Source organism: Babylonia areolata, chromosome 22, assembly GCF_041734735.1.
Source record: "Babylonia areolata isolate BAREFJ2019XMU chromosome 22, ASM4173473v1, whole genome shotgun sequence".
Taxonomy (NCBI): Eukaryota; Metazoa; Mollusca; class Gastropoda; order Neogastropoda; family Buccinidae; genus Babylonia; species Babylonia areolata.
Window position 1 is genome coordinate 12,138,243 of NC_134897.1, and position 72,089 is coordinate 12,210,331.

General features: G+C 42.7%; 5 protein-coding genes across 5 annotated transcripts in view; 2 read left to right on the forward strand and 3 right to left on the reverse strand.

The window, feature by feature from the left end:
• The window catches only part of LOC143297512 (uncharacterized), an 18,597-nt gene extending 13,188 nt beyond the window's left edge, over positions 1 to 5,409 (forward strand). The window contains exons 4-7 of the mRNA XM_076609912.1: positions 1,600 to 1,765; positions 3,836 to 3,936; positions 4,452 to 4,492; positions 5,287 to 5,409. Of these exons, the coding sequence (XP_076466027.1) occupies positions 1,600 to 1,765; positions 3,836 to 3,936; positions 4,452 to 4,492; positions 5,287 to 5,409 (431 nt within the window). The remainder of the gene's footprint in view (positions 1 to 1,599; positions 1,766 to 3,835; positions 3,937 to 4,451; positions 4,493 to 5,286) is intronic.
• Positions 5,410 to 16,162: 10,753 nt separating this feature from the next.
• Positions 16,163 to 26,731, reverse strand: LOC143297207 (calcium and integrin-binding family member 2-like). Its single transcript, XM_076609419.1, has 6 exons — positions 26,355 to 26,731; positions 24,862 to 25,014; positions 23,253 to 23,400; positions 21,420 to 21,526; positions 20,007 to 20,095; positions 16,163 to 16,380 (listed from the first exon to the last, which is right to left on the reverse strand). The coding sequence occupies exons 1-6, from the start codon at positions 26,403 to 26,405 to the stop codon at positions 16,359 to 16,361; spliced, it is 570 nt and encodes a 189-aa protein (XP_076465534.1). The 5' UTR covers positions 26,406 to 26,731; the 3' UTR covers positions 16,163 to 16,358.
• Positions 26,732 to 29,877: 3,146 nt separating this feature from the next.
• On the forward strand, positions 29,878 to 37,705 carry LOC143297385 (cAMP-regulated phosphoprotein 19-like). The gene is made up of 3 exons (XM_076609702.1): positions 29,878 to 30,052; positions 30,989 to 31,099; positions 32,986 to 37,705. Exons 1-3 carry the CDS (start codon positions 29,966 to 29,968, stop codon positions 33,172 to 33,174), a joined length of 387 nt encoding a protein of 128 aa, XP_076465817.1. The 5' UTR covers positions 29,878 to 29,965; the 3' UTR covers positions 33,175 to 37,705.
• A 17,460-nt stretch (positions 37,706 to 55,165) lies between these two features.
• Positions 55,166 to 63,225, reverse strand: LOC143297513 (uncharacterized). The gene is made up of 3 exons (XM_076609913.1): positions 63,180 to 63,225; positions 55,401 to 58,109; positions 55,166 to 55,261 (listed from the first exon to the last, which is right to left on the reverse strand). Exons 1-2 carry the CDS (start codon positions 63,223 to 63,225, stop codon positions 57,337 to 57,339), a joined length of 819 nt encoding a protein of 272 aa, XP_076466028.1. The 3' UTR covers positions 55,166 to 55,261; positions 55,401 to 57,336.
• The window catches only part of LOC143297382 (unconventional myosin-IXb-like), a 124,899-nt gene continuing 115,121 nt past the window's right edge, over positions 62,312 to 72,089 (reverse strand). Inside the window, 1 exon segment of the mRNA XM_076609698.1 lies at positions 62,312 to 67,937. Within this exon segment, the coding sequence (XP_076465813.1) occupies positions 67,660 to 67,937 (278 nt within the window). The 3' untranslated portion in view covers positions 62,312 to 67,659.

The following is a 72,089-nucleotide window of genomic DNA, read 5'->3' on the forward strand; positions in this document are numbered from 1 at the left end:
TTGTTCGTGTGCCGGGGGGCAGGGGGGGGTTTATGGTGGTGGTGGGGGGGAGTTGTGTGTGTCGGGGGATAGGGGGTTGTTTGTGTGTGGGGGTGAGGAGTGTGGGGGGTGTTTGTGTGTGTGTGGGTGGGGGGGTGGGGGGATGTTTGTGTGTTGGGGGGGTGGGTTGGAGGGGAGTGTGGAGGGGGGTGTTTGTGTGAGGGTGTGTGTCTGGGGAGTGTTTGTGTGGGGGGGGATGTGTGGATGTTTGTGTGTGTGTGTGGGGGGGGGTTTATGTATGTGTCTGTGTTTTTGTGTGGGTGTGTGTGGAGAAGGTGTTTGTGTGTGTTGTGTGCGCGCTGTTTGTGTGTGTGTGTGGAGGGGGTGTGTGGTGTGTGTGTGTGTGTGTGTGTGTGTTTATTGTGTTGTCTCTCTCGATTTCTGTTTTTGTCTCTCGTTGTCGATCTGTCACAGTCTCTGTTTCACTCATTTTGTCAGCGTGACCCTTGGGGTCACATTAATGTTCTACCTCTGCATAGTGTGTGTGTGTCTGTCTGTCTGTGCCTGTGTGTGTGCGCGCGCGTGTGTGTGTATGTGTGTGTGTGTGTGTGACATGTTTGAAGATAAAATACTGTTTAAACCATGTCAGTGTATCTCCGTGGTCTGTATGGGTCATCGTAACTATCCTCAGTTCAGATCACTTTCACAGGGTGTCCCAGCCATCGATCCAATGACCGTGAAGTCTGTTAACTTTGCTTCGGATTCTGTCGAGTAGACAGATTCTTTGGAACCGCTATGATGTGTTGACGTCTTCAGGAAAACCCTAAAATGATCGTGGACACTGCATGGTGTTGCATACCTGTCAAGTTCTTCGGTCCTCAGTGGGACCCAAGCTGATGAAGGCACTTGCCACAAAATCTGTGTGGTTAGTTGGTGATTCTTACATCGCTTGTAAACAGCAGCGTTTTCGTTCTCGTAGATGATGCGTTATACTTTAGGGTCTCTGCTTTCGTAAAAGGCTCCAGAATGAGAATGAAATGTATCTTGTCTTTAACTCACTCAGTCCTCTCTTCTCCTCTACACAGACCCCTCGGATGTCCAGTGGGTGTCTGAATGACCCAACCTTTAGCTTCCGTCGTCAGAATTGTGGTATTCTTTGTCAACATTCACCTCTTCAGTATAAGAGCCTTCCGCTTGCAGTATTTTGATGATGGTAATTGGGGTGAAACGCTGTTAACGTCGTCTCTTTCGCCGTTATGTCCAAGCCAAAACTTTTTTTTATCCACAGTCTGATTTTAAATACAGTCTTTTTTTTCTTTTCTTTTTTTTAACAGCCTATTGGCTACAAGTCCCAAAGATTATATTGTTCTGAGGTTATGTTGTTAAGAGGTTCTGGTTGTCTGAAGAGGGGTGAAATTCTAGCTCTCTGTAAAGGGGTGAAGTCCTGGCTGTCTGCAGAGGGCTGAAATCCTGGCTGTCTGTATAGGGGTGAAGTCCTAGCGGCCCTTCTAGCGTTCCGAGGGAAGTGGGGGTTGGGGTCCTGGTTGTCTGATGAATCGTGTGGTTGTGGAACCAAACATTCTAACACGGTCTTTACACTGGTCCCCTGTATGGCTGCAGACACCAGCTGCCTTATCCAAACGGGACTGACCGATCCGCTGAGCTTCGTGCACAAGCCCTCCTACGTTCCCAAGGACGGGGCGCCCGAGCAAGTTACGGAAGAGGGCACCTCTAACCACAGCGTGCAGCCCTCCCACCTGCACGACCACCCGAAGCGAGTGGGCAGGTGCGTGGAGTTGAGAGGTTTTGCTTCTCTCCCTTGTTTTGTTGTTGTTGTTTTCTCTCTTATTTTGTGAATCAGCCGCACGGTTTTTTTTGGTTTTTTTTTACGTTTTATTTATTTATTTATTTTTTATAACTTACAGATCTTTGTGTCGCACGAGTTTTTCCACAGATCTTTCTGCAGGTTGTTCGCTGTGTCAAACACTTTAGTTCGAAACAACTGGTGTAAATGGCTGGTTGGCTGCCGTGTTTGGTTGTTTGTTTTTATGTGTTGTTGTTGTTGTTGTTTATAATTTATTTTATCAAATTCAGTTTCATTGTAATTGACTGAGAAAGTGATTGATTGACTGTTGTTGTTTTTGTTTTGTTGTTATTGTTGTTGTTGTTTTGTTCCTGTTGTTGTTTTTGTTTGTTTTTTGTTATTGTTGTTGGTTGTTGTTGTTGTTTTTGTTTTGTTCCTGTTGTTGTTTTTGTTTGTTTGTTTGTTGTTGTTGTTGTTGTTTTGTTGTTGTTGTCGTTTTTGTTTTGTTCCTGTTGTTGTTTTTGTTTGTTTGTTTGTTTGTTGTTGTTGTTGTTGTTTTGTTCCTGTTGTTGTTGTTGTTTTGTTCCTGTTGTTGTTTTTGTTTGTTTGTTTGTTGTTGTTTTGTGCCTGTTGTTGTTTTTGTTTGTTTGTTTGTTGTTGTTTTGTGCCTGTTGTTGTTTTTGTTTGTTTGTTGTTGTTGTTTTGTTGTTGTTGTTGTTTTGTTCCTGTTGTTGTTTTTGTTTGTTTGTTGTTGTTGTTGTTGTTTTGTTGTTGTTTTTTTTGTGTGGGTTTTTTTTGTTTTTGTTTTTGGGGGGGGGTGTTTTGTTTTTTGTTTATTTTTAGAATTTCACGTGGACGAAAATGGGATGTGTGTTAACTGGTCCTTTTTCCAAACGTTGTTTTAATTGACCTTTTCACCTTTTTGTTCTAGTTGATTGAACAACAGTAAAGAGTGGTAACTCTCTGGGTTTGTTCCAGTGCACCTTAACTTTACCTGTGTGCTAGCGTGAACCGGTAGCATGAGCAGCACTGACTTGAAAGCTGTGAACCTTGTGCATGAAGAGAGTCACACCCACTCTTTATTGTTGTTTAATCCTCAACTCTCCTGGCCGCGTTCTACTTTCACTTCTCTCTCATCATGGCGGGAGGAAAACGATCATAAAGCAAAAGCCCACTCTCAAGCTTACGAGTGAACGGAGGAGTTGCAGCCCACGAACGAAGAAGAAGAATTCTCTCTGATTTGTATTAAAAATTGACGTGTCTCATAATTATGGCCCCTTTGAAACCTGCTGGGCTACAAGCATAGTTTGATTTAAGTGACACTTTGGTTGATTGATCGATTGATTAATTGATGGATGTATTGATGGTGGTTTGAACAGAGACATGCGGACAATCCAGACGTTGATGGTCACTTTAATTGATGGATGTATTGATGGTGGTGTGGGTAGAGACATCCAGATGTTGATTGTCACTTTAATTGATGGATGTATTGATGGTGGTGTGGACAGAGACATCCAGACGTTGATGGTCACTTTAATTGATGGATGTATTGATGTACTGATGGTGGTGTGGACAGAGACATCCAGACGTTGATGGTCACTTTAATTGATGGATGTATTGATGTATTGATGGTGGTGTGGACAGAGACATCCAGACGTTGATGGTCGCTTTAATTGATGGATGTATTGATATATTGATGGTGGTGTGGACAGAGACATCCAGACGTTGATGGTCACTTTAATTGATGGATGTATTGATATATTGATGGTGGTGTGGACAGAGACATCCAGACGTTGATGGTCACTTTAATTGATGGATGTATTGATGTATTAATGGTGGTGTGGGCAGAGACATCCAGACGTTGATGGCCACTTTAATTGATGGGTGTATTGATGTATTGATGGTGGTGTGGACAGAGACATCCAGACGTTGATGGTCACTTTAATTGATGGATGTATTGATATATTGATGGTGGTGTGGACAGAGACATCCAGACGTTGATGGTCACTTTAATTGATGGATGTGTTGATGTATTGATGGTGGTGTGGGCAGAGACATCCAGACGATCCAGACGTTGATGTGCCTGGTGAACAACGCCAGTGACGTGCAGCCCTGGGACGTGGTGGAGGAGGGGGTGGACATCCCTAAACTCAGTGAGTCACCTCCCTTCTTTCTGTCTCTTTCTCTCTCTGTGTCTCTGTCTGTGTCTTCGTCAGTATCTACCTGTCTGTCTGTCTCTGTCTCTCTCTATCTCTCTCTCTCGCTGTCATACACTCGCACGCGCGCGCGCGCGCACACACACACACACACACACACACACACGCACGCACGCACGCACGCACCCACGCATGTCTTTTCATCTGCCTGTCTATCTGTCTGTCTGTCTGCTTCTCTCTCTCTCTCTCTCTCTCTCTCTCTCTCTCTCTCACACACACACACACACACACACACACACACACACACACACACACACACAGACATACTTTTGTATGGACATTCCAGTGGTTATCATAGGTACATTTGTTTATCTTTTTAATCAGGGAGAATGTTGACATTTCAGTGTTCGATCGATCAACCGGCTAGCTAGCGGTTCATTCGCTGATTAATATCCGTCTTTATTTTGTTTGATATTTTCGGTTTTCATGGTATCTGTTTTCATGTGTTGCAGACGCAAATTCCATAGAGACTTCGAAAAGGACAGCGACACGGGTAAGTCAGTATTGCTGGTCTTGTGTGGGGTTTTTCTGTGTGTTGTTGTTGGTGGTGGTGGGGTGGGGTGGGGTTCCACGAGAGTTTCAGGATGTGGAGAGGGAAATAAGATGTAAACTCTGTGTGTTGTGTGTGTGTTGTGTGTGTGTGTGTTGTGTCTGTGTGTTTGTGTGTGTTTTGTGTTGTGTGTGTGTGTGTGTTTGTGTGTGCGTGTGCTGTGTGTGTGTTGTGTATTTGTGTGTGTTGTGTTTGTGTTGTGTGTGTGTATGTTGTTATGTTGTGTGCGTGCTTGTGTGTGTTGTGTCTATGTGTGTGTGTGTCTGTCTGTGTGTGTGTGTGTCTGTGTGTGGCTGTTTGTGTGGGTGTGTGTGTGTGTGTGGAAGAGCACGTATGATCGTCTTTCGAAGACCGTGTATGATTGTCCCTGAAAGACCATGTACGGTTTTCGTTCAAAGACAATAATTATTATGTTATCGTTCTTCTAAGACCATGTATTAACATGTAAAACTGACTTTCGAAGACCATATATGGCCCACTGAAGACCATATCTGATTATCCTTCTAGGACCATGTCTGATTGAACTTCGGAGACCATGTGTGGTTGCCTTTTGAAGGCCCTTTCTGACTGTCCACTGAAGACAGGTGTGGCTGTGTTTTGAAGACCCTGTCTGTTTGTCCATATATGGTTCTCTTTTGAAGTCCATGTGTGACTGTCCTTTGGAGACCATGTATGGTTCTCTTTTGAAGTCCATGTGTGACTGTCCTCTGAAGACGAAGTGTGGCTGTGTTTTGCAGACTGTGACCTTTGAGGACCTGAACAGACGACGGTCACGTGTGGTGTGCAAGGTGGCGGCGGCGTTCTCTGTGTGCCTTGTCATCGCCATCATCGTCATCGCCTCTGTCCTCACCACGTCATAGCCCCAGAGGTCCTCTGTGTGTGTGTGTGCGTGTCACGGTGACCTCACAGGTGACATCATAGGAAGCTGCGGCGTTGTGATTCTACTGTGGCTTGTGATCGTGTACTGATGGAAGGACAAAATGATGTTGTATTTGACTCTTACAGCAACCACGAACCCAATGCTGACACCACAAAAGCCAGTCCAACGTTTCTGCCGTCTGATGCCACGAAAGGCTTGTGTTTTGGCCTTAGTGGTCGACGAGGCTCTAAGCACCATGATTTGATTTGATTTGATTTCGGCTCGTGTTTTACAGACTGGCTGTGATTACAGGCCTGTTTACAGAAGTCTGTCGGAACGTTTTGTGCTAATATAGCACATTACAACAGCTCTAGTAACTACAATGATAATTTAAGCGATTGGGTAACCGCAGCAGGACGATACCAAGGCTGAAGTTGGCTTGTTTTTCTCTGAAAAAAGACTATTTTACCACGGCACAGCTCTGTCCGCCTTACATGTTACCACAGTCTGAAGTTCTTGGTTACCAGAAACCTTACCACGACTGGAGTTTACAACCCTATGTTACCACACAGCACCATGGTTCACTGTCAGTATAGATGTCGCCACATTTCGAGGTTCAACCACGTAAGAGTCACTGCTGTCCACCGTTAACAAAGCACAGTATGAACCGTCGCCCATTATTGCCGCAATCCAGTGTTGTCTGATCTTCATAGTACGCATGGTTCAATATTTTTTCGCTGCCTGATTTGTTATACCTTACGTCTCTGCTGCCTGCTAGCCAGTTTTACCCCACGTGCGTGTTAACAAATCCTGATGTTGTCAAGAGATGCGTCTACAAACACACCGATGTTATCAACACACGTGTGTTACCACATGTCAGGACCACTGCAACCCTGTTGTGTAACAGCTGATATGACCCAGTTTTCCTGTCTGCCACATGTCCATGTGATTACAAAGCACGTGCTGTATATCCCCGCGGCCTGATGCTGTCACAATACCATGTGATTACAAAACTTTGTTACCAGAACCTGTTGCTGTAAAATGTCGCCACAGTTCCCTATGCTATTGTTATCGCTGCCCATCGTTTGCTACCGTTACCATAGACTCATTTCACTACTGTCAGGTGTTACAGCCATAATGTTACGTCAGCTGTCTGCCACTACTGCTGGTCCACTGTTATCACAGTCGTGCCAGAGCCCAGTGTGTTTTGTCGCCATGGGTTACGGTAACACAGCGACACAACCACAGCCCCTTGTTACCACGACCCAATATTTGTCCCACATCATTGACTCCAGTCCATGAAATTACAAAGCATTATGAAAACAGTTCAGCATTTCAATGACATTGAATCCAGCAGACCAACATTTCCTAATAACCGATTATCAGCGTTTCGAAGACAAGAAGTTTCATCCGGTCAGCTTTCTCAAAGATATGAATTTTCCACAGACTGATATTACCAGTTGCCACAGACTTATTACCAATGTATGCAGTTACCACGAATCTACATTACCGAATACAATATCACCTCAGAAGGAAGAACAGAAATGATCACACTCAGTGTTACCAGAGTATGACGGCAGCACTTGCCATTCCTACCAAAACGCGAAATGACGACTGAACGATGCATGCAAGGCACAATATATTAAATATCAATATTCACGAGGTAATCCTCTACCACAGATCAGTATTCAAGTGACATGAAATTACCACTGACAAGTGTAACCAAGGAACGACATTATCACAGGTCAGTGTTACCTTCGCTTCACGTTATCACATACATACCAATGTTACCTAGGGACAGAGTTATCACTGACAAGCGTTAACAACGCATGAAGTTAGCACAGACCAGTTTTACTAAGACAATAAATTTATCACGGACCAAAGCTACCCAAGCATAAAGGTGTCTGGGACCATTGTTTCTAATGCGTACAGTTATCACCGACCATTGTCACCAAGGCATAAAGTATTACGATCCAGTGTCACCAAGGCATAAAGTTATCACAAACCAAGGTGTTTCCAAGGCATAAAGTTATCATCACCAACCAGTGTCACCAAGACATAAAGTTATCACAAACCAAGGTGTTTCCAAGGCATAAAGTTATCATCACCAACCAGTGTTATCAAGGCATAAATTTATCTCGAACTAAAGTATTATCAAGCCATAAAGCTATCATCAACCATTGTTACCAAGGCATAACGTTATCATCAACCAGTGTTACCAAGGCATAGAGTTATCACCAACCAGTGTTACCAAGGCATAGAGTTATCACCAACCAGTGTTACCAAGGCATAAATTTATCTCGAACTAAAGTGTTATCAAGCCATAAAGCTATCATCAACCAGTGCATAGAGTTATCACCAACCAGTGTTACCAAGGCATATTGTTATCACGAACCAAAGTGTTTCCAAGGAATGAAGCTATCACGTACCAGAGTTTGCCAAGGAGTAATGTTATCACGAATCAAGGTGTTACCTAGGCTTAAAGTTATCACGAACCAAGGTGTTACCAAGGCTTAAAGTTATCACGAACCAAAGTGTTACCAAGACATGAAGTTATCATGGACCAGTGTCACCAAGGCATAAAGTTATCACGGACCAAGGTGTTACCAGAGCGTAAAGTTATCAGGAACCAAAGTGTTACCAAAGCATAGCGTAAAGTTATCAGGAACCAAAGTGTTACCAAAGCATAAAGTTATCACGAATCAAGGTGTCACCAAAGCATGAAGTTATCACGAATCAAGATGTTACCAAGGCATAAAGTTATCACGAACTCGTGTTACGAAGGCACAAAGTTACCACGAACCAGTGTTACCAAGGCATACGTACAGTTATCACGAACCAGTGTCACCAAGGCACACCGTTATCACGAACCAGTGTTACCAAGGCATACGTACAGTTATCACGAACCAGTGTCACCAAGGCACAACGTTATCACGAACCAGTGTTACCAAGGCATACAGTTATCACGAACCAAAGTGTTACCAAGGCATAAATATATCACCAAGCAGTGTTACCTAGGCTTAACGTCATCAAGGACCAGTGTTTCCAGGGCATGAGTTATCACAGATCAATGTTATCAAGTGTAGAGTCATCAACGAACAGTGTTATCAAGGCAATTTGGCTGTCGTCACCAACTCTTGAAATTATCACTCACTGATTTCAGCAAGGCGTCAAAAGATGATCATTAAGCTAACGTAGCACTTGGTTACTTCAAAAAGTTATTTCCAAGACATGAAATGACAACAGACAAGCATGAAGTCACCTCACACCAAGGCAAGAAATTACCGTAGATCAAACATCAAGTTCCCTTGACCAGTGTCACCAAGGCATGGAGACACTTGCTGACAAGGTATGTCGTTACTTTGTTACAGTGTTACCAAAGCATGACGTTACCACGGTCCGTTTATTTCCGATGCATGACGTTGTTATAACTTGTTAATTCTGAAGCATGACGTTACACTGTGTTGAAACCAAAGCATAGAGTTGTGGAATATTAATGTCGACGCATGAAGAAGTTGCGGTTTATCAAAACGAATGAAGTTAAAGTTTGTTAATGTCATAGCTTCGAAAACATCGACTGACGTTAACATGACTTGTGCAGCCATACGACAATATTAACAAGGCACGCGTTTTCACAGACAGTTGTTATCAAGGCATGACTATACCTGCCCGTAACTGTCTTTCACATGTCTTTTTTTTTCTCCATATTTTTAAGGATCGATATGTTTTATTAGGGATCGATTTCTAACTTAGTTTGTTTTGTTTTTTTCAACCTTGATACAGCCTTGTATAATTGCCTGGGCCTGGTTGCATGAGGCGATCTTTGGAGAGCTGAGTTTGCTTAGAGTTAAGAATGTTCCATAGTGTTTGGAATTGTCCGTGGAGTTGGGAATATTCTTAACTCTAAGCAAACTTAGCGCTTTCTAGTTCGCTCATGCAAGCCCACCTGTGTTAAGCAACAGATATTAATAGACTATTAGATAAACAGATGATAAAAAACAGATGTTAATAGACAATCAGATAAACAGATGACAGACAAGTCACTAGATTAATGAATATGTATATGAACAGACACCAATATTTAGCATGACGTCTATGGGTCCTTTCGAACTACGATGCTACAGGCTTTCCAGTAGTCCCTTGTATTGGGCAGAACGTGTGGCTGTGATGTCGTGGGGGCAAATCTACCCATGATCTCAATGGTTCCTGAGCTTTGGCGACATCTGCCGGGTTGTGACCATGGTCAATTCTGATAGCCACCAACATGTTTTTAGATAATGCGTCACGTTTCGGTGGGGGGGGGGGGGGGGTGGAAGAGAGAGGGTCAGGGTGGCTAGAGGGAGGGCAGGGGGGGGGGGGGAGTCGAGGGGGGGGAGGAGCGAACTCAGCTCTTCTCAAAAAGCGTCCTTCTTGGTTCAGATTTTTGTTTCGCTGTGGTGTTGTAGTCATGGCTGAATGATATTTAATAGACTGTGCACATTGGTGCGTGTGTGTGTGTGTGTGTACGTTTGCGTGTGTGTATGTGTGTTTTTGTATTTTACGCGTATGCATGTGTGCAGTGTATGTGATGTCTGTTTGTATGCGCGTGTGTGTAGGGGGTGGGGGTGTGTGTGCGGGGGTTGCGTGTGTGTGTGTTGTGTGTGTGTGTGTGTGTGTGTGTGTGTGTTTAACCACAATAGGAGGGTGGGGGTTGATCTGTGTATCACTGCAGAGACATTTCCTATGCTAACCAGTAGCCGACATTTTTGCCCTTTGGACTCCAGACTCCGTCGTCCATTTATCTCCACGAGCACGCACATACCTATATAGCCCTTTGTACCCGTCATTTAGGCAGCCGTTCCCCATTTTCGGGAATTGTTACAGGCTGGACATTCCCGTGTTTCTAAACTCGCTGAACGCTGGCATGTAATACTGAATATCCTGACCATGTGTATTCAAATACCACCGTGTGTTTATGCACGGAGCGGATAGTATGCTCAGTCTGCACATCATTGTGTTGACATAGATTTCTGGTCAAGTTTGTAAAGACGTTTTAATCTTCCGTCTTTCTTTTTTTTCAGTCCATGTGAATGATTATTCTCTCATACTATGCACACTATTCAGCAGTGATAAATACGTGTTGTATCTGACTGAAATGAGAGAGGAGATAATAGAGGTAGGCTTTCCTCCTCATGCTCCTCCCTCTGCTCCTCCTCCTCCTCTTCCTCCTCCTTCTTCTCCTCCTCCTCCTTTGTCTTCGTTCAGCTCTTCGTTTTACATCTTTCAGTCGTATGCAGTTTTCGTCATTACAGACAGTTTCCGTCATGCTAGAAAGCTTACGTCATGCCAGAAAGTTTACGTCACTGCATGTGGTTTACGTCTTATGAAGTTTACGCCATACGACATAAGTTTCTGTCATGTCAGAAAGTCTCCATCGCTGCAGACAATAGCCGGCATATGGGGTTTTCGTTATCTTTTTGATTCTGCTCAGTCGGTATTACTGAGCCAGTATTTGTTTGGCATGTATTTGTCTAATAAAAATGAAAGCCTATTATTTTTCTACAGTTCTCTCTTTCTCTCTCTCTCTCTCTCTCTCTCTCTTTCTGTCATTCCTATTGTGTAGACCGAGTTATATTAAAGGCTCTATATTTTTATCTTGATGTCACTGTTGGAGGTTGTGGTAGTTTTGTTCTTGTGCAAGTGTTCACATTATAGATATTTCATGTTAGAATTCTGTCACTTTGAAAATGTCACTGACTATATATGCAAAAGGAATTCACCTGACAAACCATGTCATAAGACGGTCATTTATTTTGATGAATGTGAAGTGAGAAAGAGAGAGGGGCTTGGATTTATTATCTTTCATTCTGGCGTTTTACTGTCATGATATCTACTTCCGCTTCAGTCTTCTGCCACTGTGTTGACAAGAATTGTTTTGTCGATCAAACAGTAAACATGCCAAAATGTTTTTGATTCGCTGTTTTCACATATTCTGATGCAACAGAAGATATGTTACGCACGCACGGTCATAGTGTGTGTGTGCGCGCGCGTATGTGTGTATGTGTGTGTGTGTGTGCGCACTCGGGCGTGATTGCGCGCGCACTCGTGTGTATATATGTGTGTGTGTGTGCGTGCATGCGTGTGCGTGTTTGCGCACACTCTCGTTTGTGTGTGTGTGTGCGTGCGCGCGCGTGTATGTGTGCAGTAATTATTTTTTCATCAAACGTTTTAGTGAGCTTGGACCAGAACATGAAAAACAGAGAAACAAAAGTTCCAGCACAGAAAAAATGCCGATCTTTACGCCCTTAACGTGAGTTCAAGGCGAAAAGTTCAAGAAACGTTTTTGACATTTCTAACAAAGTTTGCTTCGAAGAAAACTTTTTTTTTTAATAGATATATATATAATATTTTGAGTTACTGTAGAAGAAGACGAAGGATATGGGAGAAGGACGATAGGATAGTACGGAATGTTAAGAATCTCATCAGTGAGTGCAGTTTGGGTCCACTGGATCTTGTCATTCATTGCCTTTTTTTTTTTCTTTTTTTTTTTTTTCTTTTTTTGTCTGCGGGTTGCGTCTTTCACGTTCACTCGCGTCCTTCTCAGAATGGGTCTTTCAAAGCTGTTCAATCGTTTTCAACCCGCCACTTAGACAGCCATACTCCGTTTTCGGTTGTTAATCATGTCAAGTGGAGACTGTTCTGCATTGTACATTATCGACGTGAGTATGGTGTTAAACTGAAATTTCTCAGTTTGACATTCATGTAAAATAGATTATTATCTCCACACCTTATGCTTGTAAGAAAGATGCTTGATTTCGGTCAAGGATTGTGTGAGTTGAAGAAATTGTTTAGAACTAGCTGGCGAAATGTGGCATATATGATGCGCGAAAGTAGAAGTTCCAAGAATACAGTATAGCTTCAGAAAAGATGTCCTTTTGACACCCTGATTCAACGTCTTCCGCAGGATCCACCGTTAAAACTGTAACGTTTCCCCCCAGTTGATCCGGTGTTGGACATTGTCCTGATTGAAGCAAGCTTGTGTATGTCGGTATGTGTGTGTGTGTGTGTGTGTGTGTGTGTGTGTGTGTGTGTGTGTGTGTTGCACGTGCGTGCGGCGTGTGTGTGTTTGGGTGTGTGTGTGAAAGATGTATTTGTATGTCGGTGGGAGTTTCATTCTGTGTGTGCATGATGGAGCGAAGTAATGTGTGTGTGTTGTGTGTGCGTGTGTGTTTGTGAGAGAGAGAGAGAGAGAGTGTGTGTGTGTGTGTGTATGGGTGGGTGCGCTGGTTTTCATGGACAGGAGAGACGAGAGACTGACCTGATCATTATCTTGCCACTTCGCTGGTTATTGTGTTTAAGCATACTTGCTAATCTCTCTGTATAGTCTGCTGTTCTCTCGTGATTACATGCACTGTGGATATGAGGCTGACAAGTGCAGGTAAACTTCATCACGAAAATGACTTTGGAAATTAACTAAAAATGGGGGTTAAATCGTTAAAGAAAGCACCCAGGGTCATTTGAATACTCTCTAAAACAACATGATCCATATCCAGGGAAATTCTAAAGTGCTACTGCTTTGGGCTGTCTTGGGATTATCGCTCTTTAACTTGCATTAGTGTTGTCATTATTATAATTAAAGTATTGATCAAGGGGAGCGCATGCACGTTTTCGTTGTCAGTTCTGCCAACCATGACAGTCACGTGTGTATAGTTAAGAGCAGGTTTCAAGTGCAGTCTTTTAACCGCTAATTCTGCTTAGCGTAAAGAATTTGATATTCCAAAGACTATGGAATTAGCGAAGACAGGAAAACAAATGCGTAACGGTGAGCAACCCGCAGTGGTGCAATGATTGCTCATGAAACCCGATCCAGTTTTCGAACAGCTTGGCCAGATGGATACAGTAAACTCGCTGTTTGCAGTTCTGAGTTTTACCAGAGGTCAAGATTTCAAGAGCTTAACATGCTGAGTAGTGTAGAATTGGGGGTTGTTGTTTTTTCATACTGCAAAACTTAGCGCCTGTTTCAACGCGGTTTTCAATAATGAACGTACAATTCCATCATTATTGAAAATGATCGAAGACTAACAAATATAACAGGCTTTTTCTTCTTCTTCTTCTTCTTCTTCTTTTTTCTTTTCTTTTCTTTTTTTTTAAACGTGTATAGATGGAACAGGCATGAGGTAGCAGTGATGATGTGTAAGTGGGTTGACATGCGAGACTAGTTCAGAGCAGGTTAAGTCAAGCTACATGTGATGATAGTCAGTGAAATCGTTCGGCACAGAGTCAGACCTTGACATAAGAGTAATGTATTTCGCGATTGGTGGAACATGCGAGTTTTGTTGCTTGGATCCGCAGTGGCTCAGTGGGTCATTGGCTGATTGATAAACGCCAAATTTCTAATTTAGCGAATTTTCAAATCTCGATGCTGTGAACATCATTTGACCATTTGGTATTCATGTATTGGATTTACTTTTGTTTTTGTGAGTCCTTCATTCTGGATCGACAGGTCAAAGAAACTTATGACGTGTGTGTGTGTGTGTGTGTGTGTGTGTGTGTGTGTGTGTGTGTGTGTGTGCTTAAACGGTTTCAATTGCTGACATGCAAAATATGCAATATGAAGTTGTTTCCTGACAACTCATTTCTTCTTATGTGTGAAATCGTGGATGTCAGTTTCCAGGCAGATTTGGGGAAAGATGCTACTGTTGTCAAAAGTCCCTGGAAACAGGTGTGAGTTTTTAACTTTGAAGTAAATATCGTAGACGCATTACTGATAACATGACAAATTCTACCCCAGAGATGCGGTTACCAAGTAAACCTGAAAATGATTGTAGTCATTCCTCTTTTTCTATTTGTTTCAAGATTTAGTTTCTGGAACTTGGTGAGTTTGAAAATGTGTGATGGATGTTCATAGCATTTATAGAATGTTACCTTTCTGTGTGACATTCTGTCAAGGTTACCTGTTGTTAATTGTTATCTTTTCTCAAGGTCATGATCTCAGTGTGTTTAATTTCTATCTAAGAATTTTTTTTCTTTAACGTGACCAGTTTCTCATATACTTGACACAAGGTTCTTAATTAAGATGTTTTGTGCCACATGCATTCCTTTTTACCTTGATTTATTTCAATTTCAATGAATCTTCTGAGCTGATGTTTCATTTAATTGCAGCATAAAACTCACGGGTAGAGGTTAGATATCATATGCAATTTTTTTTTTCACAAGAATTGGACGATTGATTTATATAGATGCTACCTTCGTTTTAATTTATATCTAAGTGTATTCTCATTATAATGTCTTTAAGGGAACACTTTTTTATATTTTGTGATGTGTGTGTAGAACTTTTCAATGTTTTCCTATTCTTCTGTTGTTGTTATTCTCCTTCTCTTTCTCGGTGAAAGACACAAGTAGAGAACTGTAAAATATTTAAGTATGAAGTAGAACTCTGTCTGTTTCATGTAACTTGTAATGTCTTGACATGTTCACTTACACAAAAAAGTTGACTATCACGATTCTTGTTTGTATTTCACATCAAAATGTTATGCCTGACTCACTCTTACGAATAAAGAGAAAACCAAAGACGTACGTTTGAATTAGGTTCAGAGCAGCCTAACGAATTTCAGATTCTCTCTGCCAATCTGTCTGGTTGTCGGTTTTTCTGTCAGTTTCTGTCTGTCTGTGTCTGTCTGTCTCTCTTTCTCTCTGCCTCCTTCCCTTTCTCTCTTTATTTCTTTTCTTCTTCTTCTTCTGCATTCTCTTACGAATAAAGAGAAAACCAAAGACGTACGTTTTAATTAGGTCCAGAGCAGCCTAACGAATTTCAGATTCTCTCTGCCTGTCTGTCTGGTTGTCGGTTTTTCTTTCAGTTTCTGTCTGTCTGTGTCTGTCTGTCTGTCTCTCTCTCTGCCTCCTTCCCTTTCTCTCTTTATTTCTTTTCTTCTTCTTCTTCTGTATTCATGATCCGCGACTCCTACTTCCACTGGTATGCACGAGCGGGTTTTTACATCTATGACTGTTTTTACCCTGCCATGTATAGCATCTATACTCTGTTTTCGGGATTTGTTCAGCACTCATGCTGCCATTGCTGTGGGCTGGCCTGTAAGCAACACGAACTCCACAACTCACACAGCTCCACAAATTTGTCACGTATCGTTTATTGCTTGAAACATTGTGTCTGTAAATATTTGTCTCGAGGTGTGTCATGAACACCAATGTGAAAACTACATCATATATATATATATATATGTGTGTGTGGAATTATTAGAACCAACAAAGCATTTAATCCAAAGTCAAATCACAGTAATGCCAGAAGAAATTACGCAATACGGAAAATAAATGGACAGTCACTGGGGAGGGGGTAGTGGAAGGGAGGGTAGAGGAGTACGTACGATGATCACTTTCCCAATGAGTTTGATTACTACAACATTACAACGTAATTACTATCAAACTGTCAAGATATTATGTACAGCATAACACTAACAATATATATTTAAAAATCATTTATTTCAAAAGTTGTTCTGGACGTGAATATCAAGTTTTCTGAACACATTGGGACAATGTATATAGTAGGGCTGAGAATGACAGTGATAGAAAGGAAATGGTGTTTGAAAAGGTGGCGAACTACGTGCACGCATGTCAACATTCTCTCTCTCTCTCTCTCTCTCTCTCTCTCTCTCTCTCTCTCTCTCTCTCTCTCTCTCTCTCTCACACACACACACACTCTCTCTCTCTCTCTCTCTCTCTCACACACACACACACACTCTCTCTCACACACACTCTCTCTCTCTCTCTCTCTCTCTCTCTCTCTCTCTCTCTCTCTCACAGATACACATACACACACGCGCGCGCACCATTACCGAAAGTAACAACATGGCCACTGACAGCGACATCAGGTCCAGTACATCGTTTCTGTTCCAGCCCACAACACACGCAGTGGCTGAAAACTTGCTGGCCAGTTCCACATCACTCCCAACACCCCCCTCAGATTCTTATGTGGAAAGTACTGAAACACAGTATAGGTAAACACATCATTCAAACAGTGGGTAGGTTGTGAGTGACAAAATTATGTGGTGGAAGATAAGTGTGTATTAAATACAAAAGAAAATGTGCGTTAACAAATATACAGATAGACTGGTGAATAGATTTGTGCATGGACTGAGACAGAGTGACTGATAGAGACAAACATACATTAGTACTAAGCTTCCCCCCCTCCCCCTCCCTCTTCACCCACACACCTTTTCTTCCCCTTCTTTTTTGGAGTTGGTAGTTGATCAACTTGCTACTCAAGATGCTATAGTTTGAAGGAGAAAAATCCGCCTAAAAAGTCACACTTGCAAACAGAGGAAGGGTTTGGGTTGGGGTTTTTTTAGCAAAGACACCCCACCCCACCCGCCACAACATCGTACTACACAGCACAACACTATACGTAAAAGCACACCACAATACCATAACTATACGTCAAAGCACACCACAATACCATAACTATACGTCAAAGCACACCACAACACCATAACAATACGCCGTAGCACACAACACCATAACAATACGCCATAGCACACCACAACACAGCGCAACGCAACACATCATAACACGCCACACCAAACAACACACAGAACACAACACACCACGCCAAACCCCACAAAACAACACAACACCACAACACATAACACCACACAACACGCCACGCCACACACAACACAACACAGAACACAAAACACAACACCACGCAACACAACACACTATGCTTTCCAACACAACACAACACTACACTCACTTGAGGAAATACACCACATAACACAACACACCATACTTTCCAACACAACACAACAAAACACAACACAACACACTGTGCTTTCCAACACACAACACAACACAACACAACACAACACAACACAACACTCACTTGAGGAAATACACCACATAACACAACACATTATACTTTCCAACACAACACAACATAACACAACACACTATACTTTCCAACACAACACACAACAAAACACACTATACTTTCCAACACAACACAACACAACAAAACACAACACACTGTGCTTTCCAACACAACACAACACAACACTCACTTGAGGAAATACACCACATAACACAACACATTATACTTTCCAACACAACACAACACAACACAACACAAAACACTATACTTTCCAACACACCTTCACCTTCACCTTCACCTCTCCCGTAGTCTGGGTTCAGACCGTTGGGGCACCGCTGCTGACCTGGCCACCACTCCTCTCCACTCTTCACGGTTTTCTGATTTCCTCAAGGCGTCACCGAGCGTCAAGCCTGTCCACCCCCGGATGTTGTCTTCCCATCTCTTCTTCTGCCGTCCTCTCCTTCTGCCTCCTTGTACGGTGCCTTGCAGGAACGTTTTGGCAAGACCAGATGATCGGGAGATGTGTCCATACCATCTAAGTTTGCGTTTTTTCACTATGGACAGAAGGTCTTCGTAGGGTCCAATACTTTGCTGGATTCTGTTCTTCACTTCCGTGTTAGTGATGTGGTCTCTGTAGGAGATGCCAAGTAGTCTACGAAAGCATCTCATCTCGACAGCTTGGATTCTTCTCTCGATGTCTGCAGTCAGGGTCCAAGTCTCGCAGGCGTAGAGCAATATTGATATAACCAGGGAACGCATCAGTCTGATTTTTGAGCTGAGAGCGATGTTTTTGTTGTTCCAGATGGTGTTCAGCTTGTTGAGTGCCGTTGTTGTTTGGGCAGTTCTCGAGAGTACTTCTGGTTTAGATCCTTCATCTGACACGATTGCTCCCAGATATTTGAAGCTGTGGACTGTTTTAAGCTTTTCGTCGTTGACTTTGATGTCAATGCTGATGCCGTTGGTGTTGTTAGTCATCAGTTTGGTTTTCTCCGCACTGATTTGCATTCCATACGATGTGGAGGCTTTGTCTAGATGTTTGACCAGGCTTGCCAGTTCTTCTTCTTTTCCAGCCAGTCCATCAATGTCGTCGGCAAAACGTAGGTTTGTGATTGTTCTGCCGCCTATGCTGACTGTTCCTACATGCTCTTCCAGTGCGTCAGTCATTATTCTTTCTAAGAAGATGTTGAAGAGTGTTGGGGAGAGTAGGCAGCCTTGTCTCACTCCGACTGTGGTTCTGAACCAGTCCCCGATGCTATTGTTGAGGTAGACGGCGCTGGTGGCTTTGTCATAGAGGTGCTGTATCAGTCTGATCAGGTTGGCGTTGATGTTGTACAGATTCATGGTAGCCCACAGAGCTGCATGCCAGACCCTGTCAAATGCCTTCTTAAAATCAATGAAGACATGGTAGAGGTCTTGTTGGTGTTGATGGTACCTCTCACATAGCAACCTCAAGTTGAAGATTTGTTCAGTTGTGCTCCTTCCTGGTCTGAAACCTGCCTGTTCTTCAGCAATGATGTTTTCTGCTTGTGGTTTCAGTCTGTTAAGCAGGATTTTCAACATGACTTTGCTGGGATGACTAATCAGGCTGATGGTGCGGTAGTTTTGACACTGCTGGAGATTGCCCTTTTTGGGAAGGGTGATGATCAGTGATTGTGTCCACGGTGTGGGCCATTCCCCTGTTTGCCAGATCTTGTTGCAGATTTTCAGTAGCACATCTATCATAACTTCACCCCCTGCTTGGACCAGTTCTGATGGGATGTTGTCCACTCCTGCCGATTTCCCTTTTTTCAGCGATGCTATTGCTGCCTCTATTTCTTCACGGAGTATGGGGTGATTACTGTTATCAGTGGCTGGTGGGACATTCAGTATTGCTGGATCACCTGTGGTCTGTATGTTGTATAGCTCTGAGCAGTATTCTGTCCATCGCTTTAGGATGTCTTGTTCTTCTGTTAGACATTTTCCATCCTTGGTCTGGATGTTGGACATAGTTCTACCTTGCCTTGTGTTGGTAAGTTCTTTCACAACTTGGTAGGCTTTCTTGCTGTTGTTTCTTGTCAGGTTTTCCTCTATGTCCTGGCATTTTCCTTCAATCCAATTCTCCCTTGCCTTCTTCATGCTTCTCTTGATTTCGGTGTTAACTGCTTTGTACTGTTTTGCCCCTTCTTCTTCAACACAACACACAACAAAACACACTATACTTTCCAACACAACACAACAAAACACAACACAACAAAACACAACACAACACACTGTGCTTTCCAACACAACACAACACAACACAACACTCACTTGAGGAAATACACCACATAAGACAACACACCATACTTTCCAACACAACACAACACAACACAGCACACTATACTTTCCAACACAACACACAACAAAAAACACACTATACTTTCCAACACAACACAACGCAACACAACACAACAAAACACAACACAACACACTGTGCTTTCCAACACAACACAACACAACACTCACTTGAGGAAATACACCACATAACACAACACACTATACTTTCCAACACAACACAACACAACACACTATACTTTCCAACACAACACAACAAAACACAACACAGCAAAACACAACACACTGTGCTTTCCAACACAACACAACACTCACTTGAGGAAATACACCACATAACACAACACATTATACTTTCCAACACAACACAACACAACACAACACAACACAACACACTATACTTTCCAACACCACACAACAACACTCACTTGAGGAAATCAGGAGCCCTGGATATAACGTGTTCAAACTCCACAAAGGACAGCATGCTGTCATCGTCCAGATCTGCCTCCTCCAGTACCTGTCCATGAAAATTAATGATCGATCTGATTTGATGGACTGATCAGTTGATTGACTGGCTGATCTGTTGAGTGGAGTGACTTACTGAATCAGTGATGGATGGGAGGAGGTTGACTGGGTGGGTGGGTGGGTGTGGTTCGTTGAGTGACTGACAGCTTTTTCGTTTTGTTTGATCGTTTGGTTTTGGTTTGGTTTTTAAGAGGGGGCGGGGGGTGGAGGGGGGATATGTGAGTGACTCTACACGGGAGTGCGAGCGCCGCTCAGACACACACACACACACACACACACACACACACACACACACACACACACACACACACACACACACACACACACACACACACACACTGACACACGCGAGAGCGCGCGCGCGGCCCGCCCGCCCGCCCACTTACACACACACACACACACACACACACACACACACACACACACTTCTTCTTCTTCTTCTCTTCCCCCTGTTATTTTCTCTCTTTTTTTCCGTGCTTTATTTCTCTCTACTTTTGGGTTTCTTTTCGTTGTTTGGAAGCATGCATCAGGGGCAGCAATTATTTGCAGCCAAGAATTTTGTTTATGCGAGGAATGTATGAGTTGTTTCCCTTTATTCACTCTGCTAATTTTCTCGTTGCGTTGCGTGTTCAGGAGTGTATCATGAAATACATAATTACCCGGAGTGGATAACATGCTTTTATGTACACACACACACACACACACACACACACACACACACACACACACACACTGACACACACATGATTATAGTATACTTACAGTTCTTGCTGAACAAAGAATCAATTTTAAATAGGGAGAGAAAGAATACCTTGTCCTCGACAGAAACCAGATCAAATCAAAGTTTGTTGCTTTCTGCGCAGTAGATCGCAAAGGGTCATTTTCATGGATGGTTCTCAACAGAAACGATCGATCTTATAAAGTAATACTAATCATAATCATCATCATCAGTCATCAATAAAATCTCTTTTTTTAAATAATAATAATAAAATTTAAAAAAAGAAGAAGAATGGACATTTACAGAGCGCATTTCTTCACAAATACTGCTCAAAGCGCTATACATTTCGTTCCCAGCTCCCTAACCCGGCTCCCCTCTCCACACACACACACACACACACACACACTCACTCACTCACGGAAGCACCTGCCGGAAAACACTCACGTAACTAACCACTGGAATAATAATAAGAAGAAGAAGACTCAGAAGAGAGAGAGAGAGAGAGAGAGAGAGAGAGAGAGACAGAGACAAAGACAAAGACAGAGACTAAGAGAGAGACAGAGAGAAGAGAGGAGAACTGGTGGCGAGAAACGCCCACCTTGTCCACGACAAACGAGGCCTCGTCCTCGGTCAGTCCTTCCTGGGTCAGCTTCAGGAGGGTGGCCCGCAGGTCTGACTTGTTCAGGTGGCCGTCCCCGTCCCAGTCTGTGCACGCACGCACACACACACACACACACACACACACACACACACACACACACACACACCTTTATACCTTTGAGTTTCAGTTTCAGTTTCAGTAGCTCAAGGAGGCATCACTGCGTTCGGACAAATCCATATACGCTACACTACATCTGCCAAGCAGATGCCCGGTGACCAGCAGCGTAACCCAACGCGCTTAGTCAGGCCTTGGGGAAAAAAAACACAAAAAAACTACTACCACTACTAATAATATGTTATACCTTTGAGCGATCGGGGACCTAAGTTGCACCATCTTGAGAATGTTTCGAACTGATTGGTGAGTTCCTGTGAGCATTCTTTGTTCATTTTCCCACCTTCCAAAGTGTAAAAATATCTTCCTTTGTTCTTCTATAGCAGCCTAGCTTGGCCTATTTGGTAAGGCCTTATTTTTATTCCTTTTTTTCCGTTTTTGCTTGGGTTAGAGTTTCTGATGATTATGTGTTTATCGTTTTGTGAACAAGAACAATAGTAATTTAGGGATTAAATCTGAGGGCACAACAATGATGTGTGGATGAGGGATTAAATCAGTAGCACCCTGGGCATTTTCAAAGAGCTGTGTGTCAATTTTTGGCTCCAACCACTGACTCTGAACTGAAGAGACAGCATCACTGAGCAAGCAGGTGCTTTGGTAGGACTGTAGAGACGTGGTTGACTTGGGTGCACCGGCAGAATGTGTGAGTGAGGCTGACAGGCAGTGGGCACTGTGGCAAGAACACCTGCTAGGACATCATCTTAGTCTTGAGGTTTTTGTTTTGTATTTGAATGTTTTTGACTCACTTGTGTAAACAAAGTGAGTCTATGTTTTAACCCGGCGTTCGGTTGTCTGTGTGTGTGTGTGTGTGTGTGTGTGTGTGTGTGTGTCTGTGTCCGTGGTAAACTTTAACATTGACATTTTCTCTGCAAATACTTTGTCAGTTGACACCAAATAAGGCATAAAAATAGGAAAAATTCAGTTCTTTCCAGTCATCTTGTTTAAAACAATATTGTACCTCTGGGATGGGCACAAAAAAAATGAAGCCTAATTATATGCAAACTGCATTTACTGTTATATTTATATTTTTTGTATTCTCTAAACTTGGCACTTTGATCTGATATTCTGACCCAACAACAAGAGCAGTCATTATTATCATTTTTTGTTCAAACAGGAACTTCTTTTGCTAAGCATGGAAGTTTTATTTATTTTGCAAACGTTTTGGTGCAGTTAGTAAAGAAGGGAAATTACTCTGTAATTAATGCTATGGGACTTAATTTGCTTTAAACTGATGTTTCTCATCTTAAAAAGCTTGGATTTTTTTTTTTTTTTTTTTTTTTTTTTTAAGTGTATCACAAATGAGTCTTGAAGGCCTTGCCTCTCTTGTTAAAAAATGGAATGGAGGGTTAGGCGTGAGCGTCGGCGTGGTACGAGTGCACTAATGACACAGCCAACACTTCACACATCGTCCGCCTCAGTACAGTGAGAAGTGTAAATGGAACGTACAAACTATTGAAAGACGATTTCTCACGCCGCCTGAACGCGGCTTTACACATTTCAAGACAATTTTCAAAACCCTTTTAAGGGGTTAAAAAAAAAAAAATGCACACCGTTCTCACACCGCGCAAACGCATGACACATATCAAGACCAATTCAAGAACCTTTCAAGGGGAATGAAATAAAATTTTTAAAAATTAAGATATTTTTTAAAATGCCCACCGTATATTTTGAAGGCGTACACGGCCTTGACGTCACGTGGGGCCGACTCGCTGAAGACGCTGAACATGTCGAGGAACTCCTCAAAGGTCATCTGTCCGGACTCCGGCTCTGAGAACACTTTGCAGATCTGTTCCTTGAAGGGGTTTTCCTGCAACGAAATCGTTGGTGGCAGGGTTGGTAAGTTAACTGACTGTGCTGGTCGGCCATTCAGTGAGTTAGGTTATCGTTGTTATCAAGTGTTGCTGTTGCTGTTGCTCAGTGTTGTTTTGATTGGTGTGTGTGTGTGTGTGTGTGTGTGTGTGTGATAACAACACGCGATATTGTCCAGTTCCGCACAAATGAAAACACAATCGTTGACCAAACTCTAACTGAAGCTATATTGCCCACCATGAAATACAAATTACTGTCTGTTCAAAACTCCCAACAAATGCTCCGGAGTCTCTCATATCGACGCTTTAACTCCAACGTTTTCTCATCTAAGAACGATTGCAGATGTTATTTCAAGCGGTGTGTGTGTGTGTGTGTGTGTGTGGAGTGTGTGTGTAGACCTGCAACAGTTTTAATTATCTTAGTTGGCTGATTTATCTACACGGAAATAATTAATGTAATTCAGTGAAGGTTTGTGGTTAGGTTTATAAGGTCAGGATAAGGAGGTTCATGTACTGCCCGTGGAAGAGGATACTCTAATTCTTTTATTATCTTTAATTCTTTAAATCCTTTATCCAGATGCATGACAGCTTCAACCACCCGATAAACCTAACCTACGACTTTCTAATTTAACACTTTTAGATAAAATATACGTCCACACAAACTTAAGTAAAAATAATGTGATTGTCGGAGCAAAAGCTGCAGTGGTAATATTATTAGAAACGCGCAGTGGCACTTAAATAACAATCATCAATCCGTTCAACCGAATAGGAACTGCTTGCATTTTATGTTGAATCCATTTATATACAGTGTGTTTCTTCGTCAATTATGTAGGCCTAGGCCTGGTCATACGTCAGGTCATTTCAAAAATTGTATCGTTGGTTTCGTTTCCTTTATTCTATTTTGCAAACAAAATGGTTGACAGATCTAGAAGTACCTCGATCGTGTGATGTTTGTTAGCCAGCCACTCAGTTATCAGGCCAGTTAGTTAGACGGGTGAGCGGGTGGATGATCACGCCGTGGGTGAATGGTTATCTGTATATAGTTTGTTGTGAGATTTGTCAGTCACTTTGTCGATCACTGACCTTAGTTGGGTCAATTGTTAATCATTCAGCTGCTTGTGTTGGAAGTTGTTTTGCTCGCTCGTTTGCTTGCTTTCATAGTTCATCCCTTTCCTTCCCTCTTCTTCGTCTTTTTTTGTTTTTGTTTTTTTGTTGTTGTTTGTTTGTTTGTTTGTTTTATGTTTGTTTGTTTGTTTTTGTTTGTTTGTTGGTTTGTTTCTTTGTTATTGTTATCATCATTTTGTTGTTGTTGTTAAATAGCCAATTTGTGCGCTATAAAAGCAACATGATTAATTTTGAAACAAGCTTACCTTGAGTTCCACCTTGTTGTTGTTGTCAGTTGAAAAATAGCCTTTTTGTCGGCAATATAAGCAACATGATTAATTCAGAAACAAGCTTACCTTGAGTTCCGGCATGTTGAGGATGGCAGCGTGCGGGATTCGAACCGTCTGTGCCTCCTTGCCCGTCATGTCGTAGGGCACAGTGTCCGGGGCCAGGCCCTGGTAGCGGGAGAAGATACGAAGGATTTCCTTCTCCGTGAAGAACGTGCAGTCCTGAAAGTGGACCCCGGGAATCTGATGGTGCATGACGTTGACACGCAGTCATAGTCACCGGCGTTTGTGTGTGTGTGTGTGTGTGTGTGTATGTGTGTGTGTGTGTGTGTGTGTGTGTGTGTGTGTGTGTGTGTGTGTGTTATTGTTGTTATTTCTGTTTCGTCGTCCGCGACGTTTAGCGGAATGAAATTGATTGATTAGATACTTATACAGCGCCTGTTATCGGTCGGAGACCAAGCTCTAAGCGCTTTACAAACATAGTGTCATTTGCACAACAGGCTGCCTGTCTGGGTAGAGCCGACTGACTCGGACGGCGGCTGTCACTGGGCGCTCATCATTCGTTTCCTGTGTCATTCAATCAGATTTCAGGCACGTACACAACACACTCAGACAGACATGTAACATTTTACGTGTATGACCGTTTTATTTACACCGCCATACTCCGTTTTCGGGGGCGGGGGTGGGTGTGCATGCTGGGTATGTTGTTGTTTCCATCACCCACCGAACGCTGACATGGATTACAGGATCTTTAACATGTCTATTTGATCTTCTGCGTGCGTATACACACGAAGGGGGTTCAGGCACTATAGCAGGTCTGCACATATGTTGACCGGCCTGGGACATCGGAAAAATCTCCGTCCACCCTTTACCCGCCAGGCGCCGTCACCGAGATTCGAACCTGGGACCCTCAGTATGAAAGTCCAACGCTTTAACAATTCGGCTATTGCCCCCGTCCCCTCCCCTACCCAGCCCCCAAGTCCACACCCCGACCCTCTCGCCCCAAGCCGCTCATCCTGAGTCTCCCATACACGGGGAAGCCATGGCTTAGTCACGGGTAACTGAATGCGCTGGACAAGGCAGCGAATGTCCGCCGCGGGTTCCAGTCCTAGGGCTCGGATTTTTACTGCCAGGCTGAGTGAGCTGTGTCCAAAACACCGGCTGGGGTAGAGACCGCCACCACGTCCCTCCGATTCCATGAGGGGCCGTGACTTTTGTTGAATACTATATCCGTGCCGTGTCCCTCTCTCTCCAGTCCGACCTCTCCGACGCTCATGTTTGTCTGTCTGTGTCTGTGTCTGTCTGTCTGTCTGTCTCTCTCTCTCTCCACACACACACACACACACACACACACACACACACACACACACACAGACGGAGCATCTATATTTTCAGCTGATGAAATGTGTGTGTTGGGCAGACCCTTCTGCGGTGGTCCGGGCTAGAACGTGATTTGATTTTATTTCAGTTAATTTTTTTTATCACACAGAAAAGGGGAAAACTCAGCTGTAGAGAATGTTCGAGAAACACAACAGAACACGAAACAAATAAATGCCACCAACCTCATATGCTTCCAACTGCTCTGGTGTGAAGGTAGACACCTTGTTTCCCATCTTGGCTCCAACAACTGCATGAATCAAACCGACGAACGACACAAGCAAACCCAACAAACACAACCAGTTTGCACAAAACTAATCAACAGAGTAACACGCGAACTGATTCCAAAAACACCCTAAACACTGGACACGAAAGCCAACTCCACTGAGAATGGTAGTGCCAAACACCATACAAAACTGGTGATATTTGCTCTTCCACACTGGAAACTTCAAACAAGGAAGAGAGTGACAAATGGCAAACTGGCCGATACTAACAAGCTTCCCCGTTAGCATTGCAATTTTAACCCATGCGTCTATTCTAATCATTCTGAAGCGCTGGTTGATTTCTGTGCGCCGTGGTACCCGACGCACACTCGCTACGGGTGGACTTGCTGATCGATAAAACCGACCACAGGGGTGGTGGTATAGAGGATAGTACTGATGACGTAGTGGGGGATTTCAGTTGATCAGCAGTTACCCGAAACAGCACACAAACGAGCAGGACTGAATATTGTCATCAAAGTAAGACTGAGGCGGGATGATCACATTGTTGCCGAGAAAAGCAGTCTTATCAATTGTCCACAAAAGGCAAGATACATTATTGCTGAGAAAGGCAAATTGATGATTTATTTTCCTGTGTACACCATTCAATTACTTTTGCAGGTTGACTGATATTGGGTCAACAACTATTGTGAACTCTTTTCTTTCTTTCTTTTTTTTTTTTTTAAATTCATTTTATCTTTATACTTCAGTATCAATTTTTATGTTGATACAAGGTCAACAACTATTGCTGTGGACTTTGAAATTTATTTCTTACTTCAGTTTTAATTTGTTTGTATGTAAATGTCATCTTATATGGCAGCAAGACTCATTGTAAAGCAAATTTTCTAGAAAAATTCTAAGGAAATCGGAATATAAAGCTTATTAAAAAGTCGTTATAGTACTACAGCATATAAGATCTCTTGTTAAGCGGAAAAACATCACACTTAACTACTATAAGCTTCCCTAAAACCCTCTATTCTCGCCCCTCTCCCCACCACCCCTTCCCCAATCCCTCCGCCAAAGTAAGTTTGATATAGCACATATATATATATATATATGTGTGTGTGTGTGTGTGTGTGTGTGTGGTGGTGGTGGTGGTGGTGGTGGTTGCAGTCCGACTGATTTCTTTTCAAAGATATGTCACTGGCTCATGACTGAGACACTGAGGCTAATTAAGCCGTCAGAGGCCCCGAAAACTAAATGCACGAAACTATCGACCCACAAGCAGGTATCAGTGTGTCATCGATAGAGATTGCAACCCAGCAAAGGTCTTTTATCACTGCTGCCCGCGCGCGAGTGTTTGGACGGAGCCAAGCATCGAGCATATTGAACTGCACTGTGCGTTATTGATTGGCTAATGGAAAACACACGTGGACGGCAGCTTTTTTTGAGGACACATCGGAACTGATTCAACGTTGGACAAAAGGAGAGGGGCGTGGGCGTGGGGTGAATTTAGGGAAGGGAAATTGATTTTAAGGTGCGACTGATGCAGGACTGACCTACACGTCCTATTTTAGCTTCCTCAGTAAATTATTGCACCTATTGGTTACATTTACATGGTTGGCCGTGGGACGAAAAACGAAAAATGCAACGAGATCAATGGTGGTACGTTAGTTTAGTGACTGAATCTGCATCAAAATTTAGTAAAAGAACGTACAAACTGACTGAGTGTCGAAATCCGCCGTGAAAATTGGTTACAAATAACACTAAATGGTGATATCGTTTCTTGGCAAAAGTTGCCCGGGCACTGAGTAAAATAGGTGCGATAATTGAGGATGATAAAATAGGGCTTTAGGCCTGCCTGTCTTCAGAGCAATTACGTAGCCTAGGCTACTGTGGTCACAGTGTTCTGCCTACCATCCACCCCCACTCCCAGTCTCTCTCTCTCTCTCTCTCTCTCTCTTCCCCCACCCCGCAAATCGCGAGTCTCTCATCCATCTTCTTCCCAACTTCAAGGTGGCCTCCCATTTTAATTCATTACTCCCTATGTGACAAAGTTTGCACTCGAAATAACTTCATGTGCATATACGGTAGTGGAATCAGATGACGGCGGCCTACAAGAGGTAACGCGTCCGCATAGGGAGCGATACTAGAATCTGAGCGGGCTGGCTCGAATCACGGCTCAGCCGCCGATAATTTCTCCCCCTCCACTGGACCTTGGGTGGTGGTCTGGACGCCTAGTCCGGCATCATAGTTGGGATAAGACGATAAACCGAGGTCCCGTGTTCGCGGCAGCGGCACTGATGCACTTAGCGCACGTCACTGAGTAAAAGAACCCACCACGGCAACAAAAGAGTTGTTCCTGGCAAAACTGATTCTGAGGAAGATCCACTGCGATAGGCCGAAAAACAAATAAAACTGCAGGCAGGGAAAAAAGAAAAGAAAAAAAAAAGGTGGCTCTCTCAGAGTCACGTAGCAACTCGCTCTCTTTGGGGAGAGCAGCCCGAATTTCACAGAGAGAAATCTGTTGCGGTAACAAAAAACTGAAAAACTGATACGATACAAATACAATACAATAAGCATAAGCTTTCTGTCTCTCTGTCTCTTTCTCAGACGGTGTGTGTTGGGAGGGAGGGGAGGGGGGGGGGAACATGTCTATGAGTCAGTCTGTCTCTCTCGGCCGCCGTCTCTACAGGCAGTGCATCTCAGTCTCTAGTCTCTCTCTCTCAGTCTCTCTCTCCGCACTGAGGCCCAGTATCACTTTCACGCGGCCGCTCTCTCTATCTCGGCTCTTTCTCTCTGGCGAGAGAACAAGAATATAGATGAAACTATTTTAACAAGTATAGGCTAACTGAGCCACATCAGTTTTATATCAGAGATCCGCCGGCCTGTACGCCGGTGCCGTGCAGGCTACACAGTGTGCGACTGATTTCAAGTGCCGGTAAGCTTACTGTATGCGCACTAAATGTTAGTTTATTGTGCATGATTGTGAGTTGAGGACTGAGTGTTTTTCGTATGCGTGTCTGTGTGGATTTTAAAGCGCTTTGTGCATTGAGGAAAGCGCTAATAAATGTCCAGTCGTTATCATTAGCCTACTTATATTATCATTCAGGGTTGATCAGTGTCAGTCCGTCCGGTCGCCGCAGCCCGGCTGGCGCTATTATTTCAAAGGAATACGAGGCGTCGTGAATAGCTGAAACTGATTGTCAGTGGCCTAAGTATCTGCTATTCAAAATCTGTGTGTGTGTGCGCGCGCCGAGGAAGAATTGACGGCCGGGTGGCTGAATGGAATAAATCTCAGCATCAATGAAAAAAATCGGGACGCTAATTTTAACATTTTTGTCTCTCAGCTTTTGCTACAGGTCAACAGTTGTGTAAACACGTATCAACTGCCACACATCACCGACGAAATAACGTACGGAGGTGGGGGAGGAGGGAGCGATAAATGACGACGTTAATGCCACCAATACCGAATATGCGTTTGATGCAGAAGCTGATTGGTTGAAATGCTAGTGACGTAACAGCCAACCCGGTCAGCCATCTTCCACAAACACGGGCTGTTTTGGTACCACAGAGAACGCTACTGCTCTTGAGAAATGGCATCAGAGAAAGAATCTGCTCCAATTACTCAGACAGAAGCCAAGGATGGCAAAGAACAAGGGGGTGGTGATACAATAAAAGAGGTAAGTAATTTTCAGCTACCGTTGTCCATGAAACGATAATGTATTCATGATATTGGTGTTCTCAGCTGACAGAGAAAAACGAAGAACCTTGGTCAATCGTGTGACATTTGTTTTTAAGTTTTGACAGATTCATGATTGGGTGGGGTACAAGGTGGATGTATGTATGTCATAATTTGGCTTACGGATTTCTGGTCATGTAAAATGGTGTCTGGCCAATGTTTATCAGGATGTCCGCCGTCACATGCACTGAAGATGGAGTGATTATTAGTATACACTGTATGATCTCACTACATGTATCACAATAGTATCACTATCAGTCAGTGAATGAGTGGTACTGATAGTGATACAGTGATAGTGTTAACTATAACTGTTGAACTTGCAGTTGCCTCTGAGTCCTGTTGTTTGTCACTTTGTGAATCATAGTTTCTAGATAGTTGTTGATTTATTAGGGACTGAACAGGCATTACAGAATTGTTCAGTTAATTGTTTACACTGGGTATTTAGGGTACACAGCACACAAGCACTCTCTCTCTCTCTCTCTCTCTCTCTCTCTCTCTCTCTCTCTCTCTCACACACACACACACACACACACACACATTTGCTTGAATTCACAAGAGAGTATTCACATGTATATGATTAGATTGGATTAGACTGTTACACACTGTCATGCTTACAAAGACATGTAGAATAATCAGTTTGATAATTTGGATCATAAGCAGATAAAAACACTGGATCAGTTTATATGGGACACAAGGTGAACGCACGAAGTGTGTTGTATTATTTTTTCATTGTTGATTAGTCTTTAGTGCTTTGTTATTTTCATCCTGTTGCTTGTGTAATGTGTGAAGATTATTCTTCAGCAATATACCCAGAAGTGCAAGTAGTTCTAACATGCTGTCTCTCTAGTCTCTTTTTCTTACTGTCCTCCCCAAACAGGAGAGCAAGAAAACAGCAGAGCAGAAAGAAGAAGAGAAGTTGAAGGCCAAGTATCCAGGTCTGAAAGTTGGGCCTCCTGCCATGATACACAAGCGGCTCATTCAGAAAGGGGTGAGCTGTGGTTTGCTTGTTTCCTTGAAATGACTCTTTTGTTATATATATATCTGTGCTTGTAATATGTCTGATTACTTTTGTGTTTTAGTCGGAAATCTGAACTGTCAAATAATGTTTAACATTTAAACCTGTTCATTGTAACAAACTACTTTTCCTTTCTTTTTTTTTTCTTTTTTTTTTATGAAGTCTGTGACCATAACTTGACATAGAATGTGGAGATTATAAATGAAAATGTTTTGTTTTCAACTGAGAAGAAACAAAATTTTGCATGACAAGATGATGTCTTTTTGCATCAAAGAAAGAGGAAAGAAAAGATCAAAACACAAAGAGACGTATACACTTTAATTAATATTTGTGTGACATGGATGGGATGCTGTTGAAAAATATATTTTGTCTGTTTATGGTTTGTTTATTCAACAGAAAATCTCTTAATTCAGATGCAAAGACATTTTCAACTAATTGATTCCATGAACATCGTTAATGCTATCAACCAGCAATGTATAAAAATAAAAAAAAATAAATAAAAAAACAAGATGCAAAGCCTTCAAGGCTCACTTTTGCTTCACGCTTTATCCAGTAAAGGAATCATGAGGAGAGAAAAAAAAGATCATTGAAAAGTGCACTGCATTAATTATGATATATAAGATAAGCTTGGGAGGGGAAAAAAAAAAGCATGCGAGTGGGATCGAACCACTGATGTTCAGTTCTGATGCAAGCAGACTAATCCCCAAGGCTGTGACACTTCTTACGTCAAACGACTAAATATAAAACTTAAAGCAATGTTGTTTTCTTCTTCGTGTGATAAATAGATATGATTGTAGTGGACATTATAACGCCGTTCATATCATGTTTTTTGTGTGTGTGTTTTTTTGTATATCGATAATTCTTTTATTTCGGCGGTAAAGGAGACATTGCCATCTCCTTCAAGCACATCGCAACATATAGTAGATCTCTATATCTGCACAAACCAGTCCACAACAGACTGAAAGAAACGGTTGATTCAATTTTTCTTTTATGTTCATTCCAGTTAATTCAGTGCAGTTAATTATATGCAGTAAACACATCAATGGTGCAGTTAGTATCACTGTATGTGTTCTGTCCAAAATTTGTGTTTCTTTCCTTTTAATTGTGAACAAGAAACACAAGGTCATGTCGTCTTTGAAAACAACTTACCTTCTAGTCGGCAAATCTCAGTGGAAAGCGGTTTTCAGAATTTTTGGATTTCGGAACACATGTCGACGAAATAAACCATTAATGATTCGGAAATACAGCTCAATTCGGGATACTTACAACCTGTTATTGGTATGACTGTGAAGATGTTTTTTCATACTATGTTCAAGCCAATTTTGGTATTGGCAGATAATGTATTTCCAAAGAAAATGGCAATGTTTGAGTTTACCATGGGCACACACACACACACACACACACACACACACACACACACACACACACACTGTTGTAGAACATTGAATAACATACTCGGGTTATGTGAAATATGTTTTTATTTATTTTACTTCGTTTTTGAGCACAGGTATAATAATGAAAAATCATATCCCTTTTATCTTTCCACAATTATTTAATCAGCTGAAAATGTGAATGTCGTTTAATATACAATTCTAAAAGCTTCTCAAATAATACTGTTACACTGTAGTACTTTAGACATGTCTGAAAATTGGTGGGGTTTTTTTTTTTTTTTTCCTGGACTTTTTTTTTGTTTTTTTTTTGTCCTTGCATCAATTAGCTTCGTAGAAACAGCATAAATACATAACCAGTAGGTAAGCTTAGTGAAAGATAGTTGTCATTTTGTACATTTATTTCTCTGACACTCTCAGCTTGCTTGTTATTGATCTTACAGCGGGGGTGTATTTCTGTTGGTTTGGCAGAAATTTTTTGACTCTGGCGACTACAACATGGCCCGAGCAGCCATCAACAACCCCAAGAGGCCTCTGCCGGCACAGGAAAAGATGTTGCTGCAGGAATCCATCGGGGAAGGCATACCCACACCCAAGGACCTGCCCCCAAGAAAGCCCTCCATCATTCAGAGCAAACTGGCCTCAGGGGCATTGTCCTGAGCATCTGACAGCAACCAGCAGGGGAGGGAGGTCCATGGAAAGACTCTCAGCATTGTGTCTGTGTTGACAGTGATATCTTTGTGTCCGTCTAGTCACAGGATAGATCTTTCTCATCCACATGAATATGTGTTTTCTGTCCAGACATGCTCTGGTCATTTCAGTGATCTGGTCATTTAACTCTGGGTGTGTGGGTTTGATTTTCCCCAATATTATGTACTTAGTTTTGATATATAAAGAATGAATAAAAAAAACCCTAAAATTATGAAGATAGAGTTACAGCATGAACAAAGAAAAATCTTTCTAATTAAAAAGAAAAAAATCTAAAGAAAAAAGCATATGTTTCAATGGCCAGGCCATTTGAAGAAAAGAACACAAGTTGCAAAATCTGTGGAAGTGTGAAATTGTCAACCACTGTGCAAATCAGCGTATGTGTAGCTCTAGAGCAGTTCAGCCACAAACTAGCCATGTCACATCTGCATGTGGGACTTTATAGCATGTTTAGTTGGAAAGGGAACTTTCCACTTGTCAAAAATTGTGTCTCAGTGCATGTGTTGTCTTTTTGACTTGTCAGTGAATTGGAGGATTCATCACAGGTGTGTAGCGTTCCTCTTACCATTTGTTTGTATGTGTGTTTGTGAGAGGGGAAAAAGGTCGCACATCAAAACCATCCTATCTTTGCACATATGTAAAACTTTTCTCAGGTCTTAGCTGCTTCAGGTCTACAGTGCACTGTTCACGTGATCCTGTAAATGTGAAGAGAATGTTTGTTGTTGTTTTTTTCAGACTAGGAAAGGAAGAGGTCACAGAAGAACTTAACCACTTTCTTTTATATTGGGTAATCCTTCGTGAATGTGGTCACTTTGGGTGGTCACACTTATGTGTTTTGATTTTGAAGGTAGGCAGAGTGTTGAGGATAAGACAAAAACATCATTTAAGTAGTAGTATTTTTGTCTGTTATGTCATTGTCGTTTTTTGTTGTTTTGGGGGGGGGGGTTTTTGTTGGTTTTTTTTTTGTCCTATGATATGTCCTAAATCAATATCAAGGGAAAAGTCAGCGAAGCAACACTTTCATCATCATGGTACTTAACTGTAGGTGTGGGTCTGTATATATATAGAGAGAAATTATCACACTCACACTTAGGGTTGTGTATTATACTTAGTTCGGCTTAGGGTTTATATTATACTTCAGTGTGTGTGTCAGGAGAGAGAGAGAATTGGACAACCAGTTGTTTTGTTCATCAAAGTATTTAGTATGTGTGTCCAGAAGAGACTTACAAAATGTTTCGTATCCACATGTCTGTGCGACCTGTTTAAAGGAGAAATCATTACAAGCCATTCTGTGTTGTGTCCCACTGTGTGGTATGTATGTTTGTTAAAAAAGTAACACTCAGCAGAGGAGAGGTAATCTCAGTTAATGTTCTTGGATTCTTTTTGAGAGAACAGTGGTCACTAACCAGTTCAGGACTGACATGTCCTTGATGTCCTGGGTCATTTTACATTTCCTTTCTGTGGTTTTGGCATGTGTGTAAAACTAGTCTTAGGCCCTGTGTTCATTGTCTGTAGTGCTACGCTTTGGATGTGCATTTTGTCAGGGATGAAAAGTGGTCACAAACTGTTTGTGCTTTTGCCTCAAGATATGTTGTTATATTCTTATGTTCCTTTTCGTTTTCCTTTTCTTTTTCCATTCTAGATCTGGATCAGGCAGTTAGTGTTCACAATACTTTTTCTCTCTGTCAAAGACGTCATTTGTTTTTCTTCTTTTTCTGTTGTTTGGCAGAAAAAGTCTGTTGATGTTATTCTTTGACTTCTGCTTTCAAGCCATGGTTTAAATCTGGTGGTTGTATTAACGTTTATGTTCTGTTTCTTTTATTTACCACAATTATTTTGTGAGCATTTGTATCTTTATATCAAAGTCTTTGTGCAGATTTCTGCCAATTTATATTGATACAAAGAAATGTGCTTATGAAGAAACCTAATCTGTTAAACATTGGAAAACAGATGTCTTATTCATTGTTTGAGATGTGGTTTGATTGTATATAAATCAGAATTTACAACAGGCAGATTAGAGTCAGAGTCAGTATTGATGTTTGTTTCCCATTGAAACAGATGTGCAATGTTCTTTCTAATTATGATTGTGGACTTGTGATGTTCATGTATCTGTGTACACCTTTTCCCCCATCACAAAGTTGACTAGTAAGCGTTTTCCCCCAGCTGTACAGTTTGATTATATTGAAGATGGTTATCCACTTGTTTCAATCCTGCATTCCAGATGTGTCACGTTTCACTTGTTTACCCTTATGTCATTGTGCATTGTGAATGACACAGTGTATGTTTTTCATGGAAAAGATTCGTTTTCTTTTCCTTTCACATTCAGAGTGGGCATTTCTTGCTCAGGCATTGAATGTGTTGTTAGATCATAACTGATATGTCATGATCTCAAACAGGGACTGAGAGAGTCTTTTTTTTGTCACAGTGTTGAACATGTAAAATGATATGTATATTTGCGTATTTCTCATCGCCCAACATGGCCTGTGGATGAATTTGTTACCAAAAATGTGTGGCCTGCACTGTAGAATCTGGCTTTATTTTGTTGTTGTTTTTTTGTCACATGATTCAAGGGGTCATTGTTAGGCCTGAGCAAAAACTTTTAAAGAACTGAGTATTAAACATCTCACTCAAAGACATTGGTAACTAGTTAGTAGAGTTTGGTAAAAAAAAAAAAAAATAAAAATAAAAAAGTAATGTAAGAGACTGAGAAGTTTGTGTGTGAGTGTGTATGTGTATGGAAAGAGGCTTGGAACAGACAGTAATCTGACCTTAATTGTTATACCATACTCTCTAGTCTTTTTATCAGTGTGAAAGAGGACCCAGATATATTACTTGGCTGTAAGATAATTCTTAATAATTCCATGACAGTGAAAGTGGAATCGACATTTGAATAATTAACAGTAGATGAGTAAATCCCAATTATTTTGAAATGAATAATTCATATCTAACCCTAGTCACAAACTGTGTCCAGTGAATAAATTAACTGTTGGATATATTTAAACGAATTAATCATTATTTAAGAGGGTGGGGTGAAAAATTGAGATTAAGAATTATAAAGTATAACATTATATATATATATTTATATATACTGAAGTGGACCACATTTTGTGCAAATGTATACCTGTCCATGTGCAATACCTTGGTGCATCAGAATCTCCTACAGAGTGCACTTTTCCAGTAACTGATCAGAAGACTACAATCACTTAGCTTCATTGATGGGATACTGGCTGTAAGAACAGCTTGGGTTGGGAGAGTGGTGTGGGAGTTCAGTATCGTATAACATCAGTAATGTTCAAACCTGAGTTAGTGGTTTTTGAGGTTTGGGTGTCTGTGTTCTGTGGGAGTTAAGTATCATATCAGATCAGCGTTGGAGGTTTGAGTATCTGTGTTCAGGTTGTGGCCGTGGATATATGTGTCAGAATGTATTTGCTTGCTTTGTAATTCAATACAGGAAATGTACAGTTGTGTGATTCTTTCTAAGCATTGGCAGAGAGACAACAAAAGGCTAATAGTAATAACTTTTATCTTGATCATACCCACATTTATATCATTCAGAAAAAAAGAAGTGGAAATTATTATTTCATACCATGGACTTGAGTTAAAATCATCTGTCTTTTTCTTCCTTATTATTTAGGAGGTAGGGGTGTTGGGGACTAGGGGGGTGGGTCATTTAATCCATTATTAGAATGGTACAAAATTTGCCCTCTTTATAGTCTTCATGATTTTTTAATGAAATAGCATTTGTTATGCTGATAAACCATTCTTTTTTTCTTTTTATTATCTTTTTCCTTTTTGCTGTTATTTTTTAATTTGCTTTTTTTTTCCAAACAGAGAAAGTTTCTGTCAGACTTCACAATTTAGATTTCTTTTAACAATTTGCTGATTTCATTTAGTGTGCATTTTAGTTTTCTTTTGCTATAGAAACCCATTGTATTTTTTGAATATGTGCTCTTGTATGTGGTGAGTTATGTGTGAAATGAAATTGTGTTTGCAGACATGGTAAATGATTTTGTTCTCTTTTTCAGTTAAAAATGAAATAATATTAAATACATTTCACATGTGGGAAGTATAGTCAACAGTGGAAAATATCATTTGTTTTGTAAGTGCTTTGTTTTTTGTGTTTAATGCATAATGTTAAAAAGGAAATAACACTGAATTCTGTCATTTATTAACTGTGAGACAGAAAAATCTCATCTACAAGCAGGGTATGCTTATTATTGGCTTATTCATTAAACTTATTTACAATTTATGGAAGGAAAAACATTACTCAGTGCATTCTTTTAGCATTACCCACTTTGTACACACAAGATTGCGTTTATTTTATGTTGTGGAAATACATGAAGAGAAAATCAGCTTAGTATTTCTTGTTGGAGAACATGGTATGGATCTCTCTCTTTCTCTCTTTCACTCTCTAAGTCCAACTTTCTTGCATGGGCGTACGTTCCAGAGTGCAGAATTGCATAAATATAAATTATGAGCAATATGATGTTGGAATAGGCTGTCTTGTGTATTGTATGTATGCGTGTGTGCATGTGTGTGACCTTGTGTGTGCTTGCATACAAGCATGTGTGCTTGTGAATGTTTCAGGGGCTCTCAGACCTAGCAAGCAATCATAAGTGCTGGGAATAATCAGCTGCACAGCCAGCCAGCCTTCCAGCAGTTGCTTTCATGTCAGTTTCTGCCCAACGTTGATGGGTGTTATAGTCTAGTGGTAAGATCACTGACTTTCAGTCTGAGGGTTCTGAGTTTGAATCAGGGTTGCTCCTTGTTTGTGTCAGATCCCCCTTCGTGTGTATGCACATACAGAACATGGAATATGAATGTTATAGATCCAGTAATCCATGTTGGTGTTTTGTAGGTTAATTAAGGAATCAAAAACATACCCAGTATCCATGTCCCCCAAAGCAGAGTATGGCTGCCTAAATGGCAGGGTTAAGATGGCCGAATGGCTAAAAGTCCATTTAATTTCACATACTTAACAATGACCCAACTAATGCAGACTCCGGCAGGGGTCTGACATTCCTGTCCTGTGCAAACTACTATCTGCCTATGCAGAGAAAATGAAAGCAACTACGGCCGATAACCTCCCGGAAGTAGGTAACCTCCCCTTTGTCCCGCTAGCTAGCGCCCTCTTTTTCCGGCAGCCATCTCGACACCTGTTCCTGTGCACTGCATACAGCTAAGTTTTTTCATATTTTCTATCTGTCTGTCGATTCTTTGGCGTCCTTGTTGTTTGTCTAATTATGTCTTCAAACGGGTCGCATAATTATGTAGCTCGATTGGGTGATCGGGCTAAAATTAAGGCGCGATCGCAATTGATTCGCGGACGTTTGTAAATGCAAGTGAATGTGAGAATTGCAGCCCATGAATGGAAAATAATAATAAAACTAGTGCCCAGACTGGGACTCCAGTTCAGACACTTTACTTTGAATCTTGACCCTTTGACAATATTTGAGATTATCATTATGTCAATATTTGCAGTCATTTAACAATCGGGGTTGACGCGCCTGTCGCATTTGTAGAGGTGAAAAGTGCTTTGAAATGTTTCGAAATGCTATATAGATATGAAATTTATTATTATTATAGTTGGTTGTTTTAACATACAGATCTGGAAACTGTCAGGATTTGGGTGAACATTAAATCAGGATTCATGTTTTAACTTATGGGTTCCATTACACTTATATCAGTACATTGGAAAACCCTAGGTAAGTCATGTGGGACACAGTTTTGTTGTTTAGTTTAACAAACGTTTTTCATCAAACTTGTTTTGGTGACTGGCCAGACTGACAGCATGAACCTGATAAAAATTCAAGGTCAACTGATTGCATGTATTGATTAGAAACACGGGTACAGAAGCATGCACACAATCTCCATGAAATTTGGTTCAATGGCTGGTCATGGTGAGAAAAAAACAACAAAAAACAACAGAACAGCAAGAGAGTGAAGGTTAGGGGTGAAAATTAAAGGCAGCAACATGTGTGATATAATAGATGGAATTCAACATTAAAGTGTGATGCAGTTGGATATTTCTTCTAATTTTCATCACACATAGTGCAGTGGGTGATTATGTACAGAACAAAATTAATTCAGATGACATGTTTAGAGGTCAAAGTCAGAACAGAAAAATTCCCTATAGTATTGCAAGATGATGTGCTATTTCTTGTCTTTTTATTTTTTTCTCTTCATAAATTCTTTGGTGTTTTATGTGTGAGTTGGGTTTTTTTGGTTTTTTATTTTATTTTTTATTTTAGCACATATAAAAAGGAAGGAAAAGAAAACAGTTGAACTTGAAAATGAAGAGCAACAAAAATACTGGAAAACGTGACATGTCATATGAAGAACACCTGAAATATGCAGCATTATGTTTACTAAAGGGAATAAAACGAGTGATTTGATAAGACAAGTTTTTTGGGTTTTTTTTTTTTTTTTTTTGATAAAAACTGGTGTAATTAATCACTTGCACCGAACTCAGTTAATAAAAACACAAGGAACAGTTTCAATAAAGGAAATTATGACTTGATGAGGGAGAAAGCTAGTCAGTTTGACCTCTCTCTGCTGGAAAACAGACACAGAAGAAACATGGTCCACAATATAAAAAAAAAAAAAATCGTGTTGGAAAGCGTTGAGACATGGATACCATCAGTCTCAGTAAAAGCAGAGATACAAACCCCTTATGAATGACAAGAGAAGTGACTAAAAGTTTGATAAAGAAACTAATTGTACAATAGATTTTTACAAACTGAACAAGGACATGACTATAAGGTACATGGACAACAACAAAATGGAAAGAAAAAATATGGATTATTATATAAGAATTAAGAAAATGATAATTGCAACAAAGTGACAAAAAAGACAAAGAAAGCCTATGAGATATATGTTGCAAGCAACTGCAAGACAAATCCAAGATAATTCTGGAGATATGAACAAGAATAAACAAAACGTAATACGCGGATTACTGCAGGTAATAATTCTAGGACCAGTTCTTTCACTATCTTTATTAATGACCTTCTAGACTAGAATCATCTTGTAAAATCTTTGCTGATGATACCAAAATACATAATATGACATCCAACAAAAACATCTCACAAGCTCAACTGGACAAACTCCAAGCTTGGACAGAGAAATAGAATCTGTATTTTAATGTGGACAAATGTTAAGTGATGCATGTTGGCAGAAGAAATCCAAACAAAACGTACACAATGCAACCAAATCATACTACAGTTTCAGTTTCAGTAGCTCAAGTAGGCGTCAACTGCGTTTGGACAAATCCATATACGCTACACCACATCTGCCAAGCAGATGCCTGACCAGCAGCGTAACCCAACACGCTTAGTCAGGCCTTGAAAAAAAGAAGAAAAAAAAAGGTCATACTACAAACATAGTAAAATCATGTGAAAATGAGAAAGACGTCAAAGTCACTTTTAATAGTCGTCTTTCATTTGACATACGTATTCGTAACTGTATGAATAAGCAAACCAAATGATTAGAATAATCAAAACAACTTTAACCTGTCTTGACCTTTATACTTTTGTTAAACTATACAAAGCTTTAGTGCGACCTCATTTGGAGTATGGAAACACCATATGGTGTCCTTTTCTGAAGCGACAGTTTCAGTTTCAGTAGCTCAAGGAGGTGTCACTGCGTTCGGACAAATCCATATACGCAACACCACATCTGCCAAGCAGATGCCTGACCAGCACCGTAACCCAACACGCTTTGTCAGGTCTTGAGAAAAAATAAATAAAATAAAATAAATACTATAATTAAAAAATGAATAAATTAGTAATAATAATGAAAATAAAAAAAGAGCAATGATGATAAATAAGCAAATTAATGTAAAAAAGAAAAACAAAATCAATTGCTATTGAGAGGGTACAGAGAAGAGCCACAAAGCTTTTACATGAATATCGACTCATGTATTACAACGATTGTTTAATTCATTTAGAATTATTTCCCTTCAGGGTAGAAGGATTTGTTGTGATCTCATTCAGACATATAAACTTTTCAATTGTTATATTGATGTGTCTCACAGTAAACGTGAGACTACTTTCTATGTGAGCGTTCACAGCTGCTTGAAACTGATCATGAAGATTTAGAGAGAACAGAAACCATCTGCAACCCGGAAAAGTTTACACAAGTGTGAATATATATCCCGGCAGAGAATTTGCTGAACATTCTGCATCTGTCTCATCGCAGAAAATTTCAGTGCAGGTATCCATCGCAAAACGTATTTCGTTTCTTGCTGTGGTTCTTGTTTTACACTGAGCACGTGCATTTCGAGCAATACGCGTTTTACTTGCTTGTGCAACGCGGGAATGCAGTGGATTGGTCAAGAAAAATGAACATTTCATTTTGTGACCAATCAGCTGAAGGTTTACTTTTGGCCCGTTCAGAGGACTAACATTGAATCTGTGCTGAACTTGCAGGGAGGTTTGACCGGTTTGTCACTGGTCGGAAAGTAAATTGCAAGCAGTCAAATGTATTAATTATTTTGTATCGTGATTTCGTGCCGTGTTCATACAGTGGAAATGCAGAAAAGTTACCAAGGTTTCTTCCATCGTTGCCCATGAAACCTGGACACGTAAGGTCGAGGTGGAAGACAACTTCGGCAAGTCACAGGTGAGGTGGTTGTTAAATTCCGCTGTCCGCTTGTGCAGGATATTCTGGAGGTGCACGTGCTGGACAAAAGAAGGTTGTCCTCCGTCTCCACTTAATCATCATCATCATCATCCGTTTCACAGAATCACAGAAATGTTTGGCTATAGGCTAAAAGCCTTTTGCCCTCGTAATCAGTGTCCATTTATGTGCTTTTGGATCACTTGTTGTGAACAAACCCTTGTTTAAATCTGGCATAGTGTATACTATATTTATCTACAGCTCAGTAAAGATTTAACTCTGTGGAAAATACATGGTTCTTAAACTTTTTGTCAATGTGATTTTTGAAGGCGTTTACCGATGGTGCATTGATGGTGTCATAGGAAAGGTTATTCCACAGATTTATGATACGGTCAGTAAAGAACTTGCGGAACTGGTTAGTTACGAAGTTAGTTTTGTTTACTTTGAAGTTGTGCCCTCGAGTTTTACCGTAGTTAGCCATAGTAAACAATGAAGAGGTGGTGCAAGGATCATAAATATTGTGCATGATCTTATATACTTCAATGAGATCACCTCTTAATCTTCTAAACTCAAGGCTAGGCATATTAAAAAGAGCCAGGCGCTCCTCATAACTAAGATCACGAGTACTAATAGTATTACTAGTTATACACTTGGTAAATCAGCGTTGAACTCCTTCAGTCATATTTATGTGCTTTTTAAGGTAAGGGCACCATACTGAGTTTCCATATTCAATAATGGGTCTAACCAGAGCTTTGAACAATGGAATCATGATTTCGGGAGATTTATTAGTTTTATTTCTCACAAGAAGACCAGAAATTTTATTTCCTTTTTCACTATATTATTTATATGTGCCTCAAAGCTTAGTTCTGGGTCCATCGTGATCCCTAGATCTCTTTCCGCTGTTGTACTATCCATTGTTCGAGTTACCCCCTTTTCCTGTATCATGTACTGATACTGTGGATTATTCTTTCCAAGGTGCAGAACTTTGCATTTCTCGCTGTTAAATTGCAACAGCCAAGTATTTGTCCATTTAACCAGATTATGTATACACATTTGCAAGTGATCTCTATCTTCTGTATTTCGGATGGCAGAGTAAGCCTTGGTGTTGTCTGCAAAAATTTTTACTTTACAATCTACCTCACCAGGCATAATAAAGTAAAGTTCATAAAGTATATGAACAAGGTTGGGCCAAGAACACTACCTTGTGGTACACCACTAGTTACCTTAACCTTTGATGATTTACTACTATTTACACTTACAAACTGTGATCTTCCATTTAGAAAATCTCTGATCCACAATAGTAGCTTGCCTTTTATCCCATAGCCTCCTAGTTTATTCATGAGTCTGTGATGGGGAACTGTATCAAAAGCTTTCCTTAGATCAAGGTAGACTGCATCGACTGGTACCTTCTCATCTAGCATGACTAACCAATCTTGTAACAAGTAGTTGTGTAACACACGAGCGCCCTCTGGTAAATCCAAACTGTTCTCTAGATAACAGATCATGTTTAGTTAAATGTTGGCAGAGAGCGTCTCGAATAAAACCCTCAAAAACTTTACAGACAACTGATGTTAGACTGACTGGACGATAGTTACCCGCAGAATTTTTGTTACCTTTCTTAAAGATAGGACGTACTTCTGCTTCTTTCCAAGCTTTTGGTATTTCACCCTTATCTAGTGTTCTACCAAACAAGATCTTAAGTGGGTGAGCAATAACTTCAGCAAGCTCTATTAATACTCGTGGGTGTATCTCATCAGGTCCTGGGGCTTTGATGGGTTTAGGCTCTTTAGAGCTTTTTTCATCTGTTCAACTGTGACCTCCACGTTGGAAATTTCAGTAACCTCTGTCTTACATGAAAACTCTGGGACATTTACGTTACTCTCCTCGGCAAAAACACTAGCAAAAAATCTGTTTAGCACAGCTGCTTTTTCTGAGTCATTTTGTGTTAAGGTACCATCTTCCTTTATTAGATTAGCAATTTGTTCTCTTGGCAGAGTTTTACTTGCAACATAACGGAAGAATCCTTTTGGATTATGCTTAGATTCTTTAGCTAATTTAGTTTCCTTAGCTTTCACGTTTTTCTTGACTCCCATTTTACCTGGTTTCTAGCACGTGCATATATTTTATAGTTCTCACTAGTGGGATATTTCTTATATTTTTTAAAGGCTCTACGCTTTTGATGAATTTTATCTAAAAGTGACTGGGGAATGGGATCACGTCTTTGTTTATTGGAGGGTCCTTGTTTGAATGATTTTTTTGGAATAAATTTGTTCATGGACTTTATTATTACATCATGAATAAGTTCCCAGGTTTCATCCACAGATTCTCATTTTTCAAAAGGTCATCCCAGTTTATCTCACCTACGTAATGCTTCATGCCTTCGTAATCTCCTTTATCTAGTTGATATTTCACAGAGTGACCAGATGGATGTTCCCACTTGATCTGAACATCAAAGTAGAGGGCAGAATGGTGGCTCTTCCCTAGAGGGGGCCAGTAATCCAAAGTGTAGATGTTTTCATAAGAGTTAGTAAACAACAGATCTAGCACATTAGGTTTTTGTAAACCTCTGTAATGAGTGGGCTCGGAAGCCATTTGTACAATGTAATTTTGTTGAACACAATCCAAAAATTTCGTAGCTGGGTGGTCCTCATTTTTACAACTTATCACATTTTGCCAGTCAATTTCTGGATAATTAAAATCTCCAGAGACAATAACCTTGTTTTTAAAACTGTTAAATACATAGTTTATTAGTTTAATTACACTAGCATGATCCTCATAATCTGAGTTGGGGGATCTGTACACTACACCAAAAATGATGTGCTCGTTACTACCAGGTAATGATATTTTACAAAAAATTGAAGGAGAAAAGATCCTTTCAGTTTCTACAATCCTGGACACCTCCCACCGTTCCCGCACGAACAGACTGAAACCTCTTCCCTTGTTGTTTGTAAAACCTGTATAACCAGGAAGTACAAAATTTTCAATTTTAACCTTGGAGTTTTTTGGTAATACTTCAGTTAAAGCAATCATATCAAAGTTGTGTATGTTACACAATAGTCCCAGTTCATTTAGTTTGTTTGTCAGCATGTCAGCGTTTGCATAATAACATTTCAGAGAAGAAAACTTATGAGAAAAAGAAGAATTGTTTGTTGGTCTATGTACAAAACACTTATTTACATTGTTCTTTGTTCCCTCGACGTTTGACGTCCACAGTCACCATGTTGATTATTCTGACGTTTTCAAAAAGTGTGGGCCAGCGCAGCAAAGAGTTTACTGGTTTACTGGTTTGTGTCGTGTTGAAGCTCTTTGGAGCTTGTTCACAGGTCTTCTCACTAATACAACTGTAAATGCATACGTGGTGCAAGATGTTGACAGCGACTAATAATAGCAATCTGGGTCAAATTTTGCAGGTAGCTCCTTCCAGTGTGCGTCGAGCCTGTTCTTGAAAGTACTGACTGATGGGGCTGTGACCACACTGTCTGGCAGGCTGTGTTTTTGTTGTTTTTTTTGTTGTTGTTGGTTTTTTTGTGTTTTTTGTTTTTTAAATTACTGGAGTCTTCTTGCTCTTGACACAAAAGTGTCAAAAGTTTTTGCCTCGACAACTGTGTCAGTCAGGGCGTTCCAGTCCTTTATGGTGCGCGGGTAAAAGGACCCCTGCCGGTACAGAGTTCGGCACTGAGGCTGCTTGAATTGGTGGTCATGTTTTCTGCGCTGTCGGGTTGGAGCAGGAATCAGCTGCGATCCATCCATGCAGACCATACCATGCATGATTTTGTAGATCATGGCCAGTCAGTTGATCTGCCTTCGCTGCTTCAGGGGGTGCCAGTCCAGTTGCTTGGTTAGGTTGCTGACACTGGAGGTGTTGTGATACCGTCCTGTAACGAAGCGTGCAGCTCTTCTTTGGACGATTCCAGCTTGATTTCGTTTGTCGTCATGTAGGGGTCCCACACGGTACAGGCGTATTCCAACGTGGGTCGTACCATGGCTTTGTAGGCTGTGGCTTTTAGCTGGGTGCCGCTGATCTTGAGGTTACGCCTGAGGAAGCCAAGGGTCTTGTTGGCCTTTGCGCAGATGATGTTTATATGCTTGTCCCAGCAAAGGTCGTCAGTGATGGTAACTCCAAGGTACTTGGCTGAGGTAACCACTTGGAGAGAATGTCCATGTAGATGGTACTTGCTGGACAGTGGTTGTCTCTTGTCACCAGTTAGAGTTGTGCACTTCCTAGGATGGAACTCCATATCCCAGCTCTTCTCCCACTGTTGAAGTGTCTGAGGTCTTGTTGTAGCTGGGACTGGTCCTGGCTGGACTTGACGAGTCTATAGACTGCAGTGTCGTCTGCAGACAGGCGAGTCAGAGAGGTGAGCTGATCTGGCAAGTCATTGAGATAGGCCAGAAAAAGGCACGGTCCAAGTACCAGTCCCTTGTGGTACCCCAGATCTGACATCAGCAAACTCTGAAGCTGCTCCGTCTATGACTACTGCCTGTCCTCTTGTCGCTGAGGAAGCTCTCTCTCCATCGATTGATGTTTCCACGGACTCCATAATGGTGTAATTTGTGGAGCAGGAGAATATGATTTACTTTGTCGAACGCCTTGGCGAAGTCCATAATGACAATGTCGGTCTGTGCTCCGCTTTCCATATTTCGAGACAGTTCGTCTGCAGACTCAAGGAGTTGCGTCTCGCAAGACCTCTGCTTCCGAAAGCCATGTTGTTGTGGGCAGAGGATGGCGCTCTGTTCTAGATGGTTCATGATTGCACCGATGATGACATGATTGAGGATCTTATGCAGTATGCTCGTCAGTGAGACTGGGCGATAGTTTGATGGGTTGTAGTGTTCGCCTTTCTTAAAGACTGGAGCGATGTTGGCTTTCCTCCAGTCTGCTGGAACAACGCCTGACATGAGGGATGACTGGAAGATTATGGTCAAGACTGGGGCGACTTCTGTGGCGATTTCTTTCAGCACTCGAGGTGATATATGGTCAGGACCACACGCTTTGAATGAGTTAAGCTTCATCAATAGTTTCCTGATTCCTTCCTCAGAGATGTTGATGTTGGTGAGCAGGTCGCATTCCATCTCCTTAATGGGGCATTTTACCTTAAACTTCATCTGTATACTTCTTCCCCTCGCTGAATACAGACTGGAATTGTGCGTTTAGCACCTCCGCTTTCTCCTTGGGCTCAGCTATAAGTTTACCATTCACCTTTAGCGGGGAGACTCCAGTCTTCGCTGTGCGCTGGTGTTTGATGTACAACCAGAATTTGAGCAAAGGCGTCTCATCGGGTGCAGTGTCAGTTAGGGACTGGTTGATGTAGTTCCAGTACGACCGTCGAAGTTTACGTTGGATGGTGCATCGAAGATGGCGGGATTCTGCTCCTCGGACCCACTCTTCTTCATCTGCTTATACACTCTGGCTCTTCTATTGATGAGCTTCTTCAGTTCTGGTGCCACCCAGGGTTTGCTGGATTTGGGACGGGCTTGCTTGTGAGGGATGTACTTCTCAACTGCAGCTGTGTAGGCTTCTTTAAACATGGTCCACAGTTCTTCCGTTGAGAGGTTCCTTTGGCTTTCCATGCTTGCTTGTAGTTCCTTCATGCTTGCCTTTATGCCTTCCCAGTCAGTCTTTCTGTACAGCGGGATCCTTTGTGGGGGCTGTCTGTGCTTCTGCATGTTGCTGTTCAGCTCACAGTAAACTGTATCCTGGCCTGGGATCACCTCAACACGGGAGATTTGATGGGGAGTGTTTGTTAGGATGAGATCAAGGGTGTTGTCTTCTCTTGTGGACTGTAACACCATCTGCTCTGTGCTATGGTCCTGGATCAGTTCCATGAACTCATTGTGGAGGCGGGGGTATTTACACCCAGGCTTGAGCGTTTGCTGTGTCCAGTCCCAGTCGCGGAAATTGAGATCCCCTCCAATCAGGAGGTGGGCGTTCTGGATTGAGGCTACTCTAGTCAGTGAATTTCGAAATTGTATAAAGTTGTTTTCGCCTGATAAATCCGGCCGGTAGCAGGAACACGGGTAAAGAGTCTTTCTACCAGTGAGCTTGACAGCCACCCAGATGAACTCGCAGTCTGTCATCAGATCCGTTTCAATGGAGCTCTTTAGGTCTGACCTGACAGCTAGAAGCACTCCTCCACCTTCTCTGTTCCGGTCCTTTCTGTAGATGCTGTACGTGTCTGGGAGTATTTCACTGTCAGTGATATCTTTCTCCAACCAGGTCTCCATGCCAAAAATGATGTCGGGTTTAATCACACATACTTAACCGTGACCCACTAGTGCAGACTCCGGCAGGGGTCTGACATTCCTGCCGGTCTGCACTAGTGGGTCACAGTATGTTACTTAAACGTAATTTTAGATAGAAAATTTCCTTTTCACGCTGTCAATCATCCACCCAATCTCTGCTCGTTTGCCAACTGTAGAATGAAGATTGACATTCACTATGCGGAGAGGTCTTCCTTTATATTTATTCTGCTGGCTAGCTGTGGTGGGCGTTGATGCATGCTGCGGCTGAAAGTCAGTCTCTTTCGCAGGAGGCGAGGAGCATGAAACATGGCTGGAGGAGTCGGGTAGCATGGATGGTGTGGCGGGCCAACTGACATTGTGGAGGTGAAGGCTGCGAGACTGTCGGGGTTCCCGCAGATTATTCAAATAACCTTTCTGTATTTAGTTCTGATGAATGTGGACTTTTGCACTGTGTTCCGCCACAGTTCATAAAGAATGTATACCTCGTTTACCTTTCCCGGTTACCAAGTTTTGTTGTGTTTTTTTGGCTTTGTTTTTTGTTTTTGTTTTTTCCACATTGTTCGTCTACTCCGACAATGTGCAAGTGCAGGGCAGCAACAGTAACTTTTATACTTATAAGAAGTTGGAAACTACAATTGCGATTGTTTAGCAGGAGAATAACGGAAAACTACAAAAACTCTTTTAGCATGACCGATTTTACAAAACAATTGAGTCATTTAAGTGACCGACTAACATATTGATGGGTCACTTAAAAAATGTATGCGTCAATGACGATTTTGTGGATCTGGCAACATGCCTACACATAAGTTCAGCGACTGAATCTGCATTAAAATTAAGTACAGTAACACTCAAAACACAGAAAATAGGTCACATCCACAATTGTAATATTGCGTCCAATCATGCACGAAAATAGCCGGTCATTAAATAGGTCCCTGAATATAAGAATACTAAAAACAGAATAGGAAATCACCCAAGTGTATAGAAGTGTATGGCCTGCTTTATTACATATAAATCAAAATATATGAAGTATACATTTCATTTGTTTTCGACTTTCATTTTGTAATTAGTTTTGTAGCAACTGACGGTTTCACCTCGGGATTTTGGGTTGTTGTTTTTTTTTTTTTAAGTATTGCACAGTTGATCCAAAGATTGACTACCTTCTTTTCATTGTGACGTGATGATTAGTTTGTTAAATATTAACTGTACACACAAGCACTACTTACGCTTACACAGTCGTAGGTCTGCCAACTGATGAAATGGTTATGACAAAAATAATTTTTATCTGCCATGAGAGAAGTACAGGAAAGGGTTGAACAAAAAACAAGTGATCTGCTCTGTCAGAAGTAGCCTATTTTGCCAACATAGATATCACATTTGATTCTTAATCATCGTATGACAGTGTATTGTTTGTTACGGGCTTAATTTCACTTTAAGTCCCTTCTCAATGGTTTAATTTGAAAGTTATCTATATATATATGGTTGCGGTCGTGAGAGGAAATTAACTGATTATTGGACAGAGCAGTCAGACAACAAACTCATGCCAGTCTGCAAGCATCTTCAGATTAAATGGAAAAAGTAAGATTTTGTACTAATTCAGTAAGAAAGTCATTCTGGTCATCTCGAGTTTTTCCAGCGAATGATGGCACTTTAACTCACTCAGTACGGCCAGTCCTCTCTTCTCCTCTACACAGACCCCTCGGATGTCCAGTGGCTGTCTGAATGAACCAACCTTTAACTTCCGTCGTCAGAATTGTGGTATTCTTTGTCAACATTCACCTCTTCAGTGTAAGAGCCTTCTGCTTGCAGTATTTTGATGATGGTAATTGGGCTGAAACGCTGTTAACGTCGTCTCTTTCGCTGTTCATATGGAAAGAGTTAAGACCAGTTTAGTTAATTAAAAAAATATATATATATTAAAAAAAAAAGTATTAAAAAAAAACTTTAAAACTTTTTAAAAACCTAAAAAAAAAAAAAAAAATTTTTTTAAAGCGAGTGCTCCATGACCTGCATGCAACTGAGGCCAAAAAAAAAGAAACAAGAACAAGAAAAAAAAGGACCAATTTAGTTTGAACCTTTTCATCTCTCCACCCTGTTGCAGTAGTAAGCTACTCCTCCATAATTCTTCCCCCTCATCCCCTCCTAAGTGCAGTACAATACAATGTAGGTCAAGGTTTCCCTGCACAGGATTCAGCATCATGCTGAGGTCACTGAACGACGCTTGTCTGGCCAGGTCACGATTTATTATCTCCCCCTGAACTGTCAGGAGTATTCTTTTGTACTATGTAAGCATCCTGTGGGATTCTTAGTTTTCTTTTGGCAAAGGGTTAGTTGATATTCAGAATGTGTGTGACAGTGTGCGCAGTTTAGGAATGCTGCGCTATGCTTTGACCACACACACACACATACACACACACTTTACACACCCACACACATGCATGCAGACAGAAGTGGGTGCGTGGAAAGGCCCATGATGATCGAAATGGCACTAAACAGATAAACGTGTAGTTGATACCACACAAAAAAATAAACGTGTTCATGCAGCTGGTTGAAAAAAAAAATCATAGTTCTGTCGTGTGGCGAAATGGGAAATCGGTGTGTACACGACGTTCACTCGACATGACACAGACGTGGGCATTCCCCGATTACACACATGACATGTGGCATGTGTTGTAGATGGCTGCATGTGCTGTTTCCTCTTGCTTACTGTGAGCACTCTGTTAATTCAAAGAGAAATCTTGTACTTTTTTTATTTATTTTAATATTTAATTTTTTAATGTCAACAGTTTCTCGAGCGAACGTTTTGTTTTTCGCTTCTCCTCCTCCTCCTTCTATTATCCAGCAGTCTTAAGACCGTAGGTGCACCACTGATGACCTGGTAACCAGTTCTCTCCAGTGGTTTGATTTAACAGTTACTTCCGATGCACCCTGTTGCAGCTGAACCCATCCATCCTAATTCCCCCACCCCCCGCCATCCCCCTCCCCCCGCCCACCATATCCTAAAGTGCAGTACGTTAAGGTCAAGGTTTCCCTGTACAGGATTCGGCATCATGCTGGGGTCGATGAACGACCCATGTCTGGCCGGGTCACAATTCATTATCTCCCCCTGTACTGTCAGGAGTATTCTGCTGTTTTTACTATGTAAGCATCGTGTTGGATTCTTAGTTTTCTTCTGACAAAGGGTTAGTCGATATTCAGAATGTGTGTGACAATGTGCGCAGTTTAGAAGTGTTGCGCTGTGCTTTGACCACACACACACACATTTACACACCCACACACATGCATGCAGATAGATACATGTGGGTGCATGGAAAGGCCCGTGATGATCGAAATGGCACGGATATACATGTAGTTGATACTGCACAAAAAATAAGTGTGTTCAAGCAACAGATTGAAAACAAAATCATAGTTCTGACAAGTGGCGAATTGGGAAATGGTGAATTGGTGTGTCACCACGACATTCACTCGACATGACACTGACGTGGACATTCCCCGATTACATATGTGGCATGTGTTGTAGACGGCTGCATGTGCTTTTTCCTCTTGCTTATTGTGAGCACTCTGTTAATTCAAAGAGAAATCTTTTACATTTAAAAAAAAATTTTTTAATGTCAACAGTTTCTTAAGCGAACATTTTGTTTTTCGCTTCTCCTCCTCCTCCTTCTATTATCCAGCAGTCTTAAGACCGTAGGTGCACCACTGATGACCTGGTAACCAGTTCTCTCCAGTGGTTTGATTTAACAGTTACTTCCGATGCACCCTGTTGCAGCTGAACCCATCCATCCTAATTCCCCCACCCCCCGCCATCCCCCTCCCCCCGCCCACCATATCCTAAAGTGCAGTACGTTAAGGTCAAGGTTTCCCTGTACAGGATTCGGCATCATGCTGGGGTCACTGAATGACCCTTGTCTGGCAGCGTCACAATTCATTATCTCCCCCTGTACTGCCAGGAGTATTCTGCTGTTTTTACTATGTAAGCATCCTGTTGGATTCTTAGTTTTCTTCTGACAAAGGGTTAGTCGATATTCAGAATGTGTGTGACAATGTGCGCAGTTTAGAAGTGTTGCGCTGTGCTTTGACCACACACACACACATTTACACACCCACACACATGCATGCAGATAGATACATGTGGGTGCATGGAAAGGCCCGTGATGATCGAAATGGCACGGATATACATGTAGTTGATACTGCACAAAAAATAAGTGTGTTCAAGCAACAGATTGAAAACAAAATCATAGTTCTGACAAGTGGCGAATTGGGAAATGGTGAATTGGTGTGTCACCACGACATTCACTCGACATGACACTGACGTGGACATTCCCCGATTACATGCGTGACATGTGGCATGTGTTGTAGACGGCTGCATGTGCTTTTTCCTCTTGCTTACTGTGAGCACTCTGTTAATTCAAAGAGAAATCTTTTACATTTTTAAAAAAAATTTTTTATGTCAACAGTTTCTTAAGCGAACATTTTGTTTTTCGCTTCTCCTCCTCCTTCTATTATCCAGCAGTCTTAAGACCGTAGGTGCACCACTGATGACCTGGTAACCAGTTCTCTCCAGTGGTTTGATTTAACAGTTACTTCCGATGCACCCTGTTGCAGCTGAACCCATCCATCCTAATTCCCCCGCCCCCCGCCGCCATCCCCCTCCCCCAGCCCACCATATCAAGTGCAATACGTTAAGGTCAAGGTTTCCCTGTACAGGATTCGGCATCATGCTGGGGTCGCTGAACGACCCATGTCTGGCCGGGTCACAATTCATTATCTCCCTCTGTACTGTCATGAGTATTCTGCTGTTTTTACTACGTAAGCATCGTATTGGATTCTTAGTTATTCATTGACGAAGGGTTAGTCGATATTCAGAAATGTAAGACAATGTGTACCATTTAGGAATGCTGCACTATGCTTTGACAACACACACACAATTAACGGGCCACACACACGCATGCAGACAGATAGATGCGGGCGTGTGAAAAGGCCCATGATGATTGAAATGGCACTAAATGGATATAGCTGATTCGGCACAAAAAATAAAAGTGTTCACAAAACTGATTAAAAAGACCCATCAGTTCTGGCGTGTTGGGAAATGGTGAATCCGTGTGTCACCACGTCGTTCACTCAACATGACATGAACGTGGACACTCCCCAATTACACGCGTGATACATTATGAATTTGTTTGAACATAGTGATGCTACCTTGAAAAACTGAAACTGAATCGTACATGTATACATATATTTTCCATTTTGAAAACTGTCCACCCTGGTCATAATGTACAGCTTGTCTCTTCTAGGGGTCGGCATCTCCCTACCACACTGCAGGTCAGGTATTTTGCCGGTTGTGAAATTTAAGAAAAGATTTTACTTTGTCAGCTGTTAATCAGACATGGCAGTAATACTATGTGGTTTTCAGAACACAATACTTACATAAAGTCTTAAATAGTTAGTGACCAGTTGCATTCATACACATTCATTAGAATATTTTATTTCGGTAAATATCTAATCCAGTGTTTCATCAGAATCAAAATTGAAATGCAGATTCACATCATTTTGGATATGTTGGTGTATGCTTTTCTGTAAGTTCAAGTACTCAAGGTATGTTGTGATTAATTCTGAAGATTCCTGTGCTAATGATTAAGTTTTGAATAGGTTATTTCTTGTGTGAGTGCAGGCACATGGCCTGCAGTTTGAATAAGGCAGTACTTAACACATCATGGGGAGAAAGAATAAAACATGTATTGAAGAAAACGCTGGCAAGTACCGTGCGTTTACAAGAAGACTGATCAGGGTTCGTCACTAACGGGAGCGCTGAGCGGAACGCTCTGAAAAAACAAATTGCGCTGTGGAAAATTCCTTGACTCAGAGTGCTTGCGCTCTTGATTTTGAAAAGACATAAGCATACACTACTGTATCTAAATTGTTATTCCATTGTCCATCACAAACAAGAGTCAAAAGCGAGATCGTTTTGCATTTACCGAAGTTTGAAAGCCGTCTGTTTACGTTTTGTTAGTTCAACCGGAAGTAGGCCTAGTGAATCAGGGGAGGCTATGCAAAAGAGCGCTCTTCAGACTTGAAGAGTAGAAAAGTGGAGCACACGATTGATTTCGCGGCCGTGCAAAATCAAAATGAATTTATGTTTGAGACTTGTTGCTCTGTTTTTAGTGTGCGCTCTTAGTTTTCAGTTTGCGCTCATCAAAATTCTGAAACTAGAGCGCAGGCGCTCATGTGAAAAAATGTTAATGACGAACCCTGCTGATGCACACCCAGAACCAGCACACAAATTGTTTCAATAACCAGTGTCATTTATTACCAGGTGCTGATGGATGTCACATAACAGTGGAAGTGTCAACCAGTAACATGGATGAGAGATTTGAGCAGGGTGATTACTCTTCTGTACAATTTACTCACAGAACATATATATCCACCCCTGTCTCACTCTGTGATACAAATGTCATGGCATCATAGGTAACAGTTGGCAATCTGTATTATCAACACACAGGAATACACACACCAGCTTACTAAACTGTTACATCAAGCCATCCACATTCCAAGTTTTTGCATGCAATATGGAACATAAGTTTTATAATCATCATACACTGCATGCCATCCTTTCTCATTCTGTTTCCCATTTTGCCATTTCTGGAGGGGAAAAAAAGGTATGGACAAGATGAAACCAGAATTGTTTTGCTCTGTATTTACACAGTAAGGCAACTTGCACAACTGTTTTAGATAAGTTTAATACTCAAACCACAGACAAGCTCACACAATTCTAATTCACACGACCAGTTATTCACAGAACACAATGGAAGGTTGCCATCCTGAAGTTGTGACCAGTATTTTGCTGGGACCTGTATTCTGTCCTTTCAGAGTTGTGACCTGTATTCTGTGCTAAGAGTTGTGACCTGTATTCTGTTGTGACCTGTATTTTGTGCTAAGAGTTGTGACCTGTATTTTGCTGGGACCTGTATTCTGTTCTTTAGAGTTGTGACCTGTATTTTGTGCTAAGAGTTGTGACCTGTATTCTGTCCTTTCAGAGTTGTGACCTGTATTTTGTGCTAAGAGTTGTGACCTGTATTGTCCTTTCAGAGTTGTGACCTGTATTTTGTCCTTTAGAGTTGTGACCTGTATTTTGTTGTGACCTGTATTTTGTCCTTTAGAGTTGTGACCTGTATTTTGTTGTGACCTGTATTTTGTTGTGACCTGTATTTTGTCCTTCAGAGTTGTGACCTGTATTTTGTTGTGACCTGTATTTTGTCGTGACCTGTATTCTGTCCTTTAGAGTTGTGACCAGTATTTTGTTGTGACCTGTATTTTGTCGTGACCTGCATTCTGTCCTTTAGAGTTGGAGCTGTGACCAGTATTTTGTTGCAAAATACCCAGACCGAATCATCACTAACACTGGTTTCTCTACAGAACAACTGCAGAAATTAATGGAGCAGACTATATGCAGGAAGTGTATTCATGTATATTTTGTGCCACGGAATAGTTAATTTTTCCATTATTAACTTGAGAGTAATGAGGGTGTTAGTTTTTAAAATGTAGGCTTTTAGGTGCAATGACTTATTTCTGTGTCAGGGTTGGTACAGGTTTTTAAATTTTAAAACTGTCAAAAACTGAGAAGCCCTTTAGATGAATTGGATGCTGCATGGATTAAAAAGGCACTGTCAGGTCTGCACACATGTCAACCTGGGAGATCTTTTTTCTCCGTCCGCGGCCCCCACACAACCAGCGCTACCTGGATTTGAAGCCAGGTCACTGGGACACTCCGACTGTGAATACCAGTGCTTTAACTATTAGGCTGTAGCACCCATTAAAATATTAGGTAAGATTATATATATATAATCAGTTAAGGTGATAGAAGTTAAAAAAGATTTTTTTAAATCCCTTTTCCTTGCCACCCCATTCATGATTGAGTTTGTTTTATTTTTATTTTATTGTGGAGTGGCAGTCTTTTCTTTCTTTTTTGTTTTTTTAATGACAATTATACTTAAATTGTATATTTTTTCAACTTACCTAATACCATGTGGTTCCAGTTACAGTGCAGAAACCACCATGTACTGCAAGACCATGAAGCAGAGTTCAGAGGAAAACTCAACAGTTCTTTGTCCATCCTTCAGTGACACTCAGCTGAGACTAACCATATTCAGAAATATTTTATTTGGAGGTATTTTGAATAATTAATACTTTCACCTTTTGTTGATTGTTGAAATAAACACATGAAAAACAAAGAGCATTAAAAGTCAAGTGTGTATGTATGCATGCTTGGAATTCTCCACAACTGAAGATGATCATTCTGTCTCTGAAGAATGTAATCTGCCATCAATAGGAGGAGTTTGTATTATACTCCATGTTTGGTGTTACATATACTTACCATGTCAAACTGATGCAAACTAGGCCTATGGTTTGCTCTGTTTGGCCAAATTTCGCGCGGCTAACAGTGAAAAGACGCCCCTCTTAGTCTGGCCCGCTCTTAGCCAATCAAACGCCTCTAACAGCTATAAGCGCTGAATCATTCCGTGGCCATGAACGAAAAAGCCCCATGAGAACCACGGCGGGGATGGACGGGCGGGCATTCGAGTTTGACATGGTAAGTATATGTAACACCAAACATGGAGTATAATACAAACTCCTCCTTTTGGTGTCATATACTGTACCATGTCAAACTGATGCAGAATTTAAAGCAAATGGAGGAGGGCAACGCCTACTGGTTCGTATGGGGAGCCCTTGTAACTGAGACGGCAGTGTTAGCCGCGACAAAGGAAATCCCCTTGGAACCGTCAGCCCTGGTCATACCGAAATCCCGGAGGTATAGTTGATGAAGGGATTCTCAGACCGCCAGAAGGCTGCCTCCAAGACATGCTGCAAGTGGCACCGAGTGCTGGAAAGCAGCCGAAGTAGCTATGGCCCGCACTTCGTGTGTTCTGGGATTAAGACAACTGATATCCTTGTGTGCATGAGAGTAGGCTGTACGAATGACTTGGGAAACCCAGCGGGAAATGGTGCCTGCAGCGATGTCTTTCTTGTAATTCTCATTGAGGGAGATGAGAAGGCGCCTCTGAGAAGAACGCCTATGGCGAGATCTATTCCAATAGTATTTGAGACACCGAACGGGGCAGAGATGCCTATCTTCATCATCTTGGGCAAGAATATCAGACAAAGGTCTGACTCTCAGAGAGGCGGAAGAGACCTCAGGGTCTTCGTTCTTAGCCAGAAACTCTGGAAGGAAACGAAGAGTGATGGAACCATCTCTGTGGAATGCTAGATCTTGTGGCATACCACTAAGACCATGAATCTCACTTCTACAGAAGGAAAGTGGTCTGGTTGGAAGGGCTGTTTTCGAATGAAATCCAGCACCAGGAACAAGTCCCAGAGGGGCACTCTTCTGGGATTCCAAGCTTCCTTCAGAGAGGCGCCCCTAGCCACCTCTCTGAGCAGGAAATCAGCTTCAAAAGCGGGACCACCTAGCTGTTTGATAGTGGTACAGATGGCAGACCTGTACCCTCTCACAGAACTGGCAGACAGGTTGAGAACCGAGGAGCAGTCAGCCAGAAAGTTGGCCAGCTGCATGCTCGTAGGGTTAGTTGGGGGAATGTTCTGAGCTGCACACCAACGCAGCCATTTCTTCCAGCGAAAGTCATACAAAGTCTCTGTTCCCTCCCTCCTGGCTTTGGAGACTATGGAGAGGAGGTCGGAGGAGGCACCCCCCTTGGTCAGCGCAGCCGACACAGAGGCTGACCGAGGGGTGGAAGACTTCAATGGTGATGCTGACAGTTCCGACCGCACAGCAGCCACGCGTGCAGGTGGATGAGGATTGGAGTGAGGAATGCCCGAACGAGGCTGCCTCAGCAGATGAGGTTTGGTTTCCAGTTCCAGGGGTGGAACATGTGTCAGGGACTGAAGGACCGGGAACCAGGGCTGGGCTGGCCATTTCGGCGCAATGAGGATCAGCTGCGGGTGTTCCAACCTGGCTTTCCGTATCTCCTTGGACAGGATTGGAAAGGGAGGAAACGCGTAGGCAATCAGACTGTGGACTGCAGAGAGAGCATCCACTGCCCATGCTTCTGGGTCAGGCGACCGGAGAGACGTAAGTGGGAAGTCTCTTGCTGAACCTTGTCGCAAACAGGTCCACCATCGGCCGGAACCACTGTTTCCACACCCCTTGCAGGGTGTCCTTGTCCAGGGTCCACTCTGTGTGTATGACACTCTTGGACCTGCTGAGAGCATCTGCCAAAATGTTGTCTTTCCCTGCTGTGTCTCGCTGAAAGTGCAATGCCCTTGCTGTGGCACCAACGGAGGAGAGCCTCGGTCCGCAGAGAGTCTGCCGAGTGCGCTCCCCCCCCTTTGTTCACGTAACATGCGACTGTTGTATTGTCCGTGAACAAGCGGATGGTCTTGCCGGTGGCCTCCCCCATGAAGTGTTGGAGAGCCCTGCGAACTGCTTCCAGTTCCAGAACATTGATGTGGCATAGGCGCTCCTCCAGGGACCAAGTCCCTGCTGCATGGAGTGAGTCCATGTGGGCTCCCCAGCCCAGGGAGGAGGCGTCTGTGAATAGTGCCACCTGAAGAGTAGGTGGGGCTATGGGCACCCCCTGCGTCAGAAGAGGGGTGGTTAACCACTCCGATGTCACCTCGAGGAACCACTCGCCCAGACATATCAGAGTATCCCATGGCTGAGTGCTCTGGGACCACCGTAGCCTGAGTGCCCTCTGAAGAGGGCGCTTGAGAACCCTGCCCAGAGGGATGAGAGGTGCCATGGACTCCATCATGCCCAGGAGGGAAGACAGAGTCCGCGCTGTTGCTTGGGAGGAATGGCGCAAGTGGTTGAGGAGGCCGGCCAGACGGTCCCACCGATCTGGCGTCGGAGAGACTATGTTGAGTCCCACAGCACGCCACTGATGAGCATGCCGGGACAAGTTTCCTACTTGGAGGGGCTGAACGACAGGCGGTGCTGAATCGGGGCCCAGTCCATTGGGGGTGCTGGCCTTGGGCATGGCCGGACGGCTTGGACGGACATGAGGTGGTTTGTTCCTCTGCCGCTGATTCTGCACACGCCGCTTTGACTTAGGAGGCGAGGTATATGGAGGAGCCCTGGTGGCGGGTCTCTTCAATGGCATAGAACTCTGGCGCCCCTGGGAGGAGTGGGCTAAATATGAGGCCACCTCCCTGTTTGTCTCTGCCCTGTGGCTGACAAAATGCGGCGCATACTGGCCGAAGAGAGTGCTGCTGTGCTGGGATGGACCGCAGGGCAGCCCTCTCCTCTACTGGAATGTTAGAGAGGTGGAGAACGGCATCACGCCGCGCAAGCACAGTATTGAAGTGAAGGCTGGTAGCTGCGTCTGCAGCTGCCATGAGACCCGACGCTACCCGATTTCCAAAAGTGTTTAACCTCGGGTCTGAGAAGAGGCCAGGAGGGACAGAGGAAGGAGACTCCGTGCCCTGAGGAACTGGACGCTGTTCCCACAGCTCATTGGCTCTGTGGAGGAACGCGTCAAAGAAGGTATAAGCCGTGGAAACCTCGAGGAGGCAGTGGCGGGCCAGTTTGTCCCACTCTGCTAATGTCTTAAAGGATAGAGTAGCTGAGGTGGGGAAGGTGGTGCGCTGTGAGACCAACATCCTGTCCTGCACGGAGGGCTCTGCTTCCCTGTAGGCAGGGTGGTCCTGTGTGTACCAGGACCACACTCCTCCCTTGGAGGGATCTTTAAGGAACTTGCCTGGGGCAAAAGCGCCCGGGGCAGAGAGGGACTCCCTGCCTGGAGGAGGGATGGAAGCAGCACCCCTGACGGTGCGGGCTGGCTTATTAAGCCACTCCTGAGCCATTTCTGGCACTCTGAGTCGCCTTGTGGTTCTGGAGTAGAGTCACCTGACCGCAGGAGGGTTAAGGGCGACAAAGTTGCCTGAGGGACTGATTCGGCAGGCGTGACCCTATTGGGGAGGGTCAGTTCGAGCTCGGCAAAGTCCGAGTTTGGTTCAGGCTGGTCCCTAGGGAGGCGTGGGCTCCATCTGTCGCCCTGGGATGGGGGCGACGAGTGCTCATCCGCTTGTTCGTCCTCATCCGAAGACAGGGGCTGTCCCTCTTGTTCAGTCCATCCCCTGCTGGGTGCCATCCCAATTGGATGTACCCACGGGGGCGGGCTGTGGTCAGGCCAGCGGGATGAGCTGGGGCGATCCTGAGCAGGGACCCTGGTCTCCGCTGTTATGTCCTTGACACCTGAAGAGGGTGGGGAGTGTGTGGACCGTAGGTCCAACCATGCTTGGGATGGTGGGTGCCACACCTTCTCAGAGAGGGCGTCCCTGGACGCCAGAGGGACCCACGAGTGCTGTGAGGGGACAAACACCCACTCATCTCCTTAGGACCGAGGGCTGGGTAGGTGGGAACGGCAGGCTCCCACGTGCTGAGCGGGGCCCCTCAGCTGCCGTCGGTCCTGAAAAGGAAGCCGTAGTGACCGTGGAGGTCACCTGCGTGTTGACAGAGGACCAATGCGTGTTGACAGAGGACCAATTAGAGGCTGTCGTGTTAATATTGGTCGAGGAGCTCGACCTGCCCGACGAGGAGTCAATCCCTCTTGTCGGGGCTGTGCGTGTCACTCTGTGGTCTGTGCTGGGTTGGGTCCGGTGTGGAGAGGACCAGGGGTTGGTCCCCGGTCCTCCCGGTAACCCAGCATGCACCATAGGTGCACCCCAGTACGGGTAGAATGGGGGATACCACCCGTGGGCACCAGCCATCCCGTGACCCCAGCCCCAAGGGTCACTGGCGCCTTGACCTCGCTGAAGGGAAAAACCTGGCCAAGTCGGAGGGAGGTCAGGTCCGACTTGGGTGTCAGACACGCCGAAAGTCCGGCGGTCTGACTGCCCGGAACCGCCTGACACGCGCGGGACTCCCCCAGCAGGGGAGACCGGCCGGATAGCAGGAGGACCTGCAGAGCAGGTTGCCACGCGCCTCGAATCCCCTCCCGTGGGGAGACTGGGGTGGCTTGGCCCGGGGTGGGCAAAGTGGAGGTCCCCCCGGAACCAAATGTTTTTCTCCCCCAGAAGGAGGTGGGGGAGAGGGGTCAACCGAGGAGGGAGGAGGGGGAACAGCACTGGGGCCCCTGAGGGCCGTCTCCGTGTGGCGACCCGGGTAACGGGCGGGGGGCGGCCTCCCCTTGGGAGTCCGCACCCCGCGCGAGTCCCCGCCACCAACCTGTTCGAGTCCCCTGCTCCCCCCTCCACCCGCTTCGCGCTGGGACACCTCGGGAGGCGACGCTCGAATCCCTTTCCCCCCTGGTCCCCTTCATGACCGTTTTATTGGAACGAGTGTCCCCTCCGCGATGTACGTCTGCAGACGCATCGCCGGGGTACCTATCGGGAGAGATCATGAGCTCCGGGCCTGGGAGAGTCTCTTGCCGAGTATCTGTCCCAGCATCATGATCCCTGCCTTCGTAGGATGGCGTACGAGGCATGGTACCGCGCGTAGGCACCCAGCGAACAATTCGAACCCAACAGAGAAAGGAAAGACAGGATCGACTCAGAGGTAGAAAAATACGAACGAATCGAGGGGGCCGAGTCGAAACGAGTACACAGAATGTAAGAACAATGTACATGCAAGCCGCATACAACAAAATAAGGCCAAATGAACACGCTTAATAGCCAAAAAAAGCGTTAGACGAGACGGAGCGAAAACCTGACAAGATGGCGTGGAGAGCCTTCGCCAATGGAATGATTCAGCGCTTATAGCTGTTAGAGGCGTTTGATTGGCTAAGAGCGGGCCAGACTAAGAGGGGCGTCTTTTCACTGTTAGCCGCACGAAATTTGGCCAAACAGAGCAAACCATAGGCCTAGTTTGCATCAGTTTGACATGGTACAGTATATGACACCAAACAAACCTCTTCAGAAAACTATACACTGTTTCTGACCATTTCAGCAAACTTATGACAATGACATTTTGAAAAGATCACCTTTCTTTGTGACATAACATTGCACACTTCTTTGCTTTTGACTTGTCCCAGAGACAGTGTGTACAGCAGGCGCACATTGACTGAACTGTTGGGCGTGGACACACTGCCCTCACCTCGTTAATCCATTCATAAATAACTTGGGGCTTTAAGCATATAATGCAACTGTACTGAAAAGCTACATGTTAGGTGAAATCGATTTCTCCAACAAATCTGTTGAACACAAAACGTGTTTGCTTATTACAATATACACACTAAAAGCTCTACTGCTAATGAATACCAAACATTGTTTAAAGGCCATTCAGTGGTCACACTATAACAGGGCAAATCCAGTCAGCCCTGAGGTCTCCTCATACCGTGCACATCCCACTTGTGTCTGGGCATACAGTTCAAAGTATAAGACTTGAGCTACACGCAATAGCAAGGGTAATGGGATCAAAGCTTCATAAATTTGGAAACCAAACCAATGTGTATGCAGTATTGATTCAAGGCTCTTACTCTGATATTTCTGGAACACTATACAGCTGCATCAACTGTGCAGTAAAAAAAAAAATTTAATTAAAAAAAATGTACCAACAATAATGCTGTTCTCAGTGAAATCCCACCCCACTACTCTACCATGCATACTGGCAGAAATCTACAATGTACACATTGTAAAAGCATCGTGTTCATGAAGAAGATTGTTACAGGAATAAAGCAATTTATATCAAAAACACATTATTTTTTGGCATGTAAACTACTATACTTAAATTGCAACATAAGGACATGATTCCAGCATTTGCTACTTTTTCAGAACAAATCAACAATGGCTTGCCCCTGATTCAGTGATTGCACAGGAAAATATATTAACTACATCAAGTAAACAATATTTTTGGGTCATTCCCTGAAATAAGTTCTTGAAGTAAAGTGAATGATAGCTGTCCTGTCCACACAGGATGAATATTTCATTATCTATTTATATCTGTTGAACCTATTCCTATGTTTTCCACAACTTCACCGCACAGACATGTATATATCCAAACAATATTTATATTAGCTATCACATGTCGGACACTTCACAGAGAAAACACTGCCTAAATTGTGGACATGGGTAATAAAATTGTTACTTAAACCTTCGCTGGCTGTCACTTTTGACTACAGCAGCTCATGTGGGTTGTCCACGACCCATACCGCTGTCGCTTTTGACAACACACAGAAGCTCAGAGGGGTCATCCATGACCCATTCCTTTAAAGAGACAAAAACCTGTATATTCCTCCAAAGCTTGTGTGGGTTGTGCACGACCCATACTTTGTAAAGAGACAAAAACCTGTATATTCCTCCAAAGCTTATAACAAAATATAGAAAAGGCAAACATATGACAACATGCACACGCAGACTCACACAAACACATACACTCAGAAGAAACACCTGCTCACGCATTCACACACACTGATCACACGCACAAATGCATAACACCACATGCACATACATACAAACCCTACTTATGCACACAGAGATAGAGAGAGATGACCTATACACGCACAAAGAGATTCAGTCACACAGGTACATGCTGTTAGAGAAAGGGATGGAAGGGGGTTATAGCTGAAGACAGGCGACGGGGCAGGGAGGGTGTGGGGGGTAGTGAGGCTATTGAAAGTAAAACTTCTTTATTTTCCTTCACTAATTGCAAATTAAACCTTCTGAAATCACTATTAAAAAGGTATAGGTCGTGCATGACCAACACGAGCTTTCGAGTGGTGACCACGTTTTTTCCTCTTTAAAAAGTATGGGTCATACATGACCCACACAAGCGTCTGTGTAGTTAAAACGCCACCTTTAATTACTCGTTAACTAATTAATGAATTTTTTTCATTTTTTGGCAAAAGTTGGCCTTTTAGGTGTAGGAAGCATTTCTGAAATTTTGTAGAAAAATATTAAGAATTGGCTGACATATTTGCGTTTTTGTACCCTTCTGGGTCGTGTACGACCCACGATAGCCAGCAAAGGTTAATGCCCCTTCCCTTGCACCCTGTTTTCAATACAGAATGTAGGCACTAAACATGCAGGGAAAAAAATTCAATCTGCTTAATGCTAATCTGGAATTGACCTGAAAAAAATTTACTGATCCACTTGTGGACAAGACAATATTTTTTCCAACCAAATGTAATCTGGACAATTTGTACTTGAAAGCAACCTTTTCATTTCTGGAATGATTTTCTGCCTCCCCTTTGCTCACAAATTTCATTGACACTTAACAAATCTTCGGTCCCTCCCCAATATGTCAGCTGAAAACCTGCACATAGTCAATGCTAACTTGGCCAAACATTCTCCACACACTACATCTCTGCACTCTTTGCATGGACAGAATAGAGTTTGACAGAGAGAATTGCAGCAAGTGAACTGGACAGATGGCTGGATGCTCCATGCATGGTAAATAAATGCATTATTTAGGGAGGTGTGTCGGTCTAACCAGTGGCGCAAAGTATAGTTCACAAATAGGAGTGAAAAGGCAAGCCTTGTAACAAGGCAATTATTTACACAGGATGGATTCTGTACAGGAATCATACCTTCTTACATTTCAACCATTCAGCAACTGCACTCGTTCAGACCCAAATGCACCAAAAAATGATAAATGAAAGCTAACCCAACAAAACGCAGTAAACATGCACAAGAAAATACTGAGATCATCTCAAAAGCTTATGGACAACAACGCAACATGAAACAGTTTTGCATCATGACACTGCATACACAAAAGCTTTGGCAAGTGTTGTGCAATCTCTCCTCCCCTGAGAAGTGGCCAGAAGCTGGACTGGGGAAACTTGCATGTCTGAAACCATGTCCATTGCACACAGCCAATGTGACAAGAAACACAGTGCATTCAGAAGGCTGGAACATTATTGCCCTGTTCATCTGATACTCGGGATCCCTGGACACCACTACTATGCCATCCCCTTTAGATCAGCAGCCCTCCCTCAGTGCAGGACGGTGGGAGACTAGCAGAGAGACCCATGGCAGGTGGACGTTAAGTAACTACATGCATTTCTGTTGAACTGAGAAACACCAGTATCACCCTACCTGTCCCAACCTGGACGGAAGACAATCCTCAACAGGACTCATGCCCTGTATCTTTACGCACTGCAACATGCGTATCTCAGAATGACCAACTATTCTAGACTGAATCTCAATGACTGACTCTTCAAGACTGGTCAGAGCCTCAAAATGGACAAGGGTTTTCAACTGGTACCTTGATCAGCACAGGGAAGTTTCAATTCCACTATTTGTACTGCTTATGTTACAATAAGGCTACGTTCACACTTAGCCCAGCTAGTGGCAAACAGCAGTTGTTCAACATGTGTGGCATTGATCCATTGTGTTACCGCAACTGTTTTTATGCAGCTGGTACATAGCATTGTTTTCAAAGTGATGAACAACATGGCATTGATCCACTGTTAAACTTTTGGAACCAGAACCAGTTCATTTAAGGAAAGCCATGAACTTTGTCTCTGTTCCTCTCTCCCCTTGTGCTGAAAGTTACATTATCTCACTGTAACACATTTCACAGCATAACTAAACCCTTTCATAGACACAGGACCTTGTGAATTGTGTGAACATACACCAAGCTGACTCCAGAACTGAGTAGGACACAAGGGGAATCGTAAACAGGTGGGTGATAAATAAACCTAACACAAACAAATCTATATCATCTGTGATCAGCACAGACCCAAGTCATGAAGTATATCACTAGTTACACAGTCTGTATGGGATATCTGATGAGATAACATTTTACTGTTTCATTGCACCGACCGTTGCTTGAGGTTTATCACTTTGTTGTTCAATATTAAGTACACAGCACTTCAACAGACACTACTCTGCCCTTATGTCGGCACAAACACTGCAACAGGTAACGCCACACTGCTCTCTCCATCATTACTTCTGTTCCCGTGTTTACTTCACGTCCATACACCTCACATTCTGTTCACTCCTTTTCTGTTGTTGAAATAATCAGATTGTTGGGAACACTTGGTTTTCCAGTCGGCTGATGCCATCATTGGTGCACATGTTACTGGTCCAGTTTCAGACCACTCTGTCATTCCTGACTTGGAGGACACGTTTCCCTCCAGTGGAAGATTCCCTCAGAAGCAGAGAACAGACATTCTACACTACATGTGATTCAAACAAACTGCTGATGCTTGGCAATGTCAACAACAACAAAATCTTTCACAATGTGAGTGTTGAAGATCAGGTGAATGAGGTTCCGTCCATGTTCAGTGTAGGAAGTGACAGCCACAGGGTTGTCTTTCCTGACTTGTCTCCCCTGTGAGGTGTCCCCTCCCTGTGTGTGTGTGCTGGATCACGAGTTATCTGTGGCGTACAATCATCACCTGTGTGCTTTCTACACTGATGCTCCCTACAACCTGGCCAGTCATAAACAATAAATAATCCACCAATCCCCCTCACAAAAATCCTTGGCAGGACAGAAGCCAGCAAGCTAAGGCAGGCAACACAAAGCGTACAACAAAGTCAGCTAGATGAAAGATGTGGGCGTACAACACTTGTGCAGTTCCATCACTTCCCACTCGCTCCATGATCCACGGTCTCCTTGCAGTGATCACATCTTCGCCTCATCACAGATATCATGTGCAGAAGACAGTAGAGAAAGTGTTCTCTCCCTTTCAACTTCATCCAAAGTGTTCTCTCCCTTTCAGCTTCCATCCCTCTCACACAGCACACACTGCATTGTTCACAGGCACAATCAAAAAAGAATAACTGAAGAATCTGCTCATGAAGTAATTTGTCCAAAAATTCAAAGGATAGTCAACCTATTATATACATGATGTCACAAGGAAATAGACACACGTTTCATTGCACAATCTCCTGACTTGCAAAATAATTTGTTCACAATGAAATCCAACAAATTATTACTTTGAAGCGACGTCAAGCGCTTGGCACCATGAAGAATAACAATATATATATATATATATTTTTTTTTTTATGTATGTACAGTGATAATCCGCCAGTATGACGGTCATGTCCAAAGTCCCATGTGCCTACCCTCACCCTGTCTCTCTCTCTCCACCCCCTTGTCCTGTGTTTCCATGGGAACACACCGTCAACACTCATTCCACTCAACCCCAAACACCTCAAGTAAGCAATGTCCCCAAGGGTCCATTCTGTCTGAGCAAACAGTCAGAGCTAGTGCCTACCCTATGATGCAGCTACACTGAAAGACTGGTAGTAATGTGGAAGGATTATCTTCCGTGACCTGTGTCCGTGGGGTTGTGTGCTGAGAGGGGTGGTCGGCTGGGTGTGTCTGGCGTCATCCCCTGAACACAACGCCAGAGATGCAGCTGGAAACGTCAGCAGTGTCGCTGTTCCCTGCTGTTCCCACTGGCTGTCGCATGCACAACAGGCTGTAATGACCATCCTCTGTAACTCAGGGCAGCAGAGGTGTCAGCTGACTGATGAACACACACACATGTCCAGCCATCACAACGGCCTTCACCACACCACTACCATCAACCACCGCCCTCCCCTCAGCCCCACCACTCTGGGCACACAGACAAAATCCAACAGTGGTGCACCGCCCTCACTGCAATGCTGCTTTCCGAGCTAGCCCCCCATGATTGCGGCGAACACACATAACACACAGCCGTCGACAGCCCTGCAGGGTCAAACCATGATCTCATCATCGTCTGCATTGATTCCGGGCACGTTGACGTAGTTGGACTCTGGCAGGGTCATGGTGGAGGAGTAGGTGGGGGCGGTGTGCGTGGCACTTTGCTGGGTGATGTGGATGGTGGGCGGGGGCTCTGCCAACACCTCGGGGATGGCCGCCTGCCGCTGCAAGGGGCGGCGACTCAGGCGGCGGCTGTAGCGCAGGGGGAGGCGACGCCTACTGGGAGTAGGCACCCGACCTTTGGTGATGTGCCGGAGAAACGGGGCATTGGCTGCAACACAGGAAACGTCACCGTTACCTCCCTTCCCCTTCACTGCATTCTGCTTGGGGTAACACACATCACAGTTACTTCCCTGTACCGGAGCATCATTCTGTCTGTTTAAGTTCCACTGGAAACCAGAACGTAGCAACCTATCCATGCTGCTTTTTTTTTTTCTATTGTTATTATTCTTTTAATAAACTGTTTTGATTTACAGGCCTGAGCCAAAATTGTGCAGATAATTAAAGATGGTCTTTTAGTGATGTGATTCATGTAAAGTCTAGCTAAAGACGAATGGAAAATCCTGCTGTCATGATGAACACCACTCTCAAATTGTTGTAATCTTAGTGTTCTAAAGAGAGAACAGAGGTACGTTGATTTATTTACTGGTCAGCTCCACTGCAACCAATGGAATGAACATACAACACAATGACTCTTTATACAATGAGAATACCAGTTTCAAAACGAGGCACATTTTGTATGGTCCACAAGACGAAATGCGTTGTCAAGGCTATAGATAGGCCATGCACTCAGTATATACTAAGAAAGCCCCAGAGGCCATGCACTCTGTATATACAGATAACATCTCAGGGGCCCTGCACAATGTATTACAAGACAAGCCTCTGTTGCAACACAACCACACATCATCATAAGAAATAATAATGACAGTCTGTTTCAAGATTTATTCATTTTATCTTGATCATACCCCATTTGTACCTGACCTTTGACCAGGCCTGAAGATTGTGATTGATAACAAATTAACATTCATAAATGTTGTTAACAGCAGTGAAATAGGTGACCGACTCTATTCACACATTCTCTCTCACTTTTGAATAATTTTCAGGTACAAGAGACCAAATGACTTTTACATTGTGGAACCCACACTGAATACACATTGTTCCCTGTTGGCGTTCAAGCTCTTGTACTTCAATACACATTGTTCCCTGTTGGTGTTCAAGCTCTTGTACTTCAAGTTCAATACACATTGTTCCCTGTCGGCGTTCAAGCTCTTGTACTTCAATACACATTATTCCCTGTTGGCATTCAAGCTCTTGTACTTCAATACACATTATTCCCTGTTGGCGTTCAAGCCAAAACACCCTCCATGCTGATACCGTGCAGTCAGGAGAAAGAGAAAAGAAAGGAAGGTCAACTCATTCCAGTCAAAGTTTCACCACTGACTGCATGCACTTCAGACAAAGAAGATAAAAAAAACCCACAGAGGTTGTGTGTTATGTTCAGACTGTATGTATGTTCATAACACAGACCACCAACCCTGATGGCGCTTTCACTGGTGTTTTCAGTTCCAGATTCTCAAGGAGGTATCTCTGTGTTCGCACGAATCTGCATATGTTTCACCACATCTGGTAGGCAGATGCCTGACAGCAGCATAACAACCCACTAGTTAGGCCTTGAGTGCATGTATATATATATATATATATATATATATATATATATATATCTGTGTTCCGATCAGAGTGGATTTCTTATACAGAATTTTGCCAGAGGACAACAATTTTGTTGCCATGTGTTTTTTGTTGTGTTTTTTTAGTGTGCAATATGTTTTCTGCACATGGGTTCATCATCTCATCTGACTGACTACACACTCATTTTGATTTTCCAGTAACATTTTGGAGAGAGGGCCAGATCAGGATCCAAACCCAGACCTCATGGACACCGCACTGGCATTGGTTCAGTGTCCGTCAGGGTGTGGTTTCAGTTCCCTCTCTTGCCCTTTCTCCAAAGTTTGACTGGAAAATCAAACAGAGCATCTTATCGTTCGGATAAGACCCAAGGATCCATTTGCAGCATGAACATGGCACACTGAAAAAGAACCCATGGCAACAAAAGTGTTGTCCTCTGGCAAGATTCTTTAAAAGAAATCCACTGTGATAAGTTCACAAATAAACATGCCTGCAATCAAGGGCTGACCAGCACACTGTGTTATGTTGCCGTCCGGCGTCTGCCTAGCAGAGGTGATGGAGCACATATGGATTTGTTTGAACGCAGTGACGCCTCCTTGAGAAAGTGAAACAAACTGAAAACTGCTGTATGATTACATTTCTAATAAAACTTTCAAAGCCAGACTGATAAACCTCTCTAATGTGGGACTGATAATTATGCATAACCAATTGAACTGTTAAACTCTGCCTGAGTCAGCAGATCAGTAGCACATATTCACTTTGTTAAAATCAGCAATCAGTCATCAAACACATTAGCAATTTATACTGCTGTCATTTCTGTGATCACACACACACACACACACACACACACAGAGTGTTGGTCAGCTCTCAGTTTCATACTGGTACTTATCACCCACACAAGATAAGCTTCATATTGGTACTTATCACCCACACAAGATAAGCTTCATATTGGTACTTATCACCCACACAAGATAAGTTTCATACTGGTACTTATCACCCACACAAGATAAGTTTCATATTGGTACTTATCACCCACACAAGATCAGTTTCACACTGGTACTTATCACCCACACAAGATCAGTTTCATACTGGTACTTATCACCCACACAAGATCAGTTTCACACTGGTACTTATCATCCACACAAGATCAGTTTCATACTGGTTCTTATTATCCACACAAGATCAGTTTCACACTGGTGTTTATCATCCACACAAGATCAGTTTCATACTGGTTCTTATTATCCACACAAGATCAGTTTCATACTGGTACTTATCACCCACACAAGATCAGTTTCATACTGGTTCTTATCACCCACACAAGATCAGTTTCATACTGGTTCTTATCACCCACACAAGATCAGTTTCATACTGGTGTTTATCATTCACACAAGATCAGTTTCATACTGGTTCTTATCACCCACACAAGATCAGTTTCATACTGGTTCTTATCATCCACACAAGATCAGTTTCATACTGGTTCTTATCATCCACACAAGATCAGTTTCATACTGGTACTTATCACCCACACAAGATCAGTTTCACACTGGTACGTATCACCCACACAAGATCAGTTTCATACTGGTACTTATCACCCACACAAGATCAGTTTCACACTGGTACGTATCACCCACACAAGATAAGTTTCATACTGGTACTTATCACCCACACAAGATCAGTTTCATACTGGTACTTATCACCCACACAAGATCAGTTTCATACTGGTACTTATCACCCACACAAGATCAGTTTCATACTGGTGTTTATCATTCATACAAGATCAGTTCAAGACGCCTGAAAGGTTCAAACAGATATTTATGAGCAACATGAAGACAGGACATAGGGCACAGAAACTACTATGGTGTCTGACGATTATTCCATGCTAAATCATACCACTCTGATACACACCCACACAGCCACCATAAATCCTGCAAGCAATAAAGGGACCTTATCTTCACTCATCTACAGTTCTGTCTGAAGATGGCTTCATATGCAACTAGTTGTAACTTCATATTTCTCAAATTCCTGGTTTAACAATCAAAATTATATAAACCTGAGAGACGTTTTCTGTCGCTGTACAAATGCTGCATTAAAAAATAACCAACCCACCCCAAAGCCACCACCAAAAAAAAAAAAAACCCAAAAAAACTATAGATTAGTGACTGGGCAAATCTTATTTATGAAAGCAATACTATCTTTTCATTTCTCCCAGCAAAAATGGAAAACGGGATTGAAATACATTTTTTCTTAAAAATCTACTCTGCCTACTTTTTGTTGGATTCAAAGCTGCACAGACACAATCCATGCATCTAGATAATCCAAGCTTTCCAAATGTGTTCCCCTGTAACCACATTCAAGGCTAATTACCACAGCCATACACTCCTAAAACTGAACCCAATCACACCATAGACATATAAATCCTCCAAGCAATTACCATCCATATATAGGCCATACACAGCTCCTGCACAAATGTCAGCTCACATACGCTGACATGGGTGAATGTGACTTACTTTTGTTACACTGATAAGTAAATGGCCTGTGACTTGAGGTCGTGGTGGAGTGCTAACTTAAAAAATATATTTATTTACATGAAAAATAATATCCCGCCAACATGCCAATACAGAAATCCATACAGTATGGAAGTACTGCCACCATGCATACATCCCCCTGACCCCAACCCCCCCCACCATCCCCCTCCTCTTCTGATGACAATGTGGACCTCCATGAAAGAAAGAGTCAGCAG

Bases quoted from the DNA above. Each gene is read 5' to 3' on its own strand.
- LOC143297207 (XM_076609419.1), bottom strand. From the start codon at position 26,405: ATGGGAAACAAGGTGTCTACCTTCACACCAGAGCAGTTGGAAGCATAT. The intron at 21,527-23,252 runs GTGGGCATTTTA...GTGCGTGCACAG, and splicing joins GTACGCCTTCAAAATATACG to ACTGGGACGGGGACGGCCAC. The intron at 20,096-21,419 runs GTGGGCGTTTCT...TTTCATGGACAG, and splicing joins CCTCGTTTGTCGTGGACAAG to GTACTGGAGGAGGCAGATCT.
- LOC143297385 (XM_076609702.1), top strand. From the start codon at position 29,966: ATGGCATCAGAGAAAGAATCTGCTCCAATTACTCAGACAGAAGCCAAG. The intron at 30,053-30,988 runs GTAAGTAATTTT...CTCCCCAAACAG, and splicing joins GTGGTGATACAATAAAAGAG to GAGAGCAAGAAAACAGCAGA. The intron at 31,100-32,985 runs GTGAGCTGTGGT...TTGGTTTGGCAG, and splicing joins AGCGGCTCATTCAGAAAGGG to AAATTTTTTGACTCTGGCGA.
- LOC143297513 (XM_076609913.1), bottom strand. From the start codon at position 63,225: ATGGATGACCCCTCTGAGCTTCTGTGTGTTGTCAAAAGCGACAGCG. The intron at 58,110-63,179 runs GTATGGGTCGTG...CTCTCTCTGCAG, and splicing joins TGTTGTCAAAAGCGACAGCG to TCCACAGTCTGATTGCCTAC.